The sequence below is a fragment of the Solanum dulcamara genome, chromosome 5 (genome assembly GCF_947179165.1).
Source record: "Solanum dulcamara chromosome 5, daSolDulc1.2, whole genome shotgun sequence".
Lineage (NCBI taxonomy): Eukaryota > Viridiplantae > Streptophyta > Magnoliopsida > Solanales > Solanaceae > Solanum > Solanum dulcamara.
The window spans coordinates 72,344,784-72,416,872 of NC_077241.1; the positions used below are offsets into that span (position 1 = coordinate 72,344,784).

Genomic DNA, 72,089 nt, shown 5'->3' on the forward strand with positions numbered 1-72,089 from the left:
GTTGGGTATCATGAAAACACGTTCACCTGAAAATCACTGTCGATCACAGTCCTAAGAATTTTGAGTTTACGAAGTTGCATATTCTCTACTTGTTTACTCTAGCTAGTTATGTATGAATTAACTAATGCTAGTATTAGAATTCAAGATGTAAGTTGCTGTGGTGTAGTGGTTATCAAGTTTGTCTTGCACACTAAAGGTCCCCAGTCCGATCCTGGGCAGCAATATTTAGGGTGTGTTCGGTATAAAGGAAAATGTTTTCTTGGAAAATATTTTCTAGAAAAGTATTGTGGAATTGCTTCATGTTCATGGTATAATGCAGCGTTCGTTGGGACTAAGGATAGTCTAAAAGAAGACATGGGAGCTTTACGAAACCCTCTAGATGTTGCAGACAAGATTAATGCTCTTTTCATTCAGATGACACAATAAGGTCTGGACTAGGCACCAGATGACAGATATTAAAGGTGCAGTTCCGTCCTTTAACACTCTCTTCTCCGCCCCTTTCCCTTTTAGCTTTTTTCTTAAATATCTAGATATGAATTAAGAATTCATGTTCATGCTTTCCAGCAAATTTGCTTGAGGTTTGCAAACAGAGAAAGACCATTGCTTGAGGTTTTAGGAGTAAATTGCTTCTTTAAAGCATTGAAAATAATATGTATTGTAGAAAGATGAAATGGGATTTATTACTTTCTTAGGGGATACACTTAGAAAGATGAAATGGAACTTTGCACAGAGTCTGAATAAGAAAGAAAGCATCATAAAACTATGATAATGATATTTTGTGTCAATATTGAGACAAATCATGTGGAATGGCAATCAAGTGAAGATCATTCTTCCTAGCTGCAGATATTCCAAGTGTTTCAGACATATCCAGATCCTTGGGTTGTAGTCCATAAGGAAGTTGCCAATCGAAGTGGTAAAGCAACTGTGCTAGCGGATACACAACATTAGCTAAACCAAAATGCATTCCTGGACACATCCTGCTTCCTGCACCAAATGGAATAAATTGAAAATGTTTTCCATTAGAATCCACACAACTGTTTTCAAATCTCTCTGGCACAAAATTTTCAGGGTCGTCCCAACTTTCAGGATCTCTTGCAATAGCCCAACCATTAACTATCACTTTGGCTTTAAAAGGAATAGTGTATCCATCAATTTTGGTTTCCTCCCTGCATTCTCTAGGGCCTAATAGAGGAGATGCAGGGTGTAACCGCATTGTTTCTTTAATCACTAACTTCAGATACTTCAACTCTTCGAGATCATTTTCATCCAAATCTTTCTTCCCTTTACAGGCCCATCTCACTTCTGCCTGTGCTTTGGCCATGGCATTCGGGTTCCTCATCAGTTCAGACAACGCCCATTGTACTGTTGTTGATGTAGTTTCAGTTCCGCCAAAGAACATGTCCTACAACATTGAAGTTCAGCTATTTAATATATGATTTTGCAAAATGATGGAACTAATAAAAGCTACCACTTGAGGTAGCTACGAACTTAAGAAAACCTTTGTACATCCCATTTTATGTAACTTTATGTGGCACTCTTTTCTTTGATGTGCACAATAAGCGTAAACATGAACAAGACTCTAAATGAATGATTATTTTGATGATATAGAACCAAACTTACTAGAATGACTGCTTTGATGTTGTCATTTGTAATTGGAAATCGAAGTTCACCATTCTCCATAACTCTGAGTAAAACGTCAATCAAATCATCACCCCCAAACTCGCCATTTCCCTCTTTCCCATTAGCTTGTTGGCCCTCTTTATGTTCATTAATAATTTTCTCCAATATTACATCAATCTTCTTATGCATACTCATCAATCTGCTTCTCATTCCACTAATTTCATGAAGTAATGTCCAAGAAGGAAAGAAATCAGCCACATCAAATCCACCTGATAAGGCTAGTACTTCCGTCATGATCATCAACAAATTATCTCTATCATCCCATACTTTTCCAAAAGCTGATCTACATATAACAGAGCTAGTAAGTCTTAGAACCTTTTGAGTCATGTTAAGCTCAACATTTGGCGTGGAACGAATTGATGCAACAAGATTATGAATTTCATCTTGTCGAATTAAGCTGAACGACTTGACCATCTTTGCACTGAGTAGCTCTGAGATACATATTTTGCGCATCTGTTTCCAGTAATCACCATATTTTGCAAATATAATGTCTTTTTGATGATAAAAGACTATATCAGACACCATAAGTTTTGGCCTTGCTGCAAAAGAAAGGTCATGAACTTTTAGAAATTGTTTTGCCATATGAGGAGATGATACAACAACTGCATGAATTTCTCCCAGCTGCAGGTGCATTAGTGGCCCATATTTTCTGGATAAATTTCTAAGAGCATGATGTGGAAGTGCTCCAGTAAGGTGATGCAAGCTTCCAATAAGAGGCAATTTCCATGGACCTGGTGGCAATAACCTTTGGTTAGTTTTTATCGATTTTCTAACGAAAAGAATTAAGAGGAGGAAAAAGAAAAGCAAGAATAAAACTGAATTGAAATGGAAGTGCAGAATCTCCATATTTTTACACTGAGGAGGAAGACAAAGAAAAGTTTTATTGGATACTTGTATACAAGTTAGGTAGTTATAAATCCCACATTGGTCGACAATTTTCCCCTTAAGAACTAAGCTTTTAAAGTTAAGTTAAACTCAGCTATTATATATTGGGAAATTTACATAAATGTACTACATTAAAAAAATATTTACCATTTATAGCAATAATATTTTTTTTCATTGAACAATTATAATACAATTTTAATACATATTAGCGAGAATAATTTATAAAACTCATATAAAACAAGTTTTATTCATGGATACTTTATTTATCACATATTTTAATACACTTATAATACATTGTGTCAATTTCTTACCAAACAAGTATAATATATTTTAAAACACTTATAATACATTTATATTGCATGCATAATTCACTTTTAATACATAGTAGATATATCATAATATTGCTATATATTGCTATAAATGATAATAAATAAAAAATATCGCTAAAATCAGTAATTATTTATTAAAAAGTTTTTTCCTAGTAATTTTTCCTTATATATTTACATGACATTAGGGTCAAGGTCATCCTTGTTTGGACTCCCAATCTGCTCTTCAGTTGGGCCTAGATGTGAAGGGGATGGTAGAGTGGGCCAAAATCTCAAATTGATTGGGAAATGAATTAATGATCTGTTTATATGAATTTAAATAATTCTTCCAGCTAGTCTTGAAGTTAGATTAGATCCAAGTGCTATATCTTTACTTATACCTTAAGTTTGCTAATTGATTAAATGTGCTATATCTCTACGAATACCTTAAGTTTGCTAATTGATTAAATAAGTTAACTATTATATTCCCAGATCTTTTACCAATATATTTTGCCATCTACAAGATCAAATGATTTGACATCATCTAAATATAAATTGCTCGTATTTGGTGTCAAAAGTCACAGAATAGTTTCCTAAGTAGTTTAATTTTATGTCTTTTTACGAGAGATTTTTATTTTTAAGTAGTAAATATGTTTGTTTTTGTTTGTGCACCTATAGATATATGGGTGAACTATAGTCTCCAGTTCGATCCTGGGCAGCAACATTACTTTTCTCTTTTTTTAGTATTATATATAGTGTATGGACAAATAAAAATGAGCGTAGATCACGAGGGAAGGAGGCGTACATCACCCAGTAAAAAAATGTCTAATAATTATGTCATTGGGAATAAGGGTATGTTTCTTTTGCTTTTATCTTTTATTGTATAAGTCACAATTATTTAACAAGCATCAAGGTCGGCGGGTCCACATACTAAATGTTACAATTATTTAACAAGCACCACGGTCGATGGGTCCACATGCTAAATGTGTTGATGATTCAATTGTTAATTTCAGAGCAAGTAGTAAAAGATTTCAAAGAGATACTAGTACGTTGAGGAACTTTCAAACATAGTTAAGACAAGAAACATAATTAGGTAAAATAGTTATAATTTGTTTAATTATGATTTGTATCTACATGTTAAAAGGGGATAGAGGCAAATGAGATTGGAAGAGGGAGGAGAGAGGATAGAAGCGAATTGTATTCGTATATCTGCTGGATAATTATATATGTATAATTAAAATGTATATGTATTAATGAATACAATTATAATTTATATCTGAATACAATTTGTATCAATGAATAAATTGTATCATCGCATACAGTTATATCAAATATTATATTAAGTTAAACATTTGTATTTGTATAATGGATTGATATTATATTATTTGTATCAATGTTGTAACAATTGTAATGTTTTATTAGCAAATATATGTGTATTTGTATTTTGTATCATTGAAAAGGATTTGTATAGTTGACACTTATCATTTGTATTTGTATAATTAATTGTTAACATTTGTATCTGTATAATTAATTGTCATCATTTGTATTTGTATTTAGAAAGAGGAGGCAGAGAGAGGTGAGAGAGAGATAAGGGTAGGGAGAGGAGAGAGGCGAGGGAGAGATGGAAGAGAGAGAGGAGAGAGGCGAACTAGAGTACAGAGAAAGAGAGAGGTGAGGGAAAGAGGGAGAAACGAGAGCAAAAATAGCTACAAAATTCTAACTATAGCTATAAATTGTAATTCTTTCAAACTATAGCAGTGAATTGTAAATACATATCATATGTTGCCTAATTACGTAATTTTCTCTAATATGTTTTAGTTTAGCATAATACGTAACTAGCATCTCACATGAATTGTTACATAATATAGGTGTATAATTGATCATTATAATAGTTTATGTACGTATTCAACTTTTCGGAAAAAGCTGAAAATGAATTTTATGTAACGTGCGGATGAGTCACTTATCAGTATTTCGTCTCGTACCCCAGTATACATGTCGATACGCAAAAAGAGCTAAAAACAATCAGACAATGAGTAGATCAATCAAATTATTTAATGTGTCATATTTTGCCAGTAGGTAGCTTGTAGCCACTACAAATCTATTGACTAAAGGGATCAATCAAAATTATTTAATGTGTCATATTTTGCGGGTACGTAGCTTGTAGCCACTACAAATTTAGAGGCCGTTTGGATGGGCTTTAAGTTGGTCAAAATCAATTTAAAGTTTTTTTTTAGTTTTTGGACGTGTTTGTCTAATACTAATTTTAAGCCATAAAGTTCTTAAAGCCAGTCAAAAATGAAAAGTTAGGATTCCTAATTTATTTTTTCTTAAGTGCTTAAAGTCATTTTCTTTGATCATGGAAATTGCTTTATATCTTTTATATTTTAACTAAATTTCCAAATTACCCTTTTTATTCTTTTAACCCTAAAATTCACATTATTTTCCTCATTTAAGCACTTTTATCCAAACACTCAACTGCTTATTTATAAAAATAACTTTCAGCACTTCAAAATTCTAAAAGCACTTCATACATAAAAGATATTTTTTTAAGCCCATCCAAACGGACTCCTATTCACTAAAGGGATCAATCAAAATTATTTAATGTCATATTTTGCCGGTAGGTAGCTTGTAGCCACTACAAATCTATTCACTAAAGGGATAAATCAAAATTATTTAATATCTAATGGTTTTGAGTATTGAGCCTTTTTATTTCATAAAAGACTCATCCCATAAATTTTAATGGGTGTTTTAGACTATTCGATAACTATGATTATTTAATTGAGGGGTGAATTTAGATAACTTATTTAATTAATTGGCTAAAGTGATAATATATTTAATATCCTGTATCACTTATTCCATATTTATTAAAATAGTTAGTAGAGCTATCATTTTTAGTATTTGATTAATTTGAGAAAGAAAAATAAAAGAAGAAAAATAGAACAAGAGGACGAGAGACTTCACTTCGGCGGAAACAAAAACAAAGAGAAAGTCAAGTGAGGCAGGTAAGTTAATTCTGTGCAAGTTTTATGTAGGAGCATAGGGTACTATTGATGAATGAATAATGAAAAGATTGATGAATATATATATATATATATAATGTCATCACGTGTTGAACAGACAGAAGGAGGAAAATTGAATTGGAAGATGCTATTCACGAGGGTCCTTGTCCATTTTGATTTTGTCTTTTCTTGAGGGCTTCATAATTTGTCTTACTTTTCTTATTATTGTTACATTATGATTTAAGTTGGTATATTAAGATAGAAAATTAAATATTAAATGTACTTTATTATATGATTATCACCATATCTATGGTATTGAAGGGATTTAAAGTTAATTCTAGGCTTGAGATTTAGGTAATTAATTAATTATAGATTTTAGGATGAGTTTTTGGGTCTAAACTAGACATATAAATAATATTGATGTTTACGGACTAATTTACTTATAAATATTATATATTTGGTAGATTGGAAACAGTCTGAGGCATTGAAGAAAGGAAGGACATTGGTAGATTAGCTTGCTTTACTTCGATTCTTCGGTTAAGGTAGGTTATGGTTTTATTCTATATCATAGATAGACTCTTAATAGTGATTGATATTCATTGGGTAATGTGTGAAGTTTACTATGCATTTAATGGTTGTGGTTCGGATGGTTGATATGTTGTTGTGATTGGTCTGAAATTTTGAGGCCATGAAATCCACAATCTTGAACTTGTCCTATCAAAAATGGTGCCTTGAATATAGAAGGTTTGATGAAATATTATTAATGAAGTGGAATGTAATAATAAAGAATGATAAAGTAATTATATTTGGATCGGGTGTCACGTTCCGACACGATATATTTGGATCGGGTGTCACATTCTGACACGATATATTTGGATCGGGTATCACGTTCCGACACAGTATATTGGGATCGGGTGTCACGTTCGGCACGACAATATTAAAGAAAAACAATCAAAATGACTTAATACTACCCAATCTCCAAAACTCATTTTTCAAAAGAGTGTGATGTGGAGGCTCGAGTCCTCATTTGTGATCTTGATATTATTGACTGATTATGTAATTGTTCATTGCGTTAACACTTGATCTTGATCTTGTTGGTTGACATATGTTAAGTGCTATTGTTGATTTTCCACTATTACTTTATGTTATATTGATTTCTATTTTGAGTCGGCCGATGATACGTACTCAGTACATGTTGTCCTGTACTGACCCCTACTTGTATCTTTTCTTGTTTTATTTTGTCGAGTGCAGCGAGTGTTCCACCGACTTCGACTCGACCTCAGCTCCAGTCAGTCTCAAGATCATCGGATTTCAGGGTAAGCTATCCTTCTAGCTCGTGATGGATTCTCTCGGTTATGGCATGGTGTCTTTAGTTTTCGGACACATTTTGTTATTTGTTTATTCAGGTGTTTGATATTTCCAGATTTAGTTTTAGAATTTAAATGCGCTTCATGTGATGACTTTCAGATTTTGGGGAACGTCAAGTAATAGATTTTAGTGGCTTTTGTTATTTCTGACTTTAATAAGATTGAGCTTCCGCAATATTGTCGTGATTTATAAGTTGAATCGTTAATGTAAGTTGGAGTTTGTATCGTTGGTTCTCCCACCTAAGAGGTTAAGTGTAGGTGCCACTCACGGCCCATTTTGGATTGTGACACATATTTTGCCGGTAGGTAGCTTGTAGCCACTACAAATCTATTCACTAAAGGGATCATTGGTAGCGGAAGAAAAAATTAGTTATTTATGTATTAATTTTAAAATAATTTATATAACATAACGTATGTAAATAGATAAAAAAAAAAGTTATTTAGTTTTATTCATCTTCCTATTTCCTTTTGCTTGCTCTCTGAAGTGAGCTCTTAATAAAACTGAGAGGTAGTAAAATGACAAATCCAGCGCATTCCACAAATAGAAATGGTAAAACATGTGTCATGAAAAAAGGGAACCCAATTATTGAAAAAACAAATATCAAAAAAAAACCAAAAAGTGGTATTATTTTAGAAATACCCTTGGTAGTACCATTAAAATTTCACTTATTAAATAGTAAATTATTAAAAAAAAATTGGATTTCTTTAGCTTACTAAGAAGCAGGGCTGTTAAGAAAATTATTTCTTTTGTTCCTAATTCATTTGTTTTATTGGCATGCAAAGGATAATTTGTTTGATGGTATATTCATTGTAAAATTGTAATTGTTTACGAAATGAGGAAGAAGCACCTAATAAAAATCGATCGAGAGAACTTGTTAATGAATTAAGAGCTCAGGTATCTTTCATTTTCTCTATCTTTTGCTTTGTGTGTTAAAATAAATATAAATACAAGAGATGTTATGAAGGTGGATTGTCCATCTTGTGAAGGTGGATTGTCCACCTTATGAAAGTGGATTGCATGAAGGTGGATTGTCCACCTTATGAAAATGGATTGCCCACCTTGTAGACATCATTTTCACATTGTTCTTTTCATTCCTATAAAAGTCATGTCTTGGCATTATAATATGATGAACAAGAATAACAACTTCATCTTCCTCTCTCATCTTCATATTTCCTACTTCTTGAATTGTGAAGTTATTTAATATTTTGTTTCTCTATTCTCCTCCTACTTACTCTGAAATAGTTTGCCACAATAATTTTTATAACAAGAGATAGATTTAGACTATATAATTTTTTCAATGCACGAGTGGTTAAAGAGCTCTTTATAGTGGCGAAAAGAAGTTGAATGGTATATATTGTTTAATTCTTTCATATTTATTTTCCTCTCTAATATATAGTGTCAGATTTTATGACAACTAATTTTTAAAAAAGTGCAACAAAACGTGTGTTAGCACGTTTATCCCAAACTACTTAATAAGTTATAAAGTTTGTGTTTTAAATGGTACATATAATACTATTGAACTTTCTCTGTACTATAAAGAAAAATTAATACATTTTTTTAAAAAAAGAAGCAATAATTTGTGTAAGTTGAAGTAATATATATATATATATATATATATATATATATATATATATATATATATCAACAATTTAAAATTATTTTAACAATTCAACTTTTAATTTTGTTGCTTTTGGTATTGAACTTCATCATGTTGGGAAATTGTGGACTAACACGAAAATATACAACAATAATAACAATCCAGTGAAATCTCACAACGTGTGTTTGGGGAGGGTAGAGTGTACGCAGACCTTACTCCTATCAAAGTAGGACGGTTGTTTCTTGGAGACCCTCGGCTCAATAAAAGCATAAAAAAATGTCAGATAAGGCTAAGAAATTAAAAGCGATAGAAAAATTAGTGTATTCATTTTCCTTTAGCTTGTAGTGTCTTGACTATTTTTTATTGAGAAATTGCACTCTCCCACCAATATCAATATGGCAATATCTGAGTAGCTGCATTCTCCCACAAGATTATTCTCCACCAAGGTTAAGGCAAATGGGAAAAAATCTTAACTAGTCAAAAATTGTGATTTAACACGAAAATATATATGGTCAAAATAGTAGAAATAAAATGAAAATAATGACACCAAAATTTTTACGTGAAAATCCTTTTAAATAAAGGAAAAAACATGGGCCAAGAGGAGCAACTGATATCAGTATAGTAAGAAATTTTACACAATGTAATCACGAGTACAATAGTCAAAATGACTATTACACACTCAAAAGGAATAACACTCTTTTGATCTACCACCTTACTAAAATATCGTTCACACTCTATTTTTTTCACAGATTATTTTCTTATATATATATATATAGTCTATAGAAACCTCACAACTCTCTAAATAATTTTTTCTCTCTGTGAATTGGTGTGTATAATCAATGAGCTGAAACTCTTATTTATAGGAGTGAAGAAACTCTTCTTCGTGTATGAAAGTTGGTCGGCGCCAACTTTCACCAAACTTGACCATTTTCTTTGACTAATAAAAAGGAGAAGTAAATTTGCAAATAAATTGCAAATTGCTGAAAAATGGGCAGCAATATTTGACTAAGAAAGAAGGGGGGACCCTACAAATTTCTCCCTCCAGTCTCATTCACTAGAATGAGGTATCTTCGTCTTATCAGAGATAACTCATGCCAACAAGTTCTTTGCACAATTTGAACTTGTCCCTTATTACCACTTTGGTCAGCATATATGTACGATTTTCATTTGTGGATATCTTTTCAACCTGCATAAATTTGTCTTCTATCTTTTCTCGAATTCAGTAATATCTCACGTCTATGTGTTTCGTCTTTGCATGGTACATAAAGCTCTTGCTCAAGTTTATTACACTTTGATTTTCACAATAAACGACATACTCCTTCTGATACAAGCGAAGCTCTTCAAAAATAGTTTGAGCCATATCATCTCCTTGCCAGCTTCAGTAGCCGCAATCTACTCAGCTTCAGTTATAGATAGTCACACTTCTGCAACTTCAACTGCCATGATATAGCTCTCCCTGAAAAAGTAAACAAATATCCAGTAGTGGATTTTCTTTTATCAAGGTCACCTGCCATATCAGCATCTGTATAGCCCTTCAAGATTGGATTTGATCCTTCAAAAGCACAAATATTTATCTGAGCTTCCTCTCAGATACTTGAGTATCCACTTTACAACTTTCTAATGTTGTTTTTCTGGATTATCGAGAAATCTGCTGACAACACCAACTGCGTGAGCAATATCAGGTCTAGTGCATACCATTGCATATATTAAACTTTCGATGACGAAGGAATATGAAATTTTGGTCATGCTCTCTTTTTCCTCCTTAGCTGTAGGGTACATTTTCTTGCTCAACTACATATGACCAGCAAGAGGTGTGCTAACAGACTTACCATTCTTCATGTTGAAGTGCTCTAGTACACATTCAATTTACTTCTCTTGTGAAAAATAAATCTTCATTTCATCTCTGAGACGAGTAATCCTTGTTGACACCTAATTTGACCCTTCACAATATAAATTAGTTACCGAGTTTCTTCAATTTTGAACAATTTGAAATAATTACTTTAAAAAATCCAAAAATATTTTCAAGTTATTTTTAAGTATATTTGCCATTTTTATAATTTTTAAATGATTTATATAGTTTTATATAATTATTCGTATAATTATAATTATTTACATAATTATTAGCTTTTATAAATATTTAAAAATGATCTCAAAAATATTTTAATTTTAGTAATTATTTCATAAATTAGTAGCTTATATTTTTGAATTAATTATTTTATAATTGGGTTAATTATTTTATTTTGTTATAATTAAGAAGCTCGCTAATTAATTGATATTAATTCATCCTATTTAATTTTTTTTAGCCAAATTCATTAATTAAATTTATTTTGGCTAAATTCTTAATTCAATTGCCTATAATTAGAACAATTTGGCTATCTTTTCAATTACAAATCTAACCAGATTTTGACTCTTTTTTAAATTCTTATAGTCATTTTTATAACCATTTTTAATAGATAAAATTACCTATTTACACATGTTATATTACCATATTTATTAATATTCTCTACCATTTGTAAAAATCTCAAAAATCCCTCTTTTTTTAACTCTCTCTCCATCTCACAGATACATCACATTTAACTTCTCTCAACTATCCTTAATTCGCCTAATTTCAAGGTTGAGCTTCAGCAGTTTATTTTTTTGAATTTCAGTCCAATTATTACTCAATTTCAAACTTCTAAGTAAGGTATATTCAAGTTTTTCCTTATCTGAAATCTCACTTTAATCTCACTTCATTCGATTTCCATTTCTTCTGTAATTTTTTATTGTTTTTACTCTTATTGTTCACTGATACATATGAAATCCGTTCCATCTTTTAGTATTGGTCTCACACAGTTGAATAAAAATTAAGAAATTTTTGTTTCATCGGGTTCTGATTCATCTGGGAAAGGATACCACGAGGTTAGATCTAAACATCATAATGATCCAGTAGTTATGGATAAGTTACGTGCGAAATTGAAGTCAAAATCTTCAGTTCAATATGCACCAAAAGAAGTAGAGAAAAATATTGAAGGGGTTACAACACGCCATAATCTCATAAAGGTATGAGTTCATCAACGCTGTGTTCTGTTTTTCTTTTATAAATCTTGATTTTTCTGATACATTTCAATGTACCTTTCTTAATGTTCCCATTTTGATACTTAAGCTTTTGATATGGTTTTGTTATTGTTGTTCTGATACATAAGGTCTAATATTTTTTTATAATTTTCTGATACATCAAGTACTAATCAAGATACATAAGGCGTTTATGACTTTTGCATTATTTACGATGCATTAATTTTTGTTTTTTCTATTATTTTTGAAACCTAAAGGCAAAAAAAGTGTCTTATATCAATATACATAAGCTCTATATGTATAATGATTAGCCATGCATCTGATTCATAAGGTCACTTTTGTATCATTTATTCTAATGTATTATATCAGATGTACAATGTATCAAGTTCAAGTTGTATTTAATCATTTTTCCTATTAATGCAGGGACTAAAATACGTCATCAAAAAGATCCTTTCCCACTCTTTGAGATTCGACACTGCATATACGGCTAATTTTATTGATGATTTCAAATCATCAATAGGTGAAGAAGCTATACAGTTATTTAGGCAAACCATCTTTAGTCACTACCTAAATATGCCAAAGTATAATTTTCAAGGGCAAATCATCAAATACTTTTTACTTCTTGAGGTAGAGAAAAAAACAAAGAGGAATTGCACATTCGTCACGTGCAGGGTAATATACTCTAATTCACAATCAAGGAATTTGCTATTATTATTGATTTGCGATATACCAGTAATATCAATGAATTTCGATACCTGAATGCACCAACAAGTAGATTGTTGTCTAGATATTTTCCTGGTGTAAAAAATGAGGTAAACAAAGGACGTTTCATTCAGCGTTTTTTGATTGAAGGATGGGAAACCAATGAAGACGCTATTCAGATGGTCATTCTCTACTTCATCCACACTTTTGTTTTTTTTCAACTAGGTGATTCACCTATTTCTGTTGATGATTTTAAGATGGTAGAGAATGGTAGATATGAGCAATTCCCATAGGGTAAAATAGCATTTTCCAAATTGATGAAAGGAATGAGGTATGAGTTTTCTACTACCAAACAAATGTATCGTTTGGGCGACATGTCATACGCTCTAAATGCATGGATCTACGAATGTGCATCTCAGGTCCCTTCTGAAATTGCCGTAAGAGTGGGTAATAAAATTCCCAAAATTATTAATTGGCGTGTTGTTGCGGTCAATCCCAAATTTGAGACATTCATGTCTAGCATTTTTAATGAGGTATATTTCATGAAATTATTTTCATACTTATATCAAATGTATATACCATTTGCTGCTTATTAAATGTAGTTTAAGATTATTCATTTTTCAATTATACACTAACTCAGTATACATAACATTTATGATACATTCAATAGTCTTTGTTCTGATACATAAGATTCTTGTCATGAACTGATGATTCATAATGATACATGTTTTTATTTTTTCTGCTTTTACTCAAATTTTTTAGTATCCATGCTCCAATATTGTGCCAACTCAAGATGAAATGGAATCACTTGTCATTCCTGGCAGTGGACATACTACTGAAGCTACTACATTAGCTGCCAAGGTCAAATTTACAGAACCTCAAGAACTTTCTGGATTTGAGGACTTTTCAACAAAACCACCCTCAAAATTGTTAAGAATATCTGGTCATGTTGCTGATACATCTTCTCCACCTCCTCCTAAAAGAAGGAAGACTACTCCTGGTAAAAAAAATCATTCAAGTAGCAATAGCTAACATACACAAGAATGTCATACCACCAAAGCCATCAAAAAAACTTGTTTCTACTGCTACAGAACCAGCGACAAAGTTAGTGGTAGGCGGTGAATCTTCTAGTCATTCTGAGCAAATTATTCATGTGGAATTCAAAGCATTAAAGAAGTCTATAAAAAATACGTAAGTTATTACTATAAGATTTAAGACACACAATATACTTCTAATAAGTTGATACATTCTGATTTTTCATATTATTGTATTAAGGTTGACCGAAAGTTCAAGCGGCTAGAGAATAAAATTGATTCAAATCTTACCGATCTCTTGAAAGTCATTGACAATATAGTGCACCACATGACTGACACATCATCTTCAATTAAAAAAGATGATTTTGTTCAACCATTCCATGTGGTGGAAGAACAACAAGCACCTATTGTATTAGAGGAGCACGATGATCCAAATAAATCTGATTCCCCCCTAGCAAATGACCAATCTCATGTCCAGGAAGATATTAAGGTAGATACATCATGTAATTATTGATATTTCTATTTTGATATACTTTTAAACTACTGGATACATTTCATTTTCATATATCAGATCTTTAATTTTTATTGTAATTGTCATTCTCATAATTACATGTTATTATAATTGTAGGATGCAGAACCATCCAAGATAATACAAGAAATGAATGATGTATTAGAATATTACATTGTATCAGATGCTGCAGAATCTCTTCAACAATATGTTTCTACTAATACATTAAAGGTAATGTATCATAACCAAAGTTATAACCAATCTGATGCTACATAACTCTTGTATCTGCTAAACCTATGATGCTATATAGATATTGATATATTTCATTTTTATATATCATAAGTAAATGTTATTATATTTGCAGGAAGCAGAACCATCCAACACGATATAAGAGGTGAATGATGTATCAGAACACCACATTGTATCAGATGCTGCAGATCTCTTCAATAACATATTTCTAAAGATACATTAAAGGTAATGTACCAGAACCAAAGGTATTAAAGGTAATGTATCATTTCATAGTCATTTTCTTAAATAATTATTATTATTACATTTGTAGGAACCAGAACCATCCAATATTCCATAATAATTAGAGGATGTATCAGCACACCACATGGAATCAGCTAGAGCAGATTCTTTTCAAGTGAATGTTGATTCTGATACATTAAAGGTAATGTATCTGATCAATTCTTATGATACATTCAACATTAATAAGTTTAGTATTGACGTTATACATTTAATTTAGAATAATACCATGAAAGATGCAAGAAAGACTGTTGATAATACTAATCAAGTTGAAGAGCATGTTGAGCAGATTGATAAAGAAAAAATCAATCCAAGTGCATCGATAATATTCCTCAATTGTATCTGATTCATTAAATTTAGTAAAGTTTATTATACTAAAGTCATTATATTTTTATAATTCTTAAAAAATAGGAATCCACTACTTCAACCTCGATATTGTCCGAAACTCAAGATGTGATAGATGCTCTAATATACGGACTTTCAGTACCGGTCATGCCATAGACTTCTGTTAGTCATGAACATGTAGTTCAGGCTATGTCTACTACGTGATAGCCAGCTACCTACCACTCTTCCAATGATATTGCCAGATAATGCGAAGACATTTCTTCTAAGAAGTAGGCTCTCTTCTAAGATCTTACAATCACCGTATCTAACAATATTTGGGTCGAGTGAAAAGGGTAAGAAAAAAATGACTATTATTAGGTATCAAACACACCCCTTTGAAGATTTTGGCATATGATATAGTCCCCTAACTGAGCTTATCACCGACTACTCCCAATGGTTATATAAATGACTATTAAAATCACATGCCAACAAGTAAGTATGATACTTATAACTTATATCAATACAAGTTGTTTATTGTACATGTACTGTCATTTTAATATAAGTTTTCATTCTGAAAACCAAAGGAGGAACACTACAGATCCAAGTGCTCTACATTCGGGTTTGAAAAAATAAACTTTGTAGTGGCATTTTCTCAAGATAAGAACTGGTTCTACCTTATGTCACAATCGAAAAAATGTTGGAATGATGAGGTAATCATTTCTTGATACAGCAACTGTTACGTGTCAAACACAATGTCTGATACATAAATACTATGAATCAGATACATCTATTACAGAATTTTCTGCTCTGTTTAGTAACTATGTATCAGTTTGTAAACTAATACTTTCTTAAAATGTGCAGTACATCGATGTAATAATTTACTATCTTCAGAAGAAATTGAAGACTCAGTTGGACAATCTGTATCAATATACAACAACAAACTGTATTTTTAAAGTTTTTATCGAATCTGCACACACACGATACTATCACATTCCACCTGACATTTATATCCAAGAAGATATGGCACGGGCCTATGTTATAGCTCATCACGAGATTCTATGAAGAACATAAAAAGAGGTTTCTCAATTCCCGCTGGGTTGCCTTAGTATTTGATAGACGAGGTATACATCTCGGTAAACTGTGATAGGAATTTTCATTAGGTTCTGGTAGTAGTTGTGTTGAAACAGAGGTTAATACGCATCTATGATTCATCATCTAGAAGAAGAAGTAGCAATTCTTCCCCAGAGATTCAAAAGATAGCAGTAATGCTACCTATATACCTTTACGATAGTGATTTTTTTTAGAAGAATGAACGTACTGATTGGTCATCGCTTGATTCATACAAGTCAAATCAACCGGTAACATGCTTGTAGTACATCACCCTTTTACAGTTGAATATATTGAAGGAATTGCGTAACAAAGAAGCAATAGCGTGTGAGTATTAACAAATATGCATATTTAAATCATTAAGATTTTATTTTTATTTTTTTAAAGTTGGGTATTCCTTTCTTTGCAGGAATTGTGGTGTTTTTCTAGCTATTTTTGCTAAATATCTTAGTGATGGAATTTCTATTTCAACTACCGGACTACATGCCGAATACTTTCGTTCAAGATATGCCGCACTACTGTGGAATTATGATTGTCGGAAGGCCAAGGATGGTTATGTTAGTGAAAATGACGATCGAAAAAAATCTAAGAGAGATTTCATCTCTCCTGGTCATGGAGAACTGATGGACGTCGAGTAGTTTTTTTTTGAATTTGATAGTAGTAGAATGTAGAATTTTATTTTTGCACCAACAGTAAATATTTTTTTTTTGGCTATTTAACAATTTAGCAGATATTGTTGAATATAAATTTTGTTGTTTGTATCATAATTCTTTGTATCAGTTACATATCTTTAGGGAATTTTGAAACTGTGATGCATTGTACATATTAAGTGTAAATGAATATTAATTTTTGTTCATGATACATAACCTTTCTAATATGCGGTGCATTGTAACAATGCTTATGTATCAACCCTAAATCAGTCGAATGATCATGTATCAGTTATCAATGTATCAAACTCAAATATAAGATGAAAGTTTATGTATCAGATTCTGAACCAACATTTAAAGATGGAAGGAAGACCTAGATGGACTTAATTAGGAGCATGGGCAACCCCCTTTTTTTAAGCAAAGAGGAAGTCGTGCAAGCAAGCGAAGTGGAATCTATTAGAATAAAAAATAGTGTAACCAGTAGAAGTGACTATGATAAAAGTGCTTTCCAATTTGTCATGTCGTCCCATCCTCCTAACAATTTCCATGTAAGATTATTGATCTAATCAAATAATTTAAAGTTACCATAGTCGTAACTCGTACATATAAGTAGAAATTTATCGCTATAGTCGATATATATGGGTCCCATATTGTATATAGGTACGTTAACAAAACTACATATCAAAGTTATTTTGTCTTAAGAAATTAATATGTACAAATTTGTTAATTTAGAATTTAACGATTTAATATAATTAGAATCTTAAACCTATAACCTTCAAAAATTCTAGCTCTATGTACTCACGAGAAGGAGGAAGAGAAATTAAATAAGATTAAGTAATTTTAAAAGTGAGTTTGTTATATTTGTAGTTTTTGAAAAATTGATAATTAGGGTTATTCTTTATAATCTTTGAAACTCATATTTCAAATTTTAGTTCATTTGGAGTACATTTGGATATTGACTCGTATGTTAGATTGTTGAAATTTGAAGAATAAGTTATATTTAGGCAAATTTTTGTTCTTGCAAAAATGCTTGAAGTTCAGGAAAGAACCACACTTAGATAATGCAAATGAACCACATTTTGTATTCTAAATCCTCTATAACACTCCATGTTGTTACATACAGTTGATAGAAAATACTAAGCAAAACTGATGGCCTAAAGAGTGAAACTAATTTATAACATTAACCGCAAATCGATTTGTAGTCTTAACTTTAAAAACAATTATTCTGCTTTTTTTAAAATAAAAAAAAAAGTAGGAAAAGCTAGAAAAAAGTGAATATTATAGCTAGTGATTTTTCTAAGATGCAAATTTGGGAAAATGAATCGGAGAACTGGATAGATAATTTTTTAAGTTGAAGAGGTTTACATACTTCTCACGAGCTAATTTCATTGAAAATAATTGTCGTCATTTGTTATAAATATAACAAAATCAAATATTATCTATGCTTAATTTTGAACATATAAAAAATAAAATTATTCAAATGCATATTTAAAGGATTATATCAGATTGATCCCTAAATATTACCACCTCCGTCTAATATTAATTGTTTTTATTATTAAAAATATTTATTTCAAAGTACTTGTCAATTTATAAAATTTACAGAATTAATTAATTGTTCTTTTCATTTTATCGTTATATAAATATTATAAAATTTCAAAAAAGTTCCTCATTGTTAATCTTGATATTGAGAGATAAAGTACATGAATAAAGTGTATTAAAAAAAGTTAAATGGTAGTAAATTAATAAGAAAATTCTTCTTATTTATAATTCTCCTTAAAGGAGAAAGTGGACAAGTAATACATATTAAAAAGAAGTGACAAATTTTATACTCTTATTACTTCATATTAAGTGAATTATTAAAATATTTTACAATTCAAAACAAGTTTATCATTCAAAATTTAAGAAAATTATTCATTTTTTTTTCATATTTACCTTCTCTTGATAAGGCTATTAAGTACTTTATATTTTCTTAAAAAATAATTTAAAAAATTAATAATAAAAATAACTTTTAATTTATGTTATTAAATATAATATGGACAAGAGGGCCCCGAGTAGCATACGTTGGGATTTTGGCATGACTTTTGTCCTCCACTTTGATGACAACGAGGATTAGATTGATTGATAACAAATTATTTTGAATTAATTATTAATATTTTATTATGTATATGAAATAATTTATGTATAACATATATAAAGTTTGTAGTGTAAAGGCTAAATTATATTATTTTTTTATTTTTTTTCTTAATTTCAAAAAAAAAATATTTTTTGTTGACTTTGGGATATATAACATGTCTTTCGGATACATAGTGCATGATGCATTGTTTTTAAGACTGTTGCGTTAATTAAAAAATTAAAACGTAAAAGTTAATTAAGATTTCATAATACACGCTATCACGTAATTAAAATAATTAATCAACCCCTTTTATCTCGTAACATCTTCAACGAATTTAAATTTTAGATTTTTTCTAACAGAGCATCGGAGATACATCATTTTCTAAATTTCTTCAACTAGTCTGTTAACCAGTCTTTTAATTTTGATTTGAAACCTTCAAAAACTGCAGATACATTACATCACATGATTAAAACAAGACAATTTGACATCATTATGTATCAAATATATAACAAAACAATGAACATGATACATAACAACAAACTTATGTATCGGGATATGTGATAATGTCACCCTAATTCAGAATAAGTTATTCACCAATTCATACCAGATACAACAACATAATACATATTAAACTAGAAAATTTGACATAATCATATATCAAATATATAATATAACTATTGAAAAAGAGAAAAGTTTTGTAAACTAGTGTATCAAATATAAAACAATGAACACGATACATACTCCAAAGATACACATTGAATATAACAAAATATACGTTATTATGACAAAAAATGCATGTATAGATACATTACATCACAAGATACATGTACAGACTGGAGAATTTGACATATTTATGTATCAGATATACAATTGTGCATACAACAAAAAGAGAAAGACTTATATATCAATAATATGATGTTATAATGTATACAGATACATAGCATTCTAAGTTGAATGTATCTGGTGGTAAATTATACTGAATTTTGTAATACTAAGCAAAACATGAACCTGATACATAGTACTTTATAATTCACTAAATTAGGAATCCGTATCAAGCGTGTTAGTTGAACACGACACGTTGTAAATTATAAACATGTAGTGTGTCATAAGGTTGAAATGTGCACATTATACATGAACTAATCAACTAGATACATTAGAAATTTTGAACTTTAGGTAGAGAGGGTCGTATAGTTATAATTTTTGATAATCATCATCATCAAAATCAAAAACTCATTTAACAGGATCTTCAATTTGAGGAACTAATTAGATAAGTCTAATACTAAAAAGTGGACGAGGATCCATATGTATTAGTAATATAAGATGAACAATATGAAATTGAGCTTGATTTTGATTTAAATCTGATAAAATTGAACGCAAAAAAGATGGAGTTCTCCTACCTTTTTTAGAATTTGAAATTGAGGAAGAAAAATAAAAGAATCACGATTGTAATTCAAAAAATCTTATGTAGAAGTAACTGATGATACATGGACTTAATTTTAGGTGTGAATTTAAGAAAGTCGAGAATAAAGCGGAGAAGGAAAGAGTAATGTATTCGGATGTTGGAGAGAGAAAGAAGAAAATAGGAATTTTTGAGAAAATTTAAAATGGTAGAAAATATTATAAAATATGTTAAAATAAGGTGTATAGTTAGTAATTTTTGCTTTCTAATTTTATTATTATAATATAAATAATTCAAAAACTAATTAATATCTATAACTAAATACAAAATAAAATAATTTTATATATTATTACAAAATTATTATATCTTATGGCTCGTACCAAACGCAACCAAAGACGAAATAACAAGAACCCATTAGAGCTTTGTATCACTTGCTCCAACTCTCTGGCCGCTGTAAGTGTTCTGCGTTTTATGAGACTATGAAGATTATCCCCCTTTTTTCCCTGCACCTGATGTGCGATATCTGATTTATCTATATGTTAGAAGTGTGGAATTAGGTGTTTATGCTATAAAAATAAAGCATTTTTTTTGTTTGTTTTCTTTCACCTTATGTGGGTCGGTGGATTTCCCTGAGTTTCCAATTGATGCTGCAGTCGCTTTTTGTTTTCATTTCTGGTGGGATTGTGTATTCTTGGAACTTATACATGTTATTTCTTCTTATGATCAACAAATCCGTCTGCCCTAGGACCAACAACAGTCTTTAGCTCCCGTTTGGTCGTAAATTTGGAACTTGAAAAATTTGTGTTTTTGAAGTTGTGATTTTTGGAATATAAAGTCGTGCTTGGACATGTATTTTACTTTGATTTTTTTTTGAAGTTTTGTGAGTGGAACTCCTAAAAATCCAAAAAATGGTCTGAGCCGGTTCTTGGGAAGTAGAAAATATTTGAAGATCAGATTTTGATCTAATTTCATGGTCAAACAGAAATTTGAAGATGAATTTTCAAAATCTATGGTCAAATGCTAATTAGAACTCGGAGATAATGGATCAGCTCCTCTTCCACTTAAATATCAGGCTTAATTCGTACGACGTAAGGTTGGAACCTGTGACTTAGCGCAAGTTCCTCAACCTTTGCTACTTGAACCAAGTCCTGGGCATAGAGAAAGCATGTTCCACTTGAGCTAGTTACCCACTTAAATTTTTTTAAAGTAATCAAATAAATACTCATACAATATAGTCGATTAGTATTTCAAAATCAAACCCTTAAACCCCCTATATAGTTGAAATCCCACACAAATAGCCGACCATCCATATATTTTGATGGCAATTATATATGAATGCTAATGTAATATTTTTCTTGTTTGGTTTCCAATCTGTGTCCGGTGCTCCTTTGTGGTCCGACTTATCGGGATTCATGCTGAGAAGTCACACTTTAGGAACTGAGGGTAAAAAGCTTCCTATTAAAAGCAACTTCATTCTCATAGCTCGAAGACGAGACGTCTGTTTAAGGATGAATAAGACACTTATGCCTCCACCATAACCTTTGGTGGTAAGATATTCATTGTATAAGGAATGCTAGTGTTTGATTTCGAAACACGAGGATATATCCTTGACTGAGTAATTTAATATAAATTGTACTGTAATGATCAAATACAAATGAAAAATTAGGAATGATACAAAATTCAATGCTTGTGTAAGATTCCCATTATAGAAGGATTAAGTACTTGATTTTGAAATACATTAAGTGTATCTGTGTCTGAGTCTTATTATAGGAGTATTTAGTATAATTTACTCAAATTTTAACAATTCGATGGGGCTATAATTTATCTGCAAAACAGTATTGGCTTGGATGGAACTATGCCTCTGTACCTGTTTGACATTTGGATTACACCTACTGCAGCCACTTGCATTCGGGGATTTTGCTTCTGATGTAAGTTTCCAAGATATAATGTAGTTACTGGTATTTCTGTTTCTTGGCGCTCATTCTTTTGAATGCTTGAAACTAAAAAGAACGATACTTTATCAGTTTTCGCTTAAAACTTATGGGGAATATGCTTAGCTACTATATTTACAGCAATTGCTGAATGACTTTGACTTGTAACGCTTTCAACGTGTGCAATCGCTAACGTGTAATTGCTTTTGCCCTGGTTTTGCATCTTCATTCTTGAATAGTTCTTGCGTTGCATTGGTTAGGACTTAGGATAATCACGTTTCCATTTGTAAATTAATGTAGCTGATTTCAGGATCTCATACTGAAACCATCTTTGTAGCCCTGTTTGAAAATGAAAAATAAAAGGTTACTGAAGTTCTCACGTGAATTGGTAAGTTTTACGCTGGCTGCTGGCCTACCACAACTCCCCCTCCTTTATCTGGGCTTGGGACAGAGAATGTAAGCAAGCTCACACAGGTAGAGTTTTAGACTTGTTCTAAAACTTATTAGTCATTTTCTTTTCATCTTGTTTGATGAATTGATGATGATATGATATGAGCTTAAATGAAGAATGTGGCTCGTCACACGGGGCTTGCCTAGTGTGGTTTGTAGGCTATTATTGTACAGGAGGGGGGTTTATTGTGTGCGCACCCAAAGGGTAGCGGCTGCGGGTTCCCTTGTCATCAAAAAAAAAGAAAAAAGAATGTGTATTTCATATTGCCGTACCCAACTTGTTTGGGACTAAGGCGTAGTTGTTGTTGTTGTACCGAAACTCTCACAAACTACTATATGTGCAGGACTGGCTCAAACAAAGATAGAACCTCCTTCCATAAGCTACCAAATGGCATCTCAAGTTAACCACAAAGAAGAGACATTTGATTCACATTTTCCACGGATTCATCAAGATAATTTCCCCCCAGCAACAAAATTTGGATCCGAATCAAAACCTTGTGCTGCTGTTCCTATTCGTTCTGTTGCCCCGACTGGTGAACAAAACGTGAATGTCAAGTTCAAGGACAAATCACAGAAGATTAAGAAAAACAAGAAACCACCTATGAAGGGAATTCGTGAAACTGTATCGAGACTTTTGAAAGTGGAACGGCCTGAAAATAAGTCTTCTGCCTCTAAAAAAACTAAAGGAGAAGCTAGATGTGGAGAGGCCACTGTTACAAAGAATCCAAATTCAGTTTACGGTCGAGCTAGTGCTGATTTTTCTGGCCTGCCTCCGCCATTTTGTTCCTGTACAGGTGTTTCTAGACGGTGCTACAAATGTGGAGGTGGGTGGCAATCATCATGCTGTACCACCTCCTTATCTGAGTATCCCCTTCCAATGAATCCCTCAAAGCCTGGTAGTCGTAAGCCTGGGAGAAAAATGACTAATGGAGCATATAATAAGCTTCTTTGTACACTTGCAACTGAAGGTCGTGATCTTTCTAATCCAGTTGACCTGAAGGACCATTGGGCAAGACATGGTAGTAACAAGTTTATTACTCTCAAGTGAACAATAGGAAAATTGACTCAACGTATGCATCAATTGTATTATGTATATATTATTTTATTCTCCAACTGTTGCTTCCTCTGGTAAGCATTAAAGGAACCTTGAGTAGTAGGTTGTTAATATGTTGAACTTAGTACTGATAAATTCTGGTAATATCATGCTTCTCTGTATTAGTCTTTGGGTGCTTCCTTCGTTCTGCCAAAAGTATGGCATTCTGAGATTCATGTTTTGCATGAAATATTGCGTTTACGTCTCAGCAGTGAGTATCAGATTTTCTGATTTTTATTGGTGGTTTCAATCTCAGTTATTGTTCAGTAGCTTACCTCCGAGTAGATAGTGCAGAAACTGCTTGGAATTGAAATTCATTTAACCTTTTATTGTCCATGTTACAATTCTCAACACATTTCCAGCTACAAATAATACATAACAAAGTGTATTTTCTCATTTACGGGGAATTATCTACCATGAAACTGAGACATGAAAGTGGCGGAAAGAAGTAGGCAAATAAGATTTAGGGAAGAGGGGAAACAACAAGGTACAACAGATGATTCTGATGCCTAGCTGTCAATAGAGTTTGGCAAAGTTTAGGCCTTTGCAGTTTGCACTGGAGCTCCAGCTCTGCTGGCAACGATTTGCTCGTACAGGTCTCTGATCTTCAAACCGACAATGGTCTGGAAGAAACCTGTTCCATTGTTGCTGCCAGGGAAGTCAGCATGCTTCAACATTTGTTGAGTAACTTCACCGTAGAATTTACTGGAGAGGTTGCTCAAATGGCTCTCCACATAGATGAGCTCATCTAGTCTGTCAAATTGGCCATCCATCTCCAAGACAGACACCTGCAAGTACGAAGAAGAGCAGATGGTGAAAATCAGGCATGATTTCTGGAAGAATAGCTGAGCAATGGTACAGACCCACTTTCTGGGTTAGCCAGGTATTTTCTAGCATGTTGTCTTTAAAGAACGATGACATATCATTGAGAAGTTCGAGAAGAAGCTTTAATGTTCTTTCAGTGTTTATCTATACAATTAGATTGAATAACAAAATACTCCAGCCTAATTCAATCTGTGTTAGCTTGCTTGCTCACATTGTTGGTTGGCCCCAAACCCGGATAAAGGATGGTCGGTAGGTTGATGACTAGCGAAAAACTAGTCAATTTAAGATGAATCCTCACATACAAAGCTAAATTTTCTAGCCTGATTAGTAATCAGCAACGAATGTCCTGCCAATTGAGTTCCTCGGGTTGAGTCTAGACAGGTGGACAAGAAAATGGATTACCATCTGATGCACCCTTGTTGATCTAACCTAAGTTCAGCATATTCTTAATATTTGGTGCAAAACTACATGACTTAATTAGTGATTTTGCAACTTATCCTTCCTTGCGGATTTCCGATTTCTAAAGGAGTAGCATCCCTTATCTCCAGCTATGGAAGAACTTTACCTATAATTACTTTAGGATAGCTCGGGCAGATAACTCTTCTTTGGATAGAGGAGTTTCTTGCCTTCTTGATCAATCCCTTTGCCCAGGAAGATCCTTTCCACATTTTCTATGTTTGTATCACCGAGACACCACAAGGGCCAACGATATACACCTGGGGAGCCCCAGCTCATTCAAATCAGAATAGAACGAGCACCTACGACTAAGGGGAATGGAATGTCGATCTCAGGGCGAGAGAATTGATTGATAAGTATGATCAAGTTTTGGCAGGTAGAGAAAGAATGCAGCATATACCTCATTGCCAAAGTAGGTATCAGGGCCATAGGTGAATTTGATGCCAGGGTAAGAACAAGTCAATTTCCTACCGCAAGGAATCCATGAGATTGTGGATCCTTCATCAAACAGGTAAACTGGACTGAAGTTTTTCACTCCTTCCTTCATTATCAATCTCACTCTCAAAACTTTGCCTTCATTGTCATCTGGGATTAGCTGAGTTGGGAGCACTTCAATGACTGCATCTGCATATTGCTTTTGTGTGTCTGCACCAAAATACAATTTTTTTTGCCACTTTACTAATCTTATTCATCTTCATTCATTAATCATATTATATATAAACTAGTTATGTTGCTTGGACTCTCCAAATATGTTGTCGAACTTGTGTCAGATCCTCCAAAAATGCATAGCTTTTGGACGATCTAACACACATCCTGCGACTTTGTTTTGAAGAGTTGAGCAACATAGCTAATTGTTATTTCAAGGAAAAGTAGTCCACCAATGTAAGCATCAAAATCTGGCTTCCTGGCTTCAATACTGGCCTTAATGCTCTCAAGGCTGTGTCCTCTCTCAGCCATATCCCTCTGCATTTTCAAGAAATACGCTTTTAGGTCAAAAAAAACAACCAATATCATGCATATTTCATTTGAGTTTTGATGTTCTATGCATCGACAACATGTTATATTGTACTGATTGTTACCTGGATCTTCCAAGCAAACTTAACCTCATTGCTGATATCCAAGTAGATACTGAAGTCCAAGAGCTCTCTCACACGCTCATCATACCTTTATACCATAGGAAATGAAAAATAAATGATCAGATTTACTACGTTATGGTATTACTAATTTCTTGTTTGGTACATTTTTTAAAATTTATGTATAGCTAATGCAAGTATTAGTTATTATTTTGTATTATTCAATGTATAACTAATACATAATAAACCATGATATTAGCAATACCAAGATTATTAATACATGTATTAGAATGGTTGAAGACTCTGAAAGTGTACATACAAAATTAAACAATGTGAGAGATATTTTTGTAAACAAATACTTTTTAATTTGTTTTGCAATACATGTTAATTTTAATACATCAAATCAAACAATGGACAAGAAATAACGTAAGCACAACTAATTTGTACATTTCAAATCTCAGTATTAGTGATGCACCTTATTCAATATTATACTTCTTACCAAATGACTCCTAAATGTAATAAAGATAGTACATCAAGAAGTAATTTAGGTAAGAGTGGTATTGTTATATATGGTGTTTAAGGATGTGGGGTAATAGTTAAATATGATTCTTAACTTGGCTTCAGCTGACAACTATGACATCTAGCTTTACTAGTGCACAAGTAGAAATTTTAACTACTCAAAACTTAAACAAAGAGACACATTCATCCTACATGATAATTTTGTGTCCTACGTGGCGTCCTACGTGTATTATGTCACGTAAAATATTGTCTACTTGTTCAATTTTATACAAGTTAAAGTGTCTATTTGTGCACATCTAAAATTGAAGGACATAGATATCAGGTGAAGTCAAGTTAAACGGCATATTTATATTTATGTATTATGCTTAAGGATGCTACAAAAGTGATTTTTGGTGTGTTGCTATCTAATTTTTGCAGCAGCTCATGTAATTAAAAAATAATTTATTATTCTAAAGTTTTAAATTCTACCAATGAAGTTTGAGGATAAAGTCGTAAAAATTGATTTATCCCTCAACCAAGGAAGCATTTATCCTCATTATCACCATTTTTCATCTATCATTTCTTAAATATTTTTTAAGTAATATAAAAAGTTATGTTATTTGTACCTTTCAAAAAATATTATTATACTAATATCAAATTTTCTAAAAATTCATTATTTTTAAAAAATCCACGCATACTTGTCAATATTTTTTAAAGACGCCAAGTAATACATGTCAAAAGAAGAGAATTTCCTTCACCATTGTCATTTTTCATTTTCCCTTTTGCAGGGAAGTAAATTACTATAAAGTATGTTTGGTTACACAAACGACAAGAAGAACTAAAGAATCTGAATATACGGAGAAACCAAAGTTTTCTTTCAATGTGTCAACTCTCTGCATGTGTGTTGTTAACATTAGAAAGAGAACAACATCATTGCATTTCTTCAAGAATTTAACAATAACATAGTCACAGTTTAATTTATATACATTAACAATATATTTAAAAAAAATATTATTCAAATCATTTAAAAGATAATTACAATTAAATATAATAATAAGTGGAATAATAACTCATAAAATAAGTCAAAGTTATCTTTCTCACTTTTTTTATTCATTTCATATGATATATTTTATTTTAAAAAGATTGAAACTTCTATTATATTTAAAGATAATTTAGCTTTTGAACTTTTCAATTTAAGTTTAGTGACATGATTTTATAACCACATAAATGTATATTACATAGGTTAGATCGAAAATTTTAAAAATCTTTCTTTTTTTTTTAACTCTATGTCCACTCAAACCGGAGCGGGAGCTAAAGCTTCGCACATATTCGACAAAACTCAATATCTTTGGCTCAAATCCTATAATTATATTTCAAAATCCATTTAATATGTATAAGCAAATCATTAAAAACACACCAATTGGTTGTATTTTTTAGAATTCAGAATTGATAACTCAAAATTCTAGTTCCGTCAAAGTTAACATGTTAAATCACATTGAATATTCAAGGCTGTCAGTACATATAAGTTAAATGGAGTACTTACATGGGGTGTAATCCTTCAATGACAAGAATCTTGGGTGGCTTAATGAGTTCAGGAGGATCAAGAAGACCACTAACATGATTATAAATAGGCTTATCCACAGCAACACCCTCCTTAATAGCCTTAACTTGTTCATACATAAGATCAAAATCATTAGCTCTAGGATCAAGAGCAGTTACCCCTTTTTCCTTCCTTCCAGTCCTATCAAGTGAATGATAATCATCAAGACAAATCACAGTAGTCATGTCTGATATCAATGTGTTTGAATCTGGATTTCCACCTTTTGGTGGCTCAGCAGCACCACCAAAAACACTTGTTAATCTCCTCATAAATGTACTTTTCCCACACCCAGAGTCAGCTGCTAAACCAATTACAACTGTTTTTTCAGCATCAGAAGCAGAACATGTTATCACATGATTTGTTGTGCTTCTTGTTTTGTTTGTTCTTTTTGTGTAGAAAATTACTTGTTTTTGGTGAAATCCTAAGTGGGATTTTGAAGGAGTGGAGATTGAACAAGTAGAATTGAGTGATTGAGCTGTGTACACTGTACAAACTGCCATATTTTCTTGATTTTTCCCCTCTGTTTCTTGAGAGGTTTTTTTTCTTTTTTTCTAGAGAGAAAGAGATAGAATTATGGAGGCTCTTTCTTTCTCTCTGTCTTTGAGCCAAAGAGATTAATGTGTGACATGTAATGAATGAATGGGCATTGATCTCCTTTTTTTGTAAGGATATTTTGTCCTGGCATTAGGAAAAAAATGTGTGAGGCTTACAAAATTTTGTAAGAAGTAAAGGCTATGGTTATGGTTAGAGGAAATCAGATGGCTATTTTGTTTGGATAGGAAAGGGTTTCTGTTACACTAGCCCTTTGTTTTGGACAAATTTGGAGTTAATTTTGAGTAGCTTGAGCTCTTCTGGTTGTATTTGTCTCAAATCCTTTAAAAATATATTAATTTTGGAGAATTCGACACATACTCATTAACATTTTAAAAAGTCGAGTAAGGAATTTTTACACAAATAACAAGTAAGATTCATTGTTTATTTTCTTTTAGCCGATATACACTGATATACATGAATTATACATCTGACGACTGCTTTTAGTTTGAGCGGTTGGGTGATCAGGTGGCTATTTAGGTTAACTATTTTAGATAATTATTTCAAGGCCAAGAATAGAGAGGGCATGGTTGTAGTTTTAAAATTTGTTTAGGGGTATAATTGTAGTTTTGACTTGAACACCCCCGACCCCTCACAATGTGTGTAGTATAAAAAAATATTCTTTTTCTTGAATTTATTTTTTTCTGTTACAAAGGATTGAAGATGATGTTTGTGATAGATAAAGGAATGGAGAAAAGCTTTGGTGGTGATTTATTTCAGTTTGGATATTTCCTAGGACACGTGGCAGCAGGATGATGGCATAAAAGAAGATAAAGGAAAGGAGGGGTGTGGAGGAGAATGTGTAATAATCCAAATTCAAAGAATTTTGGGCTTTGGATTTTTTACTTGATATTTTTGCATCTTTGGAAAGTTAATTGGGAAGATTAAAGTATTTTGGTGCTCAATAAGTTATATCGAGATTTTTTTAATGTTGAATTATAAAAATATAATTATCTAGTAAATATATCTGATTTATTGAACCAAAATTGAAATATATGATTTTTACAAAGTATGCTATATAATATGCATTTAATTTACCCTAGATAATTGAATTTTAGCCTTGATAGTTTCTAAAGGACTTGGGAGAAAAGTTTTGAAGAAGAGCAACTTTGTTAGTGTTTTATTTCGGGTTTAGTATCTAACATTGGGTATTTTATAAAAAGAAATATCATAATTGTAATTAAAATAATTTTAAAAATTGCTAATTTGAATTATAAGTCCAACTAAATATAAGATAAAATAATTTTATATTTTATCGCAAAATTAGTATCTCTTATCCCACCAATCAAATGATTTTTTATGTTTGTAATAAGCATTATCAACAGATATTAGAGAAATTTTCAAATTTAGGTAGATATAAGCAAAAGATGCTCTTAATTTAGTATAACAGTATGCATGGTTTACTTGAATCATTTGGCCTAATATATTTATACAATTGAAAGTGATTCAATTTTAGCCTTATGTCTCTTGTTTACTGACATGACTTAAGTGAGATTTCATATTTGAATTTGTTAGCAATTGTTCCACTTACATATGTTAAAGTGTAATCATGTATCCAATAATTGTTATTTTTTTGTTTTCACCCAATGAATGAATTGAAACACTCTTAACTTTTTGACTGGATTTGAAATATTCATTTTGAGGTTCAAATTAATTTGTATTGAGTAAAGCTTATTAAAAATTAAAAGGGAAGCACTCCCCAGTGATAATTATTTAATAATAAAAAATGATTCTTAGAACCAAATCAGACAACTTTTAATATTTAAAATGGAACATAGCAAATTTTTCCTTGACTAAAAACTAACTGAAGTGCAACACAAAAGGAGCAAAAAGAGGAGCTACACTGCCTAGGGATTACAAAGTTTGATAAGGCTAAACTTAGCTCATAAATAAGTATTTATGGCTTATTTTCATATATATATATATATATATATATATTAGGGGTGTTAAATGGGCGGGTTGGATTGATTTGAGAATATTAAAATGGGTTGAAATAAAAATCGGGTTGGGTCATGACCTGCCCAAATTTACTTTGGGCTCAAATGGACTGGGCTCAATTGGGCTAAAATTCGGGTTTGATCATGACCCACCCAATTTGACCCGCTTAATTTCAATAATTTTAACTATTATTATGTACCTTTTATAACCACAATTTGAATTTCAACTCAAGAAAATAAAAATAAAAATTTACAAATGGATAGATTAATCCTAAAAGATAGAAAATAGATAGTAATTCATACTTTTAATATGAGAACATACACTACACCAATTCAAATAAAGAGCCTTAAAACGGGTTGAAATTGGAGATTAAGTTGGGCTCAATAGAATATTCTTTTAAGGAAAATTTACATAAATATACAATATTAAGAAAATATTTACCATCTATAGCATTAAAAAAAAATCACTGAACACTTATAATACATTTATAATACAGTTTTAATATATATTGCAGAGAACTATTTATAAAACATATATAATACAAGTTTTATAGGTGTATAATGGATTTATCACATACTTTAATAGACTTATAATACATTATGTCAGTTTCTTATTGCACAAACATAATATATATTTTAAAACACTTATAATACATTTATATTGTATGCATAATTCACTTTTAATACAAGTGCAGATTTATCATAGTATTGCTATAAATGGTAATAAATAAAAAATATCATTAAAATCAGTAATTAATTTTTAAAAAGTACTCAATCAAGTAATTTTTTCTTCTTTTAAAATGGATTAAGACTTGAATGGGTTGAGACTGAACCCAATACAAATTATCTTGAGCCTAACCCATAAAAGTTTGGGCTGGTTACCTATAATTGGGCTCACTTTGACACCCCTAATATATATATATATATATATATATATATATATATATAAAGAATAAATTATTGTGTGCATGTTATACTATTAACTAATTATTTTTTTAAAATAACGTAAATTTTTTAAGATAAAAAGTGTATTTAAAGAGAAATATGATAATTCACCATCACACTAACAATTAAGGAGCAAAATTAAACGTAGTGAAAAAAATTCACCATTGATATATCTAAACACATGAAAAAGTAAAGAAAACGAACTACATCGTATATAAGCATTATAATATAACATAACTATCAACAATAAATTAACAGTAGCTAAAAAGATTATGGCAAAACAGAAAATAATAGTTCAAAAATTGCAACAGAATAAAACTGAAAGTATCTATCAAGAGACTATCAACACAATATTTTTGTCACTAAATCAATATACCTCAAAATATAATTAAACCACATAAATTATATCATAATTAGCAATAAACATACAAAAAATGAAAGGAAAAAAAGTAATATACTATGCCCTAAATACTTCATCTGAAAATGCCTATTAACGGATGCTAAATAACTTTTAACTCTTTTTAAGATATCTCCAACGTCTACTAAGATTCTTTAGCACGAAGTGTTTCTCAATTACGTAACCTTGTAATAATTTACTTGAAAATTAAAAGATATAAAAATCTTCACTACTTCTAGTATGTGTCACTTTCCTAATGATCTTGGATGTATTGTTTAGTTTTGAATTTTGATTTCCACCAAAAGTTTAGAATATTAAATGAAGAAAAAATCTAGATAATTTGGACAAAATAAAAACTCAAAATTATTTAAAAACGAACACATTAATCACTTAACTCTTTAACAATATAGAATTAGCTAATTCATTATTCCTTCTAACTTCTTCAGTCATTTTCTTCATATTATACCAAAAATAATAAAATTGTTCTCCATTAATTAATATAGTTATATCTTCCTCATCAAATCTCTTTTCCTATCGGAACAAATAAATAAATTAGCTTAAAATAATGTCAGATATAAAGAAGATGGAAAAGTTCATGAACATAGTATAAAGAAAAGAAGAAAACAAATATAATAGTTCCACTAACTTGGGTCATATGCTTGAACGATGTAATTCACATTAAACATCAATATTATAGTTTCATTGGAAAAAGGCTGAAGGTCGTATTCCAAGAGCTCTTTCAATTTTTAATTAATCCCTTTAAAGTATGCATACATACAAATACAAAGTGAAGCCAATGAAGATGCATAAAAATTTATCAACCAACATGCATATAATTTACGGAATAATATAATATTATTAAAAAGATGAAAAATATTATTATCTCTAAAATCATGGTGTATAAGTTGTGAGTACCAATTTACTCTTTATATAGATAATATGTGTTTTAGTGTTATATATTGTCCGGTTGGAATTAGTATTGGATTGTATAACTTTATGTTTCATTACTCAATCCTAAATGTTAGGTAAATGGTTGAGTTAACAAGGTCGAATTAAAGTTTGAATGATTACATTAGTTCCATAAGGTTTGTGACTTGGTTGGACCTTTTGCATGGATACCGAGATACTCTCAAGTGTTTTGGATCATTAGAAAGAATTTTAGGAATTTTAAAAACTTAGAGTTGACCCTGGTTAAAATTCGGTCACAGCGATCTTGGATCAATGGATTTGATAATTCCAATGAGTACTCCAAAATATGTTTTATGGTCAATTTATATATTTAATTTATGGGAAAATTACCCATTTACACATGTTATATTACCATATTTACTAATACTCCCAACTAGTTGAAAAAATATCAAAAATTCCTATTTTTTTTAACTCTCTCACTCTTTCACTGATACATCACTTTTACCTATATCAGTTATCCTAAATTCACGCCTATTCTTCAGCCTCCTCATCGGCAGTTTTTTTTTCCCAATTTCAGTCCATTTATTACTCAATTTCAAGCTTCTAAGTAAGGTATATTCAAGTTTTTCCTTTACTGGTATCTCACTTCATTCTTACCTCCTTCGATTTCATCTGTTTTCTTCTGTAATTTTTTTTTACTCATATTATTCACTAATACACATGGAATCCGCTCCATCTTTTAGTGTTGGTCTCACTCAGTTGAATAAAAATCAAGAAATTCTTGTTTCACCGGACGAGGTTAGATCCAAACGTCGTAACGATCCATCAGTGATTGATAAGCTATGTGAGAAATTGAAGTCGAAATCTCAAGTTCAACATTCACCCAAAGAAGCCGACAAGAAGATTGAAGAGGTTTCAACATGCCCTAATCTCCCAAAGGTATGCTGCTTCTGATACATATAATTTTATGTATCAGATTCGTATGTATCAACCTTTAATGATTCTGATACATCGAGTTTATGTATCAAATGCTCATGTATCAGGATTTACTACTTCTGATACATCTTATTTATGTATCAGGTTCTCATGTATCAAGCTTACATGAGAATCTGATACATCCTGTTTATATATATATTTTTTTTAAATGTCATTTTCCTGAAGATTTACTGATTCCTGATACATCTAGTTTATGTATCAGATTCTTAAATATTAAGCTTTAATATTTCTGATACATCATATTTTTGTATCAGATTCTCATGTATCAAACTTTAATGTTCCTGATTCATCTTGTTTATGTATCAAATTCTTATTTATCATGCTATAAGCATAGCCTGTGAGTATTAACAAATATGCATATTTAAATCATTACTGTGTCAAATTTAATTTTTTTTAAAGTTGTGTATTCATTTTTTTGCAGGGATTGTGATGTTTTCATGGCTATTTTTGCTGAATATCTTACTGATGGAATTTCTATTCCAACTACTGGACTACATGCCGAATTCTTCCGTTCAAGATATGCCGCACTATTGTGGAATTATGGTTATCGGAAGGCCAAGGATGGTTATGTTAGCGATAATGACAATCCAAAAAAATCTAAGAGAGATTTCATATCCCCTGGTCAAGGAGAACCGATGGACGTCGAGTAGTTTTTTTTTTAATTTTATAGTAGTAGAATGTACACTTATGTTTTTGCACCGATAGTAAATATTTTTTTGGCTATTCAATAATTTAGCAGACTTTTAAGTTTTTCTCATATTTATGTATCATATTCTGATTTATCAAACTTGAATGCTTCTGAGACTTCTTATTTATTTATCAAGTTTTCATTTATCAATCCTTAATACTTATGATACATCTTATTTTTGTATCATATTCTCATGTTTCAAAATTAATTGTTTTCAATACATCTATTTTATGTATCATATTGTAATGTATCAAGATTTAATAATTCTGATACATCTACATTTATATATCAGAATATCATGTATCAATCTTTACAACTTCTGATACATCTATTTATGTATCAGATTGTAATATATCATGATTTAATGATTCTGATACATCTATAATTATGTATTAGAATATGATGTATCAATCTTTACAGCTTCTAATACATTGTTTATGCATAAGATTGCAATGTATCAAGTTTTACAGATTCTGATACATCTACATTTATGTATCAGCATCTCATGGACACCAGTAAGGTAAGTAGCTACTCCAGCCGATCTAACTCCAGAGCTTTAGAGCTTCTGATACATCTAGATTATGTTTTAGATTCTTATGTATCAAGATATAATGATTCTGATACATCTACATTTATGTACCAGTTTATCATGTATCAAGCTTTACAGCTCTTGATACATCTACTTTATGTATCAGATTCTCATGTATCAAGCTATAATGTTTCTGATACATCCACATTTATGTATCAAATTATCATGTTTCAAGCTTTACACCTCTTGATACATCTTCAACCTATATCAATACAACATGTCATGTATCAACCACAATTCAGTTGAAAATTAATACAACAACCTTTAAAGTATCAACCCTTAATACGTCGAATGTTTATGTATCTGTTATTCTCATGTATCATATTCGAAATTACTATCAATACCAAGTAATTTACAATGAAAATAATTACCAACCATCCATGTATCAATTATTGATATTCAATTACTATTCTGATTAATTGATATATGTATCAAATACAACCCACACTATAAAAAAACTATGTAGATGTAAGTACATGATCCAAATAGAATGTATCTTGGCATAACAAAACATCATTTCTCTTTGGGAATGAAATTACAAGTCTTTATGTTGTGGCCTTCATGGCCACAACGACTACAATAATTTGTGCTTATTCTTATCTTCTCACTAGAGTACTTTTTTTTTACTTTCTTTGGTCTTCTTGGCATCCTTTTGTATCTTGGTGGCAAGACGAATTCTTTCAAAATTTCTTCCGGAAGAGACCAATCTTTCTTATTTGGCATTGGAACCATTGGCAATTGATAAGTATTTGTCAACGCCTCTGGCTTGTAGTAATCATAACAGTATGGGTGCATGTCTGTAATGTTCTTGCTCTTCAACACTGCAATTGCGTGTGGACATGGTATCTCGTCTAGTTGAAACTTGTCATAATTGCATATTTTTCTTTCAAGACACATGATGTATCTTATACCTGACTCATAAACAGAATAAAGATAATCTGATGAAGCAACAACCTGCAGTAAATAATTATTACGGATATGTATCAGAACTGATGTATCAAATACAGAACTGATGTATCAGGAAATACAGAACTAATGTATCATATAACTATGTATCAAGCAACTATGTATCAAGTAGATATCTACTTAAAAAAAATAACTGGTGTGTACTGTTGACACCCAATTTTGGCCGACCTATAATTATTTTTTGAATTACTATCTTAATAGATAGACATTTTTTTTAAAATTATTTTCTTGAATTATATATATATATATATATATGTATAAAGTTAATTATTTTTAGTTTTTACCAAAAAAATAATAATAATAATAATAGTAATAAAAAATCATATATTTTAGATTTCATAGCTTATAATATTTTTATTTATTAATATTATTAACATCATTTTTTTTTGTTTATGAAAATAACAAGCTTTGTACATTCAAATATTTTTTTTCTTTTTCGCATTATTTAGTATATATTATACGTGTGTGTATTTTCTTTGTATAAATATTACTTAATTAAGTATATTTTATCAATTTACTTATTCATATTAATTTGTGCATATTGCATACCTACTTTAATACGACTTATATGCATATGCATATAAAGTATTTTTTTATTAATTAAGTTTATTGTGAATTTTAGTTAATAGGTATGTCATATCTATTCTAGTATGCATACGATGCATCATATATATATATATATATACATGAGTATTTTCTTTATATAAAAAATATATTACTTACTAAGTCTATTTTGTTATTTACTCATTCATATTAATATATACGTGTTACATCTATTTTAAAAGATCTTATGTGCATATGTATATAAAAAGGGGCTATTATTTAAGTTTATTATATATTTTTACTTGTTTATGTTAACATATCTATTTTAGTATGTATTATATACATATGACATTTTATATGTATATACGCAAATATTTATATTGTATGTACATGCATATTTACTTTACATATATAATATTATAATTTTATAAATTTATGATTTTACTTATTCAACATGTATTTGACAATTAATTAGATGACATTTTATTTTTACAATTACTTATAATTATTTCCTAATCAAATTTTAATGTAGTCTACTTTTATATTCAATTTTAATCTCAACCGTACATTATATTTTTGATCCATGGCCATAACTAATTCTATCATTTTTTATTATTATTACCCAAATCCTAAACCTAAAGGAATTTTTTCCTTTTCATTTTATTTTTTTGGGGTCATCTTCTCCAAAAGGAGAAGACAACCGCCGCCACAACCCCTCCCATGGCTGCACTCCAGCAGCCCCACGCACACACACTCTTGCGTTCCCTCATCTCTCTCACGCTGCCTCTTCTCCATACCACTGCAACAACGAACAACGAACTACTCCAGCGAGCTCACAGCGATGGCAACGCTGCCATCAGCAGCCATGGCGCACAACAGACCATCACCACGAGCAGCCGCCAACAGCAGCCGCGACGCACAGCTGCAACAGCCACAAACGAACCAGCAGCTCCAGCGATCTCCTTCTCCAACAAGCTGCGACAAGCAGCAACCACGGCGGCGAGGTCGACAATGACCACAACAAGAGGCAACAGGGGACAACAACGTTGACGACAAGGCGAACTCCGGTAGCAACAATTCTTTGAGATTTGATATTTGGGGTATACATATTTTCAAATCTAATATGGTTAAAGACGGATCTGTAAGATACGTCCCTGACAGAGAGAAGACAGACAACAAACAGAGAGAAAAGACAACAAACAGACAAAAAAAAAGAAGGGACGAAACACATAAGAAAAACAAAATACATTAGAACACAAGATAGCGCTTTAACAAAAATACTTAATTGCTTTTGAGTTCTTTCTTTTGCCTCTTTGCTACTTCAACTTGTTTGGATCTCGGATATTGCTACCGCTTTTCATTGACATAAAACTCATATTAACCGGTTAGTACTTTCTTTTCCTATTTCATTGTACTGTCTTCACTTTAGATTCTTACATATTATATCTTGTCAAAATAAATACATGAAGTATCCAGGTTAGTTCCCATTTTCCTCAATATATTAGTTTATTATTTTGAAATATGTTCTTGCTTTGTTTGTTTGCTTTGTTGTAGTAAGATTGTATAATCATGATATATCGCTACATATTTGTATATTGCTTGTATTTTGCTTATGCTTTAAGCAGGATTTGAACTTTAAAGTTCAAGACATAAAGAGTTCGCCTGGACCGGAGATCTGAAATTTTATTACTCTACTTCGATTTTTTTATTTATTTATAATTTATGTTACTTTATTTATTTGCTTCTCTATGCGGTTTTGTAATAATTTTGTAAGTAACTCTCTATATAAATAATGAAAATTGGGGAAAATATATGGGGAGGGGATATACTTGCTACTTGCTTTATTTATTTATTTTTTAGTTTATCATAAATTTATGTGTTTGAATGCATGTGATCTAGTTATACTACTCATTTCCACATGCTTAGGTCCATTTATTCACGATATAAAAATTTATATATTTTACAATATGTTTACTTTATATATATATAAAAATAACAATAAAAATGATCTAAGAATAGTTCGTTAAATATCATTTATCATCATACATGTTTAAAAAATAATTTGTTTATTTTTATGTGTTATCTTTGTTTATGAAAAATCTCATTTAATAATTACTTTGATGATATTTCCACATTATAACCTGTACTTTAAGACTAAAACCATGAATATAGTTTCAAATAATAGCTTTGTCATATTAATTATTTAGACATTATATATGTAGGATCTACTAAATAATTTTGAATGTAGTAATAATCATATTCAGATTTAAATGTCATTTTATGTAGACATTATGTTCATTGGATCTACAATTTTAATTACATCATATTTAAATATTTTAATTAATATTTTTAACATGCTAGTCATTTGGAAATCATGTGCATGAGATTTTATATTGAATATCATATAGCAAATCATGTCTATAGGACTTAATGAATATTTTAGTATTTTTATAGGAATTAAATTATGCTTATAAGATGTCAAATATTTTCATTATATTGATTTACATAGAAATCATGTCTAATGTAGTGTGTTGTCAATCCATAAATCATACCTATAGTTTTTTAATAAAATTTAGAAATCATGCCATTAATATCATGTTTAGATCTAATTTAAAGCAATAGTTTGTTAATAAGGTCGTTGATTTTATGTTTGTTAGGACGTTGAAAGACTAAATCTTAGTTTACTATCCTTGTTATGTATTTAAAACGTGTCATCTAGTTTAATGTCTTGAACTTCCTTTAAATATACATATGAAAGCAATAATATGCCCAAAATCTTGCCTCGTTTGAGTTAAATTACCAATCCTCATACTATTTGAATAATTGTTAATTAATCAATTTTATATTAGAACATTCTCTTTATTTAAAATTATATTATTCCATATTTATAATCTTTATCCAAGATTTTCAGCAAAGTAGTAAAAAATGTATTCTAAATATTAGGAAGAACTCACACGAGTTATTGTAGTTATCATGCTTATAGTTTTTTGCGCCTTTAATAAATATTTCATCATATTTCTATATTTTAGAATTCATGTTCATAGGTTTAAATAATAATTTCAGCATATTTTTTGAATGTAAATATTTTAAGAACATTGTTTCATGTAGAAATCACACCCATAGATAAAAATTGATTTTGCTGGTTAAAATCATATCCCTTGTAATGTGACGTTATATTGTGTAGAAACCATGCCTATAAGATCTTAACAAATATTTATTATATTTTTTGAAACCATTTTAATAAATGTTTAGCATATCATTTCATTTAGATACCATATCTATCTCTAGTATTTTAATAAATCTTTATCATGTTATTAACTAAAATCATATTAATAGGATTTATAAACACTATTAGTTAATAACCAAAATTATCAAGCATGCCTTCTTTATTACAATCGCCTTTGTAATTAACATTGCCTTCATATATTTAAAATAATGAAATTTATTGTCTATCTTTATCAAGTTTTATATTTCACAATATCTACGTCTGATCATATGCACACACATAATTATTATGACCTTCACAACTTATCTGTGTTTTCAAGCATGCTAATTAATTAATCTAGAGGCTTATTTGAGATTTTATGTGCTAACTGCTTGTCCTATCTGTTTTGTTTGACGATGAGTCTAATTAGGACGCCTATATTTTCTTTGGTCTAAAACCTACCCTAATAGTATATCCAATGTCTCTTGGACATTAAGTTGGGTCGATAGACACGCTTTAGGACGTTAGTTTTTATTTCTTTTAGATCGCTTTAGGATTATAATAACAAATGAACATAAGAGGGGTAGGGGTAGTTAGGCCCTTCGGAAATGATGGAAGTTGACCCGAGCAGAAAAATGACAAAAACTTTATATATTTTGTCTTCCGATTAATGAGCCGGCGCTGATCCGAAGAAAAATAAGAACGTAGATAATTTTATTTCCTGTCGACTTTTAAATATTTTTGTTTGTATATATATTTGGGGTAGTTTAATATTTTAAAACTCAATGATTTTTCGCATCCTTAATCTTTAGAGATTTCACCCAAATTAGATTTACAACATATTATATATTCATATATCTACACTTGCCTATTATCTTATTCATTTTTCTTTCTATTGTGGCTACAAATAAAGTAACCATTGCTAATACTAGACATTTATTTTACTATAAATTAAGTAAGTTATTTATTCAAATGATTTTAAAATATACATTTGTATTTTTTATATATTTTAAGTATATTATTTATTATTTATTTATACAATAAATATATTATTATTAAATTTGGGTCATTCATATATAAGATGTATATATATGACATACCTTATATTTTCACTATTTTTTCAAAATTAATAAAACCTTTCTTCTTAATATTTCTAAAACAAACAAAATGAATAAATATCCCTAATCATTTTTCTAAAACTAAATTTAAGGACTATCTTTGGATAGGCTCTGAGGGATGCCTAATACCTTCCCCTCGAGTAACTAAAACCCTTACTTAGAATCTCACAGGTTTCGCAAATCAAAACAGAGTTTACATTTACAATGATTTTTCTAATATTTTCCTTAAAATTAGGTGGCGACTCTAAACAAATAATTTCAAAATCAGAGGCATAGCCACTTTTATGTTGCGAACTATTTCGACCCGCTCGAAAATAGGGTGCGACAGCTTGGCGACTCTGCTGGGGAAACCCCATGTACTTAGCATTTTAGGTTTTAACCTTAGTAAAATTTAGTTTTAGAATTATGGGATATTCATTTTATTACTTGCATTTATTTGCTTTAATTTATTTATTGTGATTTGTTATATTACTTGTTATTTGAAAGGACGCAAGCTAAATCCAAACTTGCGCTCCTTATTTGCTTGAAAAACACTACATGTTATTGATATTCTTACACTGTCACTTGCATTTTCTATCGAGTCTTTGGCCGTACACAATACACACACTGGTTCACGCGGGGAGTGTCTCACACTCCCCCAAACCTTCTTTTGGATTCTTTAGTTTCAGAGTTTGCACAATAAGATTAGTGTGCCTTCTCGCAAAAATTCAGTCCACTCTTGAATATCTAGGAAAAAATCTTACTCTAGAAAATAGGCCATGATGCATACACCTTAGGCGAGGCGATCCAATGCACCGTCTTCGCAATTAGTAAATCCACCCTTTGTCAAAGGTTATACACCTAACGACATATTTGTTTTGTGAAAGTTGTTATGAATGATCCAAAGAAAAAGAACACATGACGGATTTGGAATAAACATACTTATCATACCCTTACCTTTCTTTCAGATGAATATCAACCAAAACCTCCCAAACATTCAGATGGTTGTTTCGGCCCCCCATACAATACAAAATTGGTGGCAAAACATTCGTAGGGCGCATGGTGTTGAGATCAGAAGGCATTTAGGTGCTTTGTTGTCGCTCATGGGAATTCGAGCCAACAAGATCTTCATTATATTGCTGATGGAGTTTTGGGACCCAAGCACTGTGACCTTTAAGTTCTTGGATTTTGAAATCACTCCAACACTAGAGGAATTTAGTATTTTTCTTGAATTACCAATAAGAGGAAGAACACCAATATGTCCATCAACCATAAGTACAGAAGGTTTCCTTGGGTTGTTGGGGCTGCGTGTCTTGCCATCACTAAGGCGTGCAGAAAATGGGAAGGTAAAGTTGGACTATCTTTTCCAAAGATTTGGTCATCTCGAGAGCTTCGATAAGCACCGAGATGAATTTGCATGCACTCGTAGACAATGGATGCATATGAGACCAAGGGTATTTGTGATGGCCTTTTTGGGGGCTATGGTCTTCCCAATGAGGTTTCATTCGATAAATATCAACATTCTGCCAATTGTAATGGAACTTTTTGCGGTACCGCATAACTATTCCTTGGTGCATATAATTCTCGCTGAAGTATTTCGATCATTGTCAGCATACACAAGGGGGAATAACTTCTTTGGGGGCTGTAATTTATTATTACAGATCTGGGCAATAGAGCACTTCTATCGCCGAGAACCATAAAGGGACTACACAATAGACGCCCGCAATTTGATCCAAAGCCACAATGATCGTCTTAGGTATTGGGACGCACCTATGGGAGAGGAAGAATGGCGTCCATTTTTGACCAACCTCAAAGGAGATTCCATCCACTGGAAGTATTTTTGGACGGGAGGATCGGTTTTTGTCAGGACGCAACACCTCTATTTCATTAATCTGGTCGGGCTAGGAGGTATTCAGCCATATGCTCCTCTTCGAGTGTTACGACAATTCGGAGTTGTCCAAGACATACCATTATGGGCAAATATGGCACTACACGAGGATGATCTCACTTCGGTCCCAGCAGGGCGTATAAGGAATTTGTAATTAGAATGGGATCACATGATTACGATAGAGGCAGGAAATGAAAAATGGTGCACGCCAGAATATTATGTGTGGCGTACCACTGTGAGACATTTGTCTCGGCCAAGTACGAAGGGGATTGTGGGTGTTGCGGACAACCAATGGATTAATTGGGTTAAGCAGGGAGTACTCCCTCACATTGAATTCACAACACTAATGTACAATCAAATAATTCCAGGATCAGTAGATCATTTGATACCAATGATCGAAGAAGATCCAGAAGAAGATCCAGAAGAGGACCCAGAGGAAGAAGCTCACTCTGAGTATGGTTCGATAGGGTTCGATGAAGAGGTAGGATCGAACCAGATTGACGAACTGTCGGAGTACTATCCAGGGCCCTATTATGATTATGATGATGATGACGACGCTCCAACATGGCCTTAGAGTTTCATTCTTATCATGTGCTTTGTCATCCTTTTGTTCGCCTTATGGCCTCCATGTAATTTCATTTTTTTTAGATTTCTGCCCATATACTTCATTACAAAGATCCAAGGCATCTTTGATTAATAACATTATGTTATTCCAAATCCGAAATGTGTTTAATGGATCATTTATCATCAAATTGATTGCAACATATGTCATCCTCTAGCAAAAAGAGGCTATGTATAGGACACATTTGAATGTCGTTAACTTGGCGTGTATGTGTATTATATACTTGTTGTACTTTTAAATCTTTCCCAAACTAACATACTTTCCTTTTTCTTTCTTTTATTTTGTTTTGTTAATCCCTAAAAGAACGTTGATTTGTGTCGACTTGCGAACTGGCTGACTCACGATACAACCTTCGATCAAGGGGAAGGATGACAGGTGGAGAAGAATTTAACGCTGCTGCAAACATAATGATACCAGTAGAAAATCCTGAAAGTTCTCAAAATATAGCCGACATCCAAAATGACGAGAAGATGGCTCACATGGCGCAAGAGCTTGAGATTTTGAGAGAGGAACTACGTCAAGTGCGAGACTTGGCCAAGCTTTCGGCTACTACCTTCCCAAGTTTCAAGATGCCCAGCTACCTCCCTAGAGCTGACCTGCCTCCTACAGATTCTCCAAACATGCCTAAACGTGCTCCTGTTCATGGTCAAGCACCATTAGCTCATCCGTCTGCAATCAGGACTGCTCCTGACCTTCCCACTCAAGACCCCGTCACACCTACCTACCCAGTGACAAACCAGATATTTGGAGCACACACCGTCGCTCCTTATGATTCACAGATCCCACCTGTATATGCTGTTGAGGCCCCTACTTTCACGACACCGGTTAGGGTCAAGGTCCCGCATGAGGTGGACCAATATGCAGAGATGGAGAAGGATGCCCGATTGAAAGAAGATGAGTCAATAGACGCTCAACTTCGAGGTCTAAGAAAGGCGTTGAAAAACCTACAAGTCTCTAGGGGAACAGAGAGCCTAGATTATGATGACTTATGTATCCACCCAGATATTGACATGCCGGTAGGATACAAGCCCCCAAAGTTTGACATATTTGATGGAAAGAGCGATCCTCACGCACATCTGAGGGCATACTGTGACAAGTTAGTTGGTGTAGGGAGAAATGAGAAACTAAGAATGAAGTTGTTCATTCGAAGTCTATCTGGAGAAGCGTTGACTTGGTATACACGCCAGGATCCTCGCAAATGGTATAACTGGCAGGAAATGGCTGAGGATTTCATGAATCGCTTCAGATTTAATACTGAAATCACTGCGGACAGGTTCTCATTAGCCAACATACAAAAGAAACCATCGGAGGACTTCCAGGAGTATGCACGACGTTGGAGAACCGAGGCTGCAAGGGTTCAACCACCGCTCGATGAGAGTGAGCTCTCAAAATACTTTATTCGAGCCCAAGAAGGTATCTACTTTGACAAGATGATGTCAATGATGGGCCAAAAGTTTGCAGAATTGGTCAAGATGGGAGATTTTATAGAGGAAGGCATCAAATCAGGTAAAATTCAGTCCATGGCTGCATTGCAAGCTGCAAGTAAGGCCATACAATCAGGATCCATTGGTGGCATCAAGAAGAAAAGGGAGGATGTTTCAGTCGTCAATTACCAACATGGAGGACAATCCCACCAATACCCCAACAATCCCCAAATTGTTGCACATACTCCATACACCTCGTATCCAGTATATAATACCCGACCACACTATAATCCACCTCGAGCACCATCATACCAAAGTCCAACAAGACCACATGTCCCACTCCAAGCACCAACCCACCAAAATAGACCAGCATATGTGCCAAGACCACGTCCAAATCTCGAAGCCAGAAATACTCGCACCTACACACCCATTGCTGAACCTTATGCTCAATTGTTTGAAAGGTTGAGGATAGCAAGAGTACTACATCCAGTTGAGGGAAAACTCCCCGACCCAATCCCTTACAATTTTGATGGAAACAAGCGATGCGCTTACCACTCGGGAATCCAAGGGCATGACACAGAAGATTGTTATGGCTTGAAAAACCGGGTTGAGACGTTGATCAGAAGAGGAATAATAAAATGCACTCCAACACCTCCGAATGTGAACAACAACCCTTTGCCAAATCATGAGAATTGAGAAGTCAATATGATTTCTCTAGAAGAAGAGTACAACTTGGGAGAAACCATCGCGCCTGTCTAGAACGCCGAAGAAGCTGCCACTGCATCTCCAGTACAACCTATTATCACTGTTCAGCTAAGGGAACCTCTTACTGTCCAAACATATCTCCCGAGAGTTGTAGTAACCACTACAGTTGCTAGAAAGGCTGAGTTTGACACCAAAGAAGTCCCATGGGATTATAAAACAGAAGCCAAGGGCAAGATGATTGACACCGCTGTGGCTCAGGGGATGACTAGATCAGGAAGGTGCTATACTCCCGAGAATCTGGATCAAGGAGTTATTGGGAAGGAGCCGAATTCCAAGAAGAATGTTACGGATGCTGAAGTCACAGAATTTTGGAGAAAGATGCAGCCGAAAGACTATTCAGTCGAAGAGCAACTGAAAAAGACATCGGCTCATATATCCATAATGTCTTTGCTAATGAGTTCTGAGGCTCATAGGAATGCTTTGATGAAGGTGTTAAATGGGGTTTGCATTCCAAAAGAGACCGCAAGTGAAACCTTAGCTGCAACAATTGGACAAGTGTTGGAATCTAACAAAATCTCTTTCCATGATAATGAGCTACCAACGGAAGGGACTGGACACAACAAAGCACTTCATATCGCGGTCAAATGTCGTGATAAGATTGTGACCCGAGTTCTGATTGATGGCGGTTCTGGATGTAACATCTGCCCTTTCACAACTCTGAGAGTTTTAGGCTTGAATATGGGAGATATAGAGGAAAGTCGTGTAAAGGTGAGAGCTTTTGATGGATCACAGAGAAGCGTCATTGGAGAAATCCATCTCACATTGCAAGTGGGACCAACAGAATTCCCTATTTTATTTCAAGTGATGGATGTGTCATCGAACTACAACCTGTTGCTGGGAAGACCATGGGTCCATATGGCAAAAGTAGTTCCTTTAACTCTTCATCAATGTGTAAAGTTTGAGTGGGGTCACACAGAAGTTACTGTTCATGGGGAGCTCAATCACCCCATCTATTCTGTCAATTCTGTTCCAGTAAATGAGGAATTAGATGGAGCCACTTTTCACACTTTAGAAATCATGCAAGCTGTGAGGATTGACGAGAAGTTAGAGTCGGTTGGTGTGAAATTGTCAGGGGCATCGAAGATGGTAGCAGCAGAGATGTTGAAATACGGGTATCAGCCTAAGACAGGACTTGGACCTAGGGCCAATGGCATAGTTGAACCCATCCAGCTGAAGCATCAGAAAGGTACCACTGGACTCGGATATGGATCTACATCCGGACGAGTCCACAACAGGGGATCCATCAAGACAACGTTTGTACCAGAGCAAGTTCCGATTCTAGATCACGCATCTGACGATGACATAGTGGAAGGAATAGGAAATTTGTTCGTGGCCATGATTGGAGAAGAGGAAGAGATAGATCTCCGCAAATTGAGCATCCGTGATTCCAAGCCTGGAGAAAGCTTGCAGAATTGGACCGTCAGTCCTTCCCTGTTTCGACAAAAGTCCTGGTAGTGTGGAACGTAGTTTTGTATTTTTAAATTTAAATGATCAAAGCTGAGGCTTGTATCATGCTTGATCTTTGTTTTTGGTTGCTTTTTCTAAAAAAGCTAGAACGCTTTTAAATAAAAGTCTTTAATTTCTTTAAAAAATTATCTCATTATTTCTACCTACTTATTTATTTTTACTCGCCTTTTATACGTTTCAGCATTCATATTAAAAATCCTAGTTCAACGATTATGACATGTAATGAATCCATCGAGCAAAGTGAAAAGAACGAACACGATCAAGAAGAATATGATGAAAGCATGATGCCTGAAAATCTACCACAGGAGATCGAGAAGTTTGAAAGTCAGGAGAAACCTAATATGGATGAAACAGAGGTTGTCAATTTAGGAGATGAGGAAACTGTGAAGAAAACCCGAATTAGCATACATTTGGAGGCCGAAAGAAAGAAGGAGTTAATAGAATTGCTTAGGCAACATGTCGACATATTTGCTTGGTCTTATGACGATATGCCAGGGTTATGCACCGATATCGTTTCACATAAACTACCAATTGATCCCACCTGCCTACCCGTTAAACAAAAGACAAGAAAGTTCAAGCCAAACTTGAGTCTAAGGATCAAAGAAGAGGTAACCAAGCAGATTGAGGCGAACATTGTGAGGGTCACAAATTACCCCACTTGGTTGGCAAATATAGTACCAGTGCCAAAAAAGGATGGAAAGATCAGAATATGTGTGGACTATCGAGATCTCAACAGAGCTAGTCCTAAGGATGATTTCCCTCTCCCAAATATCCATATACTCATTGACAATTGTGCAAAACATGAATTGCAATCATTTGTCGATTGTTTCGCGGGATATCACCAGATATTGATGAATGAAGACGATGCAGAAAAGACAGCATTTATCACTCCATGGGGGTGTATTGCTATAGAGTAATGCCATTTGGCCTAAAAAATGCTGGTGCAACCTATATGAGGGCCATGACCACCCTCTTTCATGATATGATCCACAAGGAGATTGAAGTATATGTGGACGATATCATTATCAAATCCAAAAGGAGTTTGGACCACCTATATGATTTGCAAAAATTCTTTGAGAGGTTGCGAAAGTATAATCTAAAATTAAATCCAGCAAAGTGTGCATTTGGAGTACCTGCAGGAAAACTGTTAGGATTCATTATTAGCAGGAGAGGCATAGAGTTGGACCCCTCTAAGATCAAAGCAATTCAAGAATTACCTCCCCCGAAGACCAGGAAGGACGTGATGAGTTTCTTGGGAAGGCTTAACTACATCAGTCGGTTCATAGCACAATCCACAGTAATTTGTGAACCCATTTTCAAATTACTTAAGAAGGATGCTGCCACAAAATAGACGGAGGAATGTCAAAGGGCTTTTGACAAAATCAAAGAATATTTGTCCAACCCGCCAGTATTAGTCCCACCTGAGCCTGGGAGGCCGTTGCTACTATACTTATCTGTCATGGATAATGCATTTGGATGCGTATTGGGACAACATGATCAGACAAGTAGAAGAGAGCAAGCCATTTACTACTTGAGCAAGAAGTTCACACCGTATGAGGCAAGATATACCTCGTTGGAACGAACATGTTGTGCTTTGACTTGGATCGCGCAGAAATTTAGGCATTACCTGTCTGCATACACCACGTACTTAATCTCAAGATTGGATCCACTCAAGTACATCTTTCAGAAACCAATGCCTACAGGTAAATTGGCAAAATGGCAAATTTTGTTGAGCGAGTTCGACATTGTGTACGTGACACAGAAGGCCATCAAAGGACAAGCCTTGGCTGACCACCTCGCTGAAAATCCAATGGATCAAGATTACGAACCGCTAAAAACTTACTTCCCTGATGAAGAAGTTTTGTTTGTAGGAGAAGACATATCAGAACCATGCGATGGCTGGAGGATGTTTTTTGATGGAGCGTCAAATTCCAAGGGAGTTGGAATAGGAGCAGTTTTAATTTCAGAAACAGGTCAATATTATCCAATTTCAGCCAAGATTAGGTTTGATTGCACCAATAACATGGCAGAGTATGAAGCTTGTATTCTCAGACTTAGAATGGCCATAGACATGAACGTCAAAGAGCTTTTGGTCATAGGTGATTCTGATTTATTGGTTCATCAGGTGCAAGGAGAATGGGCTGCTAAGAATGTGAAGATCCTTCCTTATTTGCATTGCATAAAGGAGTTGAGTAGGAGATTCACAAAGATTGACTTCAAACATGTCCCTCGAGCTCAAAATGAATTTGCCGATGCTTTGGCAATAATATCCTCAATGATTCAACATCCGGACAAGAATTACATCGACCCTATTGAAGTAAAGTTATATGATCGACATGCATATTGTTTTCATGTTAATGAGGAATTGGATGGAAGACCATGGTACTATGACATCAAGAGATTGATAGAAGCACGAGAATATCCCGAAAATGCCACCAGCAAGCAAAAAGGGACTCTGAGAAGGATGGCCAATCATTTCTTTCTTAATAGAGAAATTTTGTATAGGAGGACTCCAGATTTAGGATTGCTAAGATGTGTTGACGCCAAGGAAGCGACGAGACTTTTAGAAGAAATACATGCAGGAACATGTGGACCTCATATGAATGGGTTTACTCTAGCTAAGAAGATCTTAAGAGCTGGATATTTTTGGATGACCATGGAGAGAGATAGCATTCGATACGTGCAGAAGTGTCATCAATGCCAAGTGCATGGAGATTTTATACGAGTTCCACCAAATGAGCTCAATGTTATGGGTTCCCCATGGCCATTTTCTGCTTGGGGCATGGATGTAATTGGACCCATAGAGCCTCCTGCATCAAATGGACATCGTTTCATCCTTGTGGCTATCGATTATTTTACAAAATGGGTCGAAGCTTCGACATATAAGGCAGTAACTAAAAAAGTCGTGGCAGATTTTGTTCGTAACAATATCATTTGTCGATTCGGGATTCCAGAATCAATTATAACAGATAATGCGGCAAATCTCAACAGCGATCTTATGAAGGAAATTTGTGAGCGATTCAAGATTACTCATCGAAATTCCACAACTTATCGGCCACAGATGAATGGAGCAGTTGAAGCAGCAAACAAGAACATCAAGAAGATTTTGAGGAAAATAGTGGATGGTCACAGACAATGGCATGAGAAGTTACCATATGCTCTGCTCGGTTATCGTACCACAATCAGAACTTCCACTGGGGCAACTCCTTATATGTTGGTTTATGGTTCAGAAGCAGTAATACCTGCTGAAGTGGAAATACCATCTTTAAGGATTATTCAAGAGGTCGGTTTAGATGATGCAGAATGGATTCGCAGCAGGATTGAACAGTTGATGCTCATTGATGAGAAAAGAATGGATGCAGTTTGTCATGGTCAACTTTACCAAAACAGAATGGCCAAAGCATTTAACAAGAAGGTCAAGCCTCGACAGTTCACACCAGGACAATTAGTATTGAAGAAGATATTTCCTCACCAAGGAGAAGCTAAAGGAAAATTTGCACCAAACTGGCAAGGTCCTTACATGGTTCATAGAGTATTATTTGGAGGAGCAGTAATCTTGGCAGAAATGGACGGTACAGTGAGCACGAAGCCAATCAACTCAGACTCCATCAAGAAGTACTACATCTGAAGACATCAAGACTAGCTTTCATTTTTTTTTTACTCTTACATTCCATATAAACAGAACTACGTCTCGACCTGACTTCCCACGGTGGGGTACGTAGGCAGCCCACATCGGGTTCGGTCCTCTTTTAGAAAATCCAAAAACATCATTTCCATGTATTTAGAACTACGCTCGACCTGACTTCCCTCGGCGGGATACGTAGGCAATCCTTGCCGGATTCGGTCCCTTTATAGTTTAACTTTTCTATTGTACTCGAACTACGTCCTGACCTGATTCCACTTGGATACGTAGGCAACCTTAAGGGTTCGGTCATACCTTAGAAAACTCTCCTTTAGTTAGGTATCATTAGAACGTGAAGGATCTCGCGAATAAATCAAGAGAAGCATCGTCACAAGACAAGACTACAAGAAAGATTACATTTGGATATGGAGAAGCATGATGGACTCCAAATCATGTCATAACCTTAAGATGATCCAGGATTACTCTCTCTCTCTCTCTCTATATATATATATATATATATATATATGATATACTCTTTTGTCTAAAAATAAACTACTATTTTTATTTATTTATTTTTATTCATTTGTTTTCTTATTTATTTATATTTTAAAAAAAATGCTTTTCTACTATTCCACCTACTAAGTCTCTAGGTTAAGATACTACGGACGGACTATAGAGGTATTGGAGGTTCCCAGTGACGAGGCCTGAATCAGTGAGTCGATACAAATCAACACCCCCTCCCAAACTAAAATTTTCTTTGAGCGCAGGAAAACAGAAGATCGAGGAAGACAACCTCAAGTCTAGAGGATGACTGTAGACGCCATTCGACTTCTCAAAATCATAAGCCAAAATATTCTTCCCTTACTTACTTTATTTATCAGAAATACTTTATACTTCGATGTGCTGTCTAAAGGATTTCCCTTTAAATCTTTGCAGGTACGATCGAGATCCGGATCAAAATACTGAAGACAAGGGGGGCCCATATGATAAATAGGATAGTTTACTTTTGTCAAATATAACTCCATCAATTGGAGCTTATCTTCTAACCTCGTCAACAACTCCTCCGTCGGAGAATATCGTCTAACTGCATCAAACAAGCTCCCTCGATTGGAGAACGCCATCTAACACCATTCAAAACTCCACTGACCGGAGGCTGTATATATCCATCACCGTTCGATTGTATATATCCACCGAATATTGTATATAGCGAACATCATTCAAACTCCATTGTCTGAAGACTGTATATAACAAATATCGTCCAAACTTCGACGTCTGGAGGCTGTATATACCAAATAGTCCAAATTCTACCATTTGGAGGTTGTACATAGCAAACCCCATCAAACTCCTTCGATCAGGAGCATGCATACTACAACGTCGTACATTTACAGTTAAATTTACATTACCAGTTTTACACCGCCGGATACAGGCGTCACTTTACAATCTCTACACCGCCGGATACAGGCGTTACTTTATAATCTCTACACCGCCGGATACAGGCGTTACTTTACAAGTTTTACATCGCCGGATACAGGCGTTACATTACAGTTTTACATCGCCGGATACAGGCGTTACATTTACAAGTTTAACACCGCCGGATACAGGCGTTACATTACAATTTTACACTGCCGGATACAGGCGTTACATTACAGTTTTACACCGCCGGATACAGGCGTTACATTTACAATTTCTACACCGCCGGATACAGGCGTTACATTTACAAGTTTTACATCGCCGGATACAGGCGTTACTTTACAAGTCTTACACCGCCGGATACAGGCGTTACATTTACAAGTCTTACACCGCCGGATACAGGCGTTACATTTACAAGTTTTACATCGCTGGATACAGGCGTTACATTTACAAGCTCTACACCGACGGATATAGGCGTTTACATTACAATCACTCCACTAGACGGAGGACACTAACATTACTACATGGAACTCCCGTTAAGCAACAAACTAGAGCAAGCTAGTGGAATATCAAGCATCCCTAGCTACGCCAAGGATTCTCTTTTGAAACTCAACTAGACTCGATTTTCCAAGTTTTGGATTTGAATTTTATGCATGACTCTTTCATGTCTCAGCATCACCATGACTCGATACTGGGGCAATTTATTTTGAAAATTCCCATTCTTTTCTCTACCATAGGTCTTTAGTAGAAATTACTATGGAGCATTTCTCATTCCGAGTTTGTTTCTTAGAATTACCTCCAACCTGATTTCCCACATACTAGAATATGCTAATAACCTCGGTTCGAGCGTTGATCATATTCATTCTATTCGTGCTAACATCCCCATACGTTCATCCCTCTTAAGAACTCGGTGTCACCATAATCCAACACTGGGGTAAATTTTGAATTTGATCAAAATTTGTTGTGATTCTACAATCCAGAACTACACACGGCCTGATTCTCGTATAACCAGAGATATGTAGGCAACTTGAAACTGAAGTATCGGCTGCAATATTTTTTCAACTCCCACTCATTTTATTAGGTCCCTCTGAGGTTGTCTCATCGGTCGGACAAAATCGGCTACTCCGTCAAATTTCTTTGCTCGTCAATTCATCACTCATTCCCAAGCAAAGAAGGGGCAAGCTGTTGACACCCAATTTTGGCCGATCTATAATTATTTTTTGAATTACTATCTTAATAGATAGACATTTTTTTAAAAATTATTTTCTTGAATTATATATATATATATATATATATGTATAAAGTTAATTATTTTTAGTTTTTACCAAAAAAATAATAATAATAATAATAGTAATAAAAAATCATATATTTTAGATTTCATAGCTTATAATATTTTTATTTATTAATATTATTAACATCATTTGTTTTTGTTTATGAAAATAACAAGCTTTGTACATTCAAATATTTTTTTTTCTTTTTCGCATTATTTAGTATATATTATACGTGTGTGTATTTTCTTTGTATAAATATTACTTAATTAAGTATATTTTATCAATTTACTTATTCATATTAATTTGTGCATATTGCATACCTACTTTAATACGACTTATATGCATATGCATATAAAGTATTTTTTTATTAATTAAGTTTATTGTGAATTTTAGTTAATAGGTATGTCATATCTATTCTAGTATGCATACGATGCATCATATATATATATATATATATATATACATGAGTATTTTCTTTATATAAAAAATATATTACTTACTAAGTCTATTTTGTTATTTACTCATTCATATTAATATATACGTGTTACATCTATTTTAAAAGATCTTATGTGCATATGTATATAAAAAGGGGCTATTATTTAAGTTTATTATATATTTTTACTTGTTTATGTTAACATATCTATTTTAGTATGTATTATATACATATGACATTTTATATGTATATACGCAAATATTTATATTGTATGTACATGCATATTTACTTTACATATATAATATTATAATTTTATAAATTTATGATTTTACTTATTCAACATGTATTTGACAATTAATTAGATGACATTTTATTTTTACAATTACTTATAATTATTTCCTAATCAAATTTTAATGTAGTCTACTTTTATATTCAATTTTAATCTCAACCGTACATTATATTTTTGATCCATGGCCATAACTAATTCTATCATTTTTTATTATTATTACCCAAATCCTAAACCTAAAGGAATTTTTTCCTTTTCATTTTATTTTTTTGGGGTCATCTTCTCCAAAAGGAGAAGACAACCGCCGCCACAACCCCTCCCATGGCTGCACTTCAGCAGCCCCACGCACACACACTCTTGCGTTCCCTCATCTCTCTCACGCTGCCTCTTCTCTATACCACTGAAACAACGAACAACGAACTACTCCAGCGAGCTCACAGCGATGGCAACGCTGCCATCAGCAGCCATGGCGCACAGCAGACCATCACCACGAGCAGCCGCCAACAGCAGCCGCGACGCACAGCTGCAACAGCCACAAACGAACCAGCAGCTCCAGCGATCTCCTTCTCCAACAAGCTGCGACAAGCAGCAACCACGGCGGCGAGGTCGACAATGACCACAACAAGAGGCAACAGGGGACAACAACGTTGACGACAAGGCGAACTCCGGTAGCAACAATTCTTTGAGATTTGATATTTGGGGTATACATATTTTCAAATCTAATATGGTTAAAGACGGATCTGTAAGATACGTCCCTAACAGAGAGAAGACAGACAACAAACAGAGAGAAAAGACAACAAACAGACAAAAAAAAAGAAGGGACGAAACACATAAGAAAAACAAAATACATTAGAACACAAGATAGCGCTTTAACAAAAATACTTAATTGCTTTTGAGTTCTTTCTTTTGCCTCTTTGCTACTTCAACTTGTTTGGATCTCGGATATTGCTACCGCTTTTCATTGACATAAAACTCATATTAACCGGTTAGTACTTTCTTTTCCTATTTCATTGTACTGTCTTCACTTTAGATTCTTACATATTATATCTTGTCAAAATAAATACATGAAGTATCCAGGTTAGTTCCCATTTTCCTCAATATATTAGTTTATTATTTTGAAATATGTTCTTGCTTTGTTTGTTTGCTTTGTTGTAGTAAGATTGTATAATCATGATATATCGCTACATATTTGTATATTGCTTGTATTTTGCTTATGCTTTAAGCAGGATTTGAACTTTAAAGTTCAAGACATAAAGAGTTCGCCTGGACCGGAGATCTGAAATTTTATTACTCTACTTCGATTTTTTTATTTATTTATAATTTATGTTACTTTATTTATTTGCTTCTCTATGCGGTTTTGTAATAATTTTGTAAGTAACTCTCTATATAAATAATGAAAATTGGGGAAAATATATGGGGAGGGGATATACTTGCTACTTGCTTTATTTATTTATTTTTTAGTTTATCATAAATTTATGTGTTTGAATGCATGTGATCTAGTTATACTACTCATTTCCACATGCTTAGGTCCATTTATTCACGATATAAAAATTTATATATTTTACAATATGTTTACTTTATATATATATAAAAATAACAATAAAAATGATCTAAGAATAGTTCGTTAAATATCATTTATCATCATACATGTTTAAAAAATAATTTGTTTATTTTTATGTGTTATCTTTGTTTATGAAAAATCTCATTTAATAATTACTTTGATGATATTTCCACATTATAACATGTACTTTAAGACTAAAACCATGAATATAGTTTCAAATAATAGCTTTATCATATTAATTATCTAGACATTATATATGTAGGATCTACTAAATCATTTTGAATGTAGTAATAATCATATTTAGATTTAAATGTCATTTTGTGTAGACATTATGTTCATTGGATTTACAATTTTAATTACATCATGTTTAAATATTTTAATTAAAATTTTAATATGCTAGTCATTTGGAAATCATGTGCATGAGATTTTATGTTGAATATCATATAGCAAATCATGTTTATAGGACTTAATGAATATTTTAGTATTTTTATAGGAATTAGGTTATGCTTATAAGATGTCAATTATTTTCATTATATTGATTCACATCGAAATCATGTCTAATATAGTGTGTTGTCAATCCATAAATCATACCTATAGTTTTTTTAATAAAATTTAGAAATCATGCCATTAATATCATGTTTAGATCTAATTTAAAGCAATAGTTTGTTAATAAGGTCGTTGATTTTATGTTTGTTAGGACGTTGAAAGACTAAATCTTAGTTTACTATCCTTGTTATGTATTTAAAACGTGTCATCTAGTTTAATGTCTTGAACTTCCTTTAAATATACATATGAAAGCAATAATATGCCCAAAATCTTGCCTCGTTTGAGTTAAATTACCAATCCTCATACTATTTGAATAATTGTTAATTAATCAATTTTATATTAGAACATTCTCTTTATTTAAAATCATATTATTCCATATTTATAATCTTTATCCAAGATTTTCAGCAAAGTAGTAAAAAATGTATTCTAAATATTAGGAAGAACTCACACGAGTTATTGTAGTTATCATGCTTATAGTTTTTTGCGCCTTTAATAAATATTTCATCATATTTCTATATTTTAGAATTCATGTTCATAGGTTTAAATAATAATTTCAGCATATTTTTTGAATGTAAATATTTTAAGAACATTGTTTCATGTAGAAATCACACCCATAGATAAAAATTGATTTTGCTGGTTAAAATCATATCCCTTGTAATGTGACGTTATATTGTGTAGAAACCATGCCTATAAGATCTTAACAAATATTTATTATATTTTTTGAAACCATTTTAATAAATGTTTAGCATATCATTTCATTTAGATACCATATCTATCTCTAGTATTTTAATAAATCTTTATCATGTTATTAACTAAAATCATATTAATAGGATTTATAAACACTATTAGTTAATAACCAAAATTATCAAGCATGCCTTCTTTATTACAATCGCCTTTGTAATTAACATTGCCTTCATATATTTAAAATAATGAAATTTATTGTCTATCTTTATCAAGTTTTATATTTCACAATATCTACGTCTGATCATATGCACACACATAATTATTATGACCTTCACAACTTATCTGTATTTTCAAGCATGCTAATTAATTAATCTAGAGGCTTATTTGAGATTTTATGTGCTAACTGCTTGTCCTATCTGTTTTGTTTGACGATGAGTCTAATTAGGACGTCTATATTTTCTTTGGTCTAAAACCTACCCTAATAGTATATCCAATGTCTCTTGGACATTAAGTTGGGTCGATAGACACGCTTTAGGACGTTAGTTTTTATTTCTTTTAGATCGCTTTAGGATTATAATAACAAATGAACATAAGAGGGGTAGGGGTAGTTAGGCCCTTCGGAAATGATGGAAGTTGACCCGAGCAGAAAAATGACAAAAACTTTATATATTTTGTCTTCCGATTAATGAGCCGGCGCTGATCCGAAGAAAAATAAGAACGTAGATAATTTTATTTCCTGTCGACTTTTAAATATTTTTGTTTGTATATATATTTGGGGTAGTTTAATATTTTAAAACTCAATGATTTTTCGCATCCTTAATCTTTAGAGATTTCACCCAAATTAGATTTACAACATATTATATATTCATATATCTACACTTGCCTATTATCTTATTCATTTTTCTTTCTATTGTGGCTACAAATAAAGTAACCATTGCTAATACTAGACATTTATTTTACTATAAATTAAGTAAGTTATTTATTCAAATGATTTTAAAATATACATTTGTATTTTTTATATATTTTAAGTATATTATTTATTATTTATTTATACAATAAATATATTATTATTAAATTTGGGTCATTCATATATAAGATGTATATATATGACATACCTTATATTTTCACTATTTTTTCAAAATTAATAAAACCTTTCTTCTTAATATTTCTAAAACAAACAAAATGAATAAATATCCCTAATCATTTTTCTAAAACTAAATTTAAGGACTATCTTTGGATAGGCTCTGAGGGATGCCTAATACCTTCCCCTCGAGTAACTAAAACCCTTACTTAGAATCTCACAGGTTTCGCAAATCAAAACAGAGTTTACATTTACAATGGTTTTCCTAATATTTTCCTTAAAATTAGGTGGCGACTCTAAACAAACAATTTCAAAATCAGAGGCATAGCCACTTTTATGTTGCGAACTATTTCGACCCGCTCGAAAATAGGGTGCGACATGTACCTTCATTCTCGAACACTTCATTGTATTTGATACTAGGATATCTTCGAATTTCCTACCCAAAGTATGTTTTGTGTAAGCTGTTATTTTCATATTTTTGCAGTTTCAAGCACCAAATAACATTTTCATTTACTCCAAAAAGTCAATTATAGGCAGCTCTCATTTGGAGAACAATGTTTTCACTTTATACGGTCGATAGCTATCTCAAACTATATATGTGAATATGCTAACACACTTCTAGAAATATTAGCTTGTGTTAGTGATGATGGATCAAAACACACACACACAAATTTAGGTATAGCATCGTTCAGTTCTTGAATAAAGTTAACATGTATCAGATATACTTACTATGTATCATGAATATTAACCAACGAAAATTAACTCTACAAAATCAACAGTATATCTGGGAAAAGTATTGAACTGACTTATATACATAATGTTATGTTGTATCATGACTGTTGACACCCAATTTTGGCCGACCTATAATTATTTTTTGAATCACTATCTTAATAGATAGGCATTTTTTTTTTAAAATTATTTTTTTTGAATTATATATATATATGTATAAAGTTAATTATTTTTAGTTTTTACCAAAATAATAATAATAATAATAGTAATAAAAAATCATATATTTAGATTTCATAGCTTATAATATTTTTTATTTGTTAATATTATTGACATCATTTTTTTTTGTTTATGAAAACAACAAGCTTTGTACATTCAAATATTATTATTATTTTTATTTTTTTTTTCCGCGTTATTTAGTATATATTATACGTGTGTGTGTATTTTCTTTGTATAAATATTACTTAATTAAGTATATTTTATCAATTTACTTATTCATATAAATTTGTGCATATTGCATACCTACTTTAATACGACTTATATGAATATGCATATAAAGTATTTTTTTTATTAATTAAGTTTATTGTGAATTTTAGTTAATAGGTATGTCATATCTATTCTAGTATGCATACGATGCATCATATATATATATATATATATATATATATATATATATAAATGAGTATTTTCTTTATATAAAAAATATATTACTTACTAAGTCTATTTTGTTATTTACTCATTCATATTAATATATACGTATTACATCTATTTTAAAAGATCTTATGTGCATATGTATATAAAAAGGGGCTATTATTTAAGTTTATTATATATTTTTACTTGTTTATGTTAACATATCTATTTTAGTATGTATTATATACATATGACATTTTATATGTATATACGCAAATATTTATATTGTATGTACATGCATATTTACTTTACATATATAATATTATAATTTTATAAATTTATGATTTTACTTATTCAACATGTATTTGACAATTAATTAGATGACATTTTATTTTTACAATTACTTATAATTATTTCCTAATCAAATTTTAATGTAGTCTACTTTTATATTCAATTTTAATCTCAACCGTACATTACATTTTTGATCCATGGCCATAACTAATTCTATCATTTTTTATTATTATTACCCAAATCCTAAACCTAAAGGAATTTTTTCCTTTTCCTTTTATTTTTTTGGGGTCATCTTCTCCAAAGAGAAGAGAAGACACACCGCCGCCTCCTCCATTTTTACTCTTCCATCGTTGTCTCCTTCTTCGCCGGAGAAACCAACAAAATCTCGCGCTCCCTCACCCTCTCTCCGCCGCTTCTCTCCTCGTCACTCTCTTCTCCCTCTATCTCTTCTCGTCGCCGGAAAGAACCACCGGTGAAGAGAAGCCGCAGCAGCCTCCAACAGCAGCACGCAGCAGCTGCCACGGCGAGCCACCGACGGCGAGCAGCAGCAGCTTCTCCAGAAGCTCCACGACGCGACTTCAGCGAGCTCGAAGCGATGACGTGCAGCTCCATCAGCAGCCTTCGACGCCAGCAGCATTCAACGGACAGCAGCTACAGCTGCAACAACCTGCGACGTCAATGGCAGCAGCTCAAGGACATGTCCAGCGACTTCAACAACACGCAGTAGCGACGGCGGACAGCAGACCGTTGACGATCGGCAGCTCGACGCGCAGCAGAAGCAACTGCAAAAAGCAGTAGCGAACTCCGGCGAAACCTCCAAGCGAACACGGACAGCAGCTCCTCAGCGGCGACCTCACGCACAGACGCCGACGAGATGAACAGCAGCAGCGACTCCATCGATGACTCCTATCTTCTCTCTTCTCGCCGTCGACGAAGACGAGAACCACCAACTTCGAAAACCACCATGGACAGATCTTAGTTTGCTAGAAGCTTTGAGATTTGGTTTGTTAAAGACGGATCTTAACAGATCCGTCCAGGTTCGTTTCTTTAAAGATTGATTGCCATCTATCTCATTTTTTTTGTTTTGAACATATTTTTTATTTTGCCTATGGTTATGATTCAAAGAGTCTAATATGAAAAATCTTAAAATTGCAAAATCTATGATATGTTTGTATCCCATTAAATTCAAATCATTTAATTATTAATTTGTATGTGATGTGAGTTTGGTGGTTAAATCGTTTGTTCTTCAATTTCATACTCACTGATATGTGATCAATTGGTCAATTAACCATGCCTATTTATCTCGGATTTTAGAGTTGAGTTGTATGTTTATGTCTTTAAGAATGTAAATTATCATATATGTTTCTTCAGTAAGTGGAAAATCATATCTAGGCTTGATTGTGTTAAAAAAAATGTACTGAATTGCATAACTTTACGAGTTTCAAATTATTGTGGCTTTAAATGTTTAAATTTAAGAATTTGTAGCGAGTTGTGTGGAGCTATTTATTTATTTCTTTCCCTTTGTTAATATTGAATTGGTCCTCTGCTTAGATTGTAGATTGATATTTCCTTTTGCCTTGATTTATTTTGAAACAACCAGTTTGAAACATTAACATTTTCAGCAGTATGAATATGATTTGTTGTTAGAATTGATAATTCTTGCCTTAAGTTGATGGTTGGATTTGATAATTGTAGTCATAATTTATTTCCCGTTGAAATTAATTTATTCTCTATAATTAGTTTCTTCTACAATTAATGAGAGTAGGTCCCTCTTGGCATGATATTTGAGACTTCTTTTTGACAAATGGAGTTGTTCTTTCTGACTTTTTCATTTGATTGTTTGAATTTTGATAGATTTCATTGTTGAAATCTTAATTGATTTGTTTGTTGAAAATTTTATTTGACTTTATTGAAATTTTGTACCCCTTTTGAAATGTTTGCTCTTTTGTTTGAATTATTTGAAAAAAGTCTTGACTAAGAATAGTAAAATTACTTTGTTGATTTTCTTGAATACCTTTCTTCATTATAAATTAAGAACTCACATCTTCATTTAAGGGAAGAAAAGAAAGAGAACAAACAGAGAGAAAAGACAACAAACAGACAAAAAAAGAAAAGGGACGAAACACATAAGAAAAACAAAATACATTAGAACACAAGAGAGCGCTTTAACAAAAATACTTAATTGCTTTTAAGTTCTTTCTTTTGCCTCTTTGCTACTTCAACTTGTTTGGATCTCGGATATTGCTACCGCTTTTCATTAACATAAAACTCATATTAACCGGTTAGTACTTTTTTTTCCTATTTTATTGTACTATCTTTACTTTAGATTCTTACATATTATATCTTGTCAAAATAAATACATGAAGTATCCAGGTTAGTTCCCATTTTCCTCAATATATTAGTTTATTATTTTGAAATATGTTCTTGCTTTGTTTGTTTGCTTTGTTGTAGTAAGATTGTATAATCATGATATATCGCTACATATTTGTATATTGTTTGTATTTTGCTTATGCCTTAAGCAGGATTTGAACTTTAAAGTTCAAGACATGAAGAGTTCGCCTGGACCGGAGATCTGAAATTTTATTACTCTACTTCGAATTTTTTTTATTTTATTTTATGTTACTTTATTTATTTGCTTCTCTATGCGGTTTTGTAATAATTTTGTAAGTAACTCTCTATATAAATAATGAAAATTGGGGAAAATATATGGGGAGGGGATATACTTGCTACTTGCTTTATTTATTTATTTTTTAGTTTATCATAAATTTATGTGTTTGAATGCATGTGATCTAGTTATACTACTCATTTCCACATGCTTAGGTCCATTTATTCACGATATAAAAATTTATATTTTTTACAAGATGTTTACTTTATATATATATAAAAAATAACAATAAAAATGATCTAAGAATAGTTCGTTAAATATCGTTTATCATCCTACATGTTTAAAAATAATTTGTTTATTTTATATGTGTTATCTTTGTTTATGAAAAATCTCATTTAATAATTACTTTGATGATATTTCCACATTATAACATGTACTTTAAGACTAAAACCATGAATATAGTTTCAAATAATAGCTTTATCATATTAATTATCTAGACATTATATATGTAGGATCTACTAAATCATTTTGAATGTAGTAATAATCATATTTAGATTTAAATGTCATTTTGTGTAGACATTATGTTCATTGGATTTACAATTTTAATTACATCATGTTTAAATATTTTAATTAAAATTTTAATATGCTAGTCATTTGGAAATCATGTGCATGAGATTTTATGTTGAATATCATATAGCAAATCATGTTTATAGGACTTAATGAATATTTTAGTATTTTTATAGGAATTAGGTTATGCTTATAAGATGTCAATTATTTTCATTATATTGATTCACATCGAAATCATGTCTAATATAGTGTGTTGTCAATCCATAAATCATACCTATAGTTTTTTTAATAAAATTTAGAAATCATGCCATTAATATCATGTTTAGATCTAATTTAAAGCAATAGTTTGTTAATAAGGTCGTTGATTTTATGTTTGTTAGGACGTTGAAAGACTAAATCTTAGTTTACTATCCTTGTTATGTATTTAAAACGTGTCATCTAGTTTAATGTCTTGAACTTCCTTTAAATATACATATGAAAGCAATAATATGCCCAAAATCTTGCCTCGTTTGAGTTAAATTACCAATCCTCATACTATTTGAATAATTGTTAATTAATCAATTTTATATTAGAACATTCTCTTTATTTAAAATCATATTATTCCATATTTATAATCTTTATCCAAGATTTTCAGCAAAGTAGTAAAAAATGTATTCTAAATATTAGGAAGAACTCACACGAGTTATTGTAGTTATCATGCTTATAGTTTTTTGCGCCTTTAATAAATATTTCATCATATTTCTATATTTTAGAATTCATGTTCATAGGTTTAAATAATAATTTCAGCATATTTTTTGAATGTAAATATTTTAAGAACATTGTTTCATGTAGAAATCACACCCATAGATAAAAATTGATTTTGCTGGTTAAAATCATATCCCTTGTAATGTGACGTTATATTGTGTAGAAACCATGCCTATAAGATCTTAACAAATATTTATTATATTTTTTGAAACCATTTTAATAAATGTTTAGCATATCATTTCATTTAGATACCATATCTATCTCTAGTATTTTAATAAATCTTTATCATGTTATTAACTAAAATCATATTAATAGGATTTATAAACACTATTAGTTAATAACCAAAATTATCAAGCATGCCTTCTTTATTACAATCGCCTTTGTAATTAACATTGCCTTCATATATTTAAAATAATGAAATTTATTGTCTATCTTTATCAAGTTTTATATTTCACAATATCTACGTCTGATCATATGCACACACATAATTATTATGACCTTCACAACTTATCTGTATTTTCAAGCATGCTAATTAATTAATCTAGAGGCTTATTTGAGATTTTATGTGCTAACTGCTTGTCCTATCTGTTTTGTTTGACGATGAGTCTAATTAGGACGTCTATATTTTCTTTGGTCTAAAACCTACCCTAATAGTATATCCAATGTCTCTTGGACATTAAGTTGGGTCGATAGACACGCTTTAGGACGTTAGTTTTTATTTCTTTTAGATCGCTTTAGGATTATAATAACAAATGAACATAAGAGGGGTAGGGGTAGTTAGGCCCTTCGGAAATGATGGAAGTTGACCCGAGCAGAAAAATGACAAAAACTTTATATATTTTGTCTTCCGATTAATGAGCCGGCGCTGATCCGAAGAAAAATAAGAACGTAGATAATTTTATTTCCTGTCGACTTTTAAATATTTTTGTTTGTATATATATTTGGGGTAGTTTAATATTTTAAAACTCAATGATTTTTCGCATCCTTAATCTTTAGAGATTTCACCCAAATTAGATTTACAACATATTATATATTCATATATCTACACTTGCCTATTATCTTATTCATTTTTCTTTCTATTGTGGCTACAAATAAAGTAACCATTGCTAATACTAGACATTTATTTTACTATAAATTAAGTAAGTTATTTATTCAAATGATTTTAAAATATACATTTGTATTTTTTATATATTTTAAGTATATTATTTATTATTTATTTATACAATAAATATATTATTATTAAATTTGGGTCATTCATATATAAGATGTATATATATGACATACCTTATATTTTCACTATTTTTTCAAAATTAATAAAACCTTTCTTCTTAATATTTCTAAAACAAACAAAATGAATAAATATCCCTAATCATTTTTCTAAAACTAAATTTAAGGACTATCTTTGGATAGGCTCTGAGGGATGCCTAATACCTTCCCCTCGAGTAACTAAAACCCTTACTTAGAATCTCACAGGTTTCGCAAATCAAAACAGAGTTTACATTTACAATGGTTTTCCTAATATTTTCCTTAAAATTAGGTGGCGACTCTAAACAAACAATTTCAAAATCAGAGGCATAGCCACTTTTATGTTGCGAACTATTTCGACCCGCTCGAAAATAGGGTGCGACATGTACCTTCATTCTCGAACACTTCATTGTATTTGATACTAGGATATCTTCGAATTTCCTACCCAAAGTATGTTTTGTGTAAGCTGTTATTTTCATATTTTTGCAGTTTCAAGCACCAAATAACATTTTCATTTACTCCAAAAAGTCAATTATAGGCAGCTCTCATTTGGAGAACAATGTTTTCACTTTATACGGTCGATAGCTATCTCAAACTATATATGTGAATATGCTAACACACTTCTAGAAATATTAGCTTGTGTTAGTGATGATGGATCAAAACTAAATCATTTAGAAACCATATCTATAGTATTTTAATAAATCTTCAGCATGTTATTAACTAAATCATATTAATAGGATTTATAAACACTATTAGTTAATAGCTAAAATTATCAAGCATGCCTTCTTTATTACAATCGCCTTTGTAATTAACATTGCCTTCATATATTTAAAATAATGAAATTTATTGTCTATGTTTATCAAGTTTTATATTTCACAATATCTACGTCTGATCATATGCACACACATAATTATTATGACCTTCACAACTTATCTGTATTTTCAAGCATGCTAATTAATTAATCTAGAGGCTTATTTGAGATTTTATGTGCTAACTGTTTGTTCTATCTGTTTTGTTTGACGATGAGTCTAATTAGGACGCCTATATTTTCTTTGGTCTAAAACCTACCCTAATAGTATATCCAATGTCTCTTGGACATTAAGTTGGGTCGATAGACACGCTTTAGGACGTTAGTTTTTATTTCTTTTAGATCGCTTTAGGATTATAATAACAAATGAACATAAGAGGGGTAGGGGTAATTAGGCCCTTCGGAAATGATGGAAGTTGACCCGAGCAGAAAAATGATAAAAACTTTATATATTTTGTCTTCCGATTAATGAGTCGGCGCTGATCCGAAGAAAATAAGAATGTAGATAATTTTATTTCCTGTCGACTTTTAAATATTTTTGTTTGTATATATATTTGGGGTAGTTTAATATTTTAAAACTCAATGATTTTTTGGCATCCTTAATCTTATTAGAGATTTCACCCAAATTAAATTTACAATTTATTACATAGTCATATATCTACACTTGCCTATTATCTTATTCATTTTCTTTTTATTGTGGCTACAAATAAAGTAATCATTGCTAATACTAGACATTTATTTTATCATAAATTAAATAAGTTATTTATTCAAATGATTTTAAAATATACATTTGTATTTTTATATATTTTAAGTATATTATTTATTATTTATTTTTACTATACAATAAATACATTATTATTAAATTTGGTTCATTCATATATAAGACGTATATATATGACATACCTTATATTTTCACCATTTTCTCAAATTTAATAAAAACCCTTCTTCTTAATATTTCTAAAACAAACAAAAATGAATAAATATCCCTAATCATTTTTTCTAAAACTAAATTTAAGGACTATCTTTGGATAGGCTCTGAGGGATGCCTAATACCTTCCCCTCGAGTAACTAAAACCCTTACTTAGAATGTCACAGGTTTCGCAAATCAAAACAGAGTTTACATTTACAATGGTTTTCCTAATATTTTCCTTAAAATTAGGTGGCGACTCTAAACAATTTCAAAATCAGAGGCATAGCCACATTACTTTTATGTTGCGAACTATTTCGACCCGCTCGAAAATAGGGTGCGACAGCTTGGCGACTCTGCTGGGGAAGTCCCATGCACTTAGCATTTTAGGTTTTAACCTTAGTAAAATTTAGTTTTAGAATTATGGGATATTTGTTTATGACTTGCCTTTTATTTGTTTTAATTATTTATTGTGATTTGTTATATTACTTGTTATTTGAAAGGACTCAAGCTAAATCCAAACTTGCGCTCCTTATTTGCTTGAAAAATACTACATGTTATTGATATTCTTACACTGTCACTTGCATTTTCTATCGAGTCTTTGGCCGTACACAATACACACACTGGTTCACGCGGGGAGTGTCTCACACTCCCCCAAACCTTCTTTTGGATTCTTTAGTTTCAGAGTTTGCACAATAAGATTAGTGTGCCTTCTCGCAAAAATTCAGTCCACTCTTGAATATCTAGGAAAAAATCTTACTCTAGAAAATAGGCCATGATGCATACACCTTAGGCGAGGCGATCCAATGCACCGTCTTCGCAATTAGGAAATCCACCCTTTGTCAAAGGTTATACACCTAACGACATATTTGTTTTGTGAAAGTTGTTATGAATGATCCAAAGAAAAAGAACACATGACGGATTTGGAATAAACATACTTATCATACCCTTACCTTTCTTTCAGATGAATATCAACCAAAACCTCCCAAACATTCAGATGGTTGTTTCGGACCCCCATACAATACAAAATTGGTGGCAAAACATTCGTAGGGCGCATGGTGTTGAGATCAGAAGGCATTTAGGTGCTTTGTTGTCGCTCATGGGAATTCGAGCCAACAAGATCTTCATTATATTACTGATGGAGTTTTGGGACCCAAGCACTGTGACCTTTAAGTTCTTGGATTTTGAAATCACTCCAACACTAGAGGAATTTAGTGTTTTTCTTGAATTACCAATAAGAGGAAGAACACCAATATGTCCATCAACCATAAGTACAGAAGGTTTCCTTGAGTTGTTAGGGCTGCGTATCTTGCCATCACTAAGGCGTGCAGAAAATGGGAAGGTAAAGTTGGACTATCTTTTCCAAAGATTTGGTCGTCTCGAGAGCTTCGATAAGCACCGAGATGAATTTGCATGCACTCGTAGACAATGGATGCATATGAGACCAAGGGTATTTGTGATGGCCTTTTTGGGGGCTATGGTCTTCCCAATGAGGTTTCATTCGATAAATATCAACATTCTGCCAATTGTAATGGAACTTTTTGCGGTACCGCATAACTATTCCTTGGTGCATATAATTCTCGCTGAAGTATTTCGATCATTGTCAGCATGCACAAGGGGGCATAACTTCTTTGGGGGCTGTAATTTATTATTACAGATCTGGGCAATAGAGCACTTCTATCACCGAGAACCACAAAGGGACTACACAATAGACGCCCACAATTTGATCCAAAGCCACAATGATCGTCTCAGGTATTGGGAAGCACCTATGGGAGAGGAAGAGTGGCGTCCGTTTTTGACCAACCTCACAGGAGATTCCATCCACTGGAAGTATTTTTGGATGAGAGGATCGGTTTTTGTCAGGACGCAACACTTCTATTTCATTAATCTGGTTGGGCTAGGAGGTATTCAGCCATATGCTCCTCTCCGAGTGTTACGACAATTCGGAGTTGTCCAAGACATACCATTATGGGCAAATATGGCACTACACGAGGATGATCTCACTTCGGTCCCAGCAGGGCGTATAAGGAATTTGCAATTAGATTGGGATCACATTATTACGATAGAGGCAGGAAATGAAAAATGGTGCACGCCAGAATATTATGTGTGGCGTACCACTATGAGACATTTGGCTCGGCCAAGTACGAAGGGGATTGTGGGTGTTGCGGACAACCAATGGATTAATTGGGTTAAGCAGGGAGTACTCCCTCATATTGAATTCACAACACCAATGTACAATCAAATAATTCCAGGATCAGTAGATCATTTGATACCAATGATCGAAGAAGATCCAGAGGAAGACCCTGAAGAGGATCCAAGTGAAGATCCTGAGGATCCAGAAGAGGACCCAGAGGAAGAAGCTCACTCTGAGTATGGTTCGATAGGGTTCGATGAAGAGGTAGGATCGAACCAGATTGACGAACTGTCGGAGTACTATCCAGGGCCCTATTATGATTATGATGATGATGACGACGCTCCAACATGGCCTTAGAGTTTCATTCTTATCATGTGCTTTGTCATCCTTTTGTTCGCCTTATGGCCTCCATGTACTTTCTTTTTTTTTAGGTTTCTGCCCATATACTTCATTACAAAGATCCAAGGCATCTTTGATTAATAAAATTATGTTATTCCAAATCCGAAATGTGTTTAATGGATCATTTATCATCAAATTGATTGCAATATATGTCATCCTCTAGCAAAAAGAGGCTATGTATAGGACACATTTGAATGTCGTTAACTTGGCGTGTATGTGTATTATATACTTGTTGTACTTTTAAATCTTTCCCAAACTAACATACTTTCCTTTTTCTTTCTTTTATTTTGTTTTGTTAATCCCTAAAAGAACGTTGATTTGTGTCGACTTGCGAACTGGCTGACTCACGATACAACCTTCGATCAAGGGGAAGGATGACAGGTGGAGAAGAATTTAATGCTGCTGCAAACATAATGATACCAGTAGAAAATCCTGAAAGTTCTCAAAATATAGCCGACATCCAAAATGACGAGAAGATGGCTCACATGGCGCAAGAGCTTGAGATTTTGAGAGAGGAACTACGTCAAGTGCGAGACTTGGCCAAGCTTTCGGCTACTACCTTCCCAAGTTTCAAGATGCCCAGCTACCTCCCTAGAGCTGACCTGCCTCCTGCAGATTCTCCAAACATGCCTAAACGTGCTCCCGTTCATGGTCAAGCACCATTAGCTCATCCGTCTGCAATCAGGACTGCTCCTGACCTTCCCACTCAAGACCCCGTCACACCTACCTACCCAGTGACAAACCAGATATTTGGAGCACACACCGTCGCTCCTTATGATTCACAAATCCCACCTGTATATGCTGTTGAGGCCCCTACTTTCACGACACCGGTTAGGGTCAAAGTCCCGTATGAGGTTGACCAATATGCAGAAATGGAGAAGGATGCTCGATTAAAAGAAGATAAGTCAATAGACGCTCAACTTCGAGGTCTAAGAAAGGCGTTGAAAAACCTACAAGTCACTAGGGGAACAGAGAGCTTAGATTATGATGACTTATGCATCCACCCAGATATTGACATGCCGGTAGGATACAAGCCCCCAAAGTTTGACATATTTGATGGAAAGAGCGATCCTCACGCACATCTGAGGGCATACTGTGACAAGTTAGTCGGTGTAGGGAGAAATGAGAAACTAAGAATGAAGTTGTTCATTCGAAGTCTATCTGGAGAAGCGTTGACTTGGTATACACGCTAGGATCCTCGCAAATGGTATAACTGGCAGGAAATGGCTGAGGATTTCATGAATCGTTTCAGATTTAATACTGAAATCACTGCGGACAGGTTCTCATTAGCCAACATACAAAAGAAACCATCGGAGGACTTCCAGGAGTATGCACGACGTTGGAGAACCGAGGCTGCAAGGGTTCAACCACCGCTCGATGAGAGTGAGCTCTCAAAATACTTTATTCGAGCCCAAGAAGGTATCTACTTTGACAAGATGATGTCAATGATGGGCCAAAAGTTTGCAGAATTGGTTAAGATGGGAGATTTTATAGAGGAAGGCATCAAATCAGGTAAAATTCAGTCCATGGCTGCATTGCAAGCTGCAAGTAAGGCCATACAATCAGGATCCATTGGTGGCATTAAGAAGAAAAAGGAGGATGTTTCAGTCGTCAATTACCAACATGGAGGACAATCCCACCAATACCCCAACAATCCCCAAATTGTTGCACATACTCCATACACCTCGTATCCAGTATATAATACCCGACCACACTATAATCCACCTCGAGCACCAACATACCAAAGTCCAACAAGACCACATGTCCCACTCCAAGCACCAACCCACCAAAATAGACCAGCATATGTGCCAAGACCACGTCCAAATCTCGAAGCCAGAAATACTCGCACCTACACACCCATTGCTGAACCTTATGCTCAATTGTTTGAAAGGTTGAGGATAGCAGGAGTACTACATCCAGTTGAGGGAAAACTCCCCGACCCAATCCCTTACAATTTTGATGGAAACAAGCGATGCGCTTACCACTCGGGAATCCAAGGGCATGACACAGAAGATTGTTATGGCTTGAAAAAACAGGTTGAGACGTTGATCAGAAGAGGAATAATAAAATGCACTCCAACACCTCCGAATGTGAACAACAACCCTTTGCCAAATCATGAGAATCGAGAAGTCAATATGATTTCTCTAGAAGAAGAGTACAACTTGGGAGAAACCATCGCGCTTGTCTGGAACGCCGAAGAAGCTGCCACTGCATCTCTAGTGCAACCTGTTATCACTGTTCAACTAAGAGAACCTTTTACTGTCCAAACATATATCCCGAGAGTTGTAGTTACCACTACAGTTGCTAGAAAGGCTGAGTTTGACACCAAAGGAGTCCCATGGGATTATAAAACAGAAGCCAAGGGCAAGATGATTGACGCCGCTGTGGCTCAGGGGATGACTAGATCAGGAAGGTGCTATACTCCCGAGAATCTGAATCAAGGAGTTATTGGGAAGGAGCCGAATCCCAAGAAGAATGTTACGGATGCTGAAGTCACAGAATTTTGGACAAAGATGCAGCCGAAAGACTATTCAGTCGAGGAGCAACTGAAGAAGACATCGGCTCATATATCCATAATGTCTTTGCTAATGAGTTCTGAGGCTCATAGGAATGCTTTGATGGAGGTGTTAAATGGGGTTTGCATTCCAAAAAAGACCGCAAGTGAAACCTTAGCTGCAATAATTGGACAAGTATTGGAATCTAACAAAATCTCTTTCCATGATAATGAGCTACCAACGGAAGGGACTGGACACAACAAAGCACTTCATATCGCGGTCAAATGTCGTGATAAGATTGTGACCCGAGTTCTGATTGATGGCGGTTCTGGATGTAACATCTGCCCTTTCACAACTATGAGAGTTTTAGGCTTGAATATGGGAGATATAGAGGAAAGTCGTGTAAAGGTGAGAGCTTTTGATGGAGCACAGAGAAGCGTCATTG

At 32.7% G+C, this 72,089-nt stretch overlaps 4 protein-coding genes across 7 annotated transcripts; 2 read left to right on the forward strand and 2 right to left on the reverse strand.

Annotated features, from left to right (window-relative positions):
- Positions 1-655: 655 nt before the first annotated feature.
- LOC129889666 (premnaspirodiene oxygenase-like) lies at positions 656-2,615 on the reverse strand. Its single transcript, XM_055965068.1, has 2 exons — positions 1,621-2,615; positions 656-1,402 (listed from the first exon to the last, which is right to left on the reverse strand). Exons 1-2 carry the CDS (start codon positions 2,524-2,526, stop codon positions 782-784), a joined length of 1,527 nt encoding a protein of 508 aa, XP_055821043.1. The 5' UTR covers positions 2,527-2,615; the 3' UTR covers positions 656-781.
- An 18,008-nt stretch (positions 2,616-20,623) lies between these two features.
- Positions 20,624-23,848, forward strand: LOC129889668 (protein BASIC PENTACYSTEINE7-like). 4 transcript variants are annotated; one of them, XM_055965072.1, is made up of 4 exons: positions 20,624-20,697; positions 21,668-21,791; positions 22,081-22,172; positions 22,970-23,848. In XM_055965072.1, the coding sequence occupies exon 4, from the start codon at positions 23,014-23,016 to the stop codon at positions 23,671-23,673; it is 660 nt and encodes a 219-aa protein (XP_055821047.1). In that variant the 5' UTR covers positions 20,624-20,697; positions 21,668-21,791; positions 22,081-22,172; positions 22,970-23,013; the 3' UTR covers positions 23,674-23,848. The 4 variants fall into 4 exon arrangements, with proteins under 4 accessions (XP_055821047.1, XP_055821046.1, XP_055821049.1 ...); XM_055965071.1 differs by lacking the exon at positions 21,668-21,791; XM_055965074.1 differs by lacking the exons at positions 21,668-21,791; positions 22,081-22,172 and having other exon boundaries at positions 20,627-20,697.
- A 168-nt stretch (positions 23,849-24,016) lies between these two features.
- LOC129889667 (phosphoribulokinase, chloroplastic) lies at positions 24,017-28,827 on the reverse strand. Its single transcript, XM_055965070.1, has 5 exons — positions 28,114-28,827; positions 26,079-26,163; positions 25,878-25,962; positions 25,400-25,644; positions 24,017-24,506 (listed from the first exon to the last, which is right to left on the reverse strand). Exons 1-5 carry the CDS (start codon positions 28,668-28,670, stop codon positions 24,255-24,257), a joined length of 1,224 nt encoding a protein of 407 aa, XP_055821045.1. The 5' UTR covers positions 28,671-28,827; the 3' UTR covers positions 24,017-24,254.
- A 15,084-nt stretch (positions 28,828-43,911) lies between these two features.
- LOC129890740 (uncharacterized) lies at positions 43,912-47,187 on the forward strand. The gene is made up of 2 exons (XM_055966228.1): positions 43,912-45,627; positions 45,727-47,187. Exons 1-2 carry the CDS (start codon positions 43,912-43,914, stop codon positions 47,185-47,187), a joined length of 3,177 nt encoding a protein of 1,058 aa, XP_055822203.1.
- Positions 47,188-72,089: the final 24,902 nt, after the last annotated feature.

Bases quoted from the DNA above. Each gene is read 5' to 3' on its own strand.
- LOC129889666 (XM_055965068.1), bottom strand. From the start codon at position 2,526: ATGGAGATTCTGCACTTCCATTTCAATTCAGTTTTATTCTTGCTTTTC. The intron at 1,403-1,620 runs GTAAGTTTGGTT...TCAATGTTGTAG, and splicing joins ACATCAAAGCAGTCATTCTA to GACATGTTCTTTGGCGGAAC.
- LOC129889668 (XM_055965072.1), top strand. From the start codon at position 23,014: ATGGCATCTCAAGTTAACCACAAAGAAGAGACATTTGATTCACATTTT.
- LOC129889667 (XM_055965070.1), bottom strand. From the start codon at position 28,670: ATGGCAGTTTGTACAGTGTACACAGCTCAATCACTCAATTCTACTTGT. The intron at 26,164-28,113 runs GTAAGTACTCCA...TATGGTATAAAG, and splicing joins ATTGAAGGATTACACCCCAT to GTATGATGAGCGTGTGAGAG. The intron at 25,963-26,078 runs GTAACAATCAGT...TTGAAAATGCAG, and splicing joins AGTTTGCTTGGAAGATCCAG to AGGGATATGGCTGAGAGAGG.
- LOC129890740 (XM_055966228.1), top strand. From the start codon at position 43,912: ATGACAGGTGGAGAAGAATTTAACGCTGCTGCAAACATAATGATACCA. The intron at 45,628-45,726 runs GTGAACAACAAC...GCGCCTGTCTAG, and splicing joins GCACTCCAACACCTCCGAAT to AACGCCGAAGAAGCTGCCAC.